General features: G+C 38.8%; 1 protein-coding gene and 1 pseudogene across 2 annotated transcripts; one reads left to right on the forward strand and one right to left on the reverse strand.

Moving 5' to 3' along the window:
- Positions 1-4,268: 4,268 nt before the first annotated feature.
- LOC306638530 (olfactory receptor 2AG2-like) lies at positions 4,269-5,208 on the forward strand (annotated as a pseudogene). Its single transcript has one exon. The product of its transcript is annotated as an olfactory receptor 2AG2-like (transcript).
- Positions 5,209-10,924: 5,716 nt separating this feature from the next.
- Positions 10,925-59,446, reverse strand: LOC306638531 (olfactory receptor 2D3-like; the record flags this gene model as incomplete). Its single annotated transcript, XM_079101757.1, has 2 exons — positions 10,925-11,853; positions 59,368-59,446. 2 exons carry the CDS (start codon positions 59,444-59,446, stop codon positions 10,925-10,927), a joined length of 1,008 nt encoding a protein of 335 aa, XP_078957883.1.
- Between the last annotated feature and the right edge of the window lie 7,007 nt (positions 59,447-66,453).

The following is a 66,453-nucleotide window of genomic DNA, read 5'->3' on the forward strand; positions in this document are numbered from 1 at the left end:
TATTTAACTGATGTGAAAACTCCTCCTATAGTTTAGATGTAAAATGGCGCCCCCAATTCCATGTGTTAAGTATTTGGTCCCCAGATCCTGCCATTAGGAGATGCTTTATGGAGTGCTTTACGTCATTATAAGTGTGCCCTTGAGGGGGATCTTGGAACTCTGGCCTCTTTCTCAGCATTTTTTTTTTTTTTACTTCCTGGTCATAATATAAGTAGTTTTTCTTTGCTACATACACCACTCCATTGCTATTCAGCAGGCCCAACAGAGTCCCAAAAGAAGGATCAGCCCAGTCCGGGACCAGAATTCCCAATAAACCATTTCTCTTCGTAAGTTAATTTTCAGGTATTTCATTATTGTGATGAGATGGTAAATAATATACCTCCTTATGGGTATGGTCCTTTTACACTAGTGAAAATAAATAGATGCTGTATTTCTTCTGCTGTGCAATATTTGTCTTGGGTTTATTCTTTTTATACTGAAAAAATGAAAACTTGATTTCAACTTTGTTTAAGTTTAAAGTAAGAGGAATGAAAACTCTGGCAGTACTTTTCCAATATTATTGGTGAAATGAGTGATTTAGAGTGAAAAATAAGGAGTATAAGGCAAAGATTTGGGTGAGAGATGAGAAACGCCTGAACTAAAGCCATGATGCTGGAGCCCAGTGCTGTGTCCTCGTCCCTCTGAGCAGCTGAGTCCCCTGGGCACAGAACACATGGGCACATGCCCGTGTGCACATGCATGAGAGAAGGTGGAAAGGAGAAAGAAATAGAAAAGCATATGAAGATCCAATAAATCACTGTAGGATGCCGAGATAAGTGAAGGAAGACCTGATGTTAGCATTGTTAACTCCTGCCAGCTGGAAATACAATATCCCAGAAAAGAGCTTCACAGAGGGAAATGGAGAGTGGTAACAATTAATTCCAGAAGCCAGGCGATATACTCCATATGATTTGGACAGAGGAAAGTACAGGGGTTACTTGCTTCTTGGACCAGTTATGGATACCACCTCAGGGACAGCCTCAGCAAGACCTTGTGGGGCAGAACAAGTCTTTAGGCATCAGTGCCCATTGTCAGTGAAATGTAGGGCCAGGAGACATGCCCAAGAGGATTCATTAAAATCCAGTTTCCCGGAGTGGCATTTTCAGGGAAGGACATGTTACCTGAGAGGAAGACTGCAATATGCCCCTCAGGACAAGGCCAGGGCTCACCATTGCCCTAGGGAGAGTGGGGCTAGGCCCTAGTGGGTCTCCTTTGAGTAGCTCACCCCATATCTTTTCCTCTTAGTTCCTACTGTGCTCACCTTCTTGCAGAATCCCAGCAGGAGAGGAATATGTGAAGATCTGAGTACATGGACTCAAGAATTCAGCCAAAACCATTCCATGACTGTGAAGCACTTTTTCACAAGAGAGTAGATGGGAGCCATTCTGAGGGATTTAGTTCCTCACTTCCCCAGGATCCTGCCCAAGGTTCTCAGCTGCCCATCTGCATCTATCTCTTTCTCCAGAAAGGAGTGTCAGTGCCGGTGACCAGAGGAACTTTGACCCCTGGTCCCGGTCACAATCATACACATACCTATATCCCACACTGCCAGAAGGACTGCCTCCTCTCTCTTCAGCATCTTGAACTTCTGGAACCCACAAATGAATCCCAGGATCCTTGCTGAAGTCTAGCAGTGGTGTCTTTCCCCAAATGAGGTAAGGGCTCTGTCTGTTTTTAGGCAGTATACAGACCATCTACATCTTGAGAAACAGAATCAAGATGGCACATTCTCTGTAGCTTAGATTCTTTAGATCCTTAGGCTTTACAGTTCATTCACTCCTATCTGTACAAGGTGACTCTAGGCACTTTGAACATGTGGAACTTTTGCAATTATTTAGTGCCACTGGCCAGTATAGAGTTTCTAGATTTCCTGATGTTGGCTTTCCAATAAAAGTCTCAGTTCTTACCTTTGGTGCATCTGATTTTCCTGGACTCCAGCACTCTAATTAGGCCCCTCAAAGGACAGGACCTGAAAAGAGTAATACCTATTATCAGTTGAAGTTTCTCTTGAACATGTCACAAAAAACAACTGAAGTCAATAAAAATGTTTATACAACAGAAAAAAGTTAAAAAATATGCTTTTAAATTTTAGCATTACCTTAGTTGAACAACCATCTCCCTTGAGTGCTACAATAGTCCGCTATTCATCTCAGACTCTGCTGAGCACTCTAGGTTTGAGGTACCCATAGACCTACAGCAATATTCCAGAGAGGAGCCCTTCCTCTGTTGGTCCAGTGTGTGCTCCCTGGCCTTTCTCTTTAGAGGTCTATAGAAGTGAGGAATGAGTGAATGGAAAAGGAGGGAAAGCAATCATCCTGAAACAGAGAGGTGGCATGCAGAAGGAACCTGGAGGTCTGGTTACACACCTGACCAAAGCCCTGCTTTTCTTCTCCTCTTTGAAATCTGTTCAATTTCTGACGCAGAGATCTGGAGATATATTTCTTTCCCTTTATATCTCTATCCATTCATCTTTTTATTCAACAAAATCAAGAGCATCTCAAATCTCATAATTACCAAGAGCCGTGTCCACAATTGTCCTTGAACATTTTATTTTTTTCCATAGGCAAATAAGGTGTTCCAATCAATATTTCTCAGTAAGTCCTGCAGTTTTGGTTTCATGAAGCAGCAGGACGATCATACACAAGGAAGGGTGAGGCATCACTTTAAGGAGTGTGTTTTTCTGGAGGTCTCCTTGCCCAGCATTCCTTATGGCAAAAGTGCAGGAAGGACATCGCGGTACTGTACACCAGTGTCCTGACTTTCAGGCACTATCTGCTCTCTTTTTGTTATGCCCTAACGCTTTTCGACCTTGCTATCTATTCATTCTCAATTTGTAGCCTATATCCCACTTTGTTCGGGAATCCTTTTCTGAAACCTCCCTTATTTGTTCTGAAGTATGTCATGTTTTCCTTTATATATTGATCATTGCCATTGGATGAGGTAGGTGTATTTGTGATTAGTTTTCACATCAATGTAATTACTTAGCATCAGGTGTGGTACCAGATACATCATAGGTTCTTAGCAAAAATAACCTCCTGAGTGAATGAAAGGAGCTGGCCTCCTGAAGTCAAGTTTTTATGATCCCAACTCTGAGATAATGAGGGTGGTGACCTAAAAATGATAGGAGCTGGTGCAGATATTACAAGGGAAAGGTGATGAATTTGGTGGTGAAATTTTCTTTTCTCTTCCAGAGCATCTCCTCTGTCCTTCCTCGAACTGTGAATGATCTACATTCATTAAGTGCATGCCAACTGGATACCATCACCCTCCCCACCCCACACACCACCTGCTTTCTTCCTCAGTCACTTCCTTTGGAGACTATCATAAGGATTCAGGGCACAGCAAGGCCAGCATCCTTCCATACACTTCTCAGATTTTTGAAGCTCAGAGTGTTGCTTTGAGTCCCAGGTAAAAGCACGGCTTTGTGTCTTTCCAACAATGCTTCCTCTTTTATAACTCACTCTTTTTATCATATACCATAGATATACTTCTGTGTCTCTGTGAATCCTGTAATTTTATTTTTTCTTGTTTCCTCCTGAGCAAATATCTAACTACTGCCTTCAAATAGGCAAATATCTTTTCCACTCTTCCTACTGAATTGCCTCAAAATCTACATTACCCTGATCATTCAATTAAGCCCAGAATTGTTTTTCTTTAAAGCAGACTCACTATATCCCTGTCAAGGAGGTGAGGATGGGTAAAGAGTACAAGAATCAGGTGGTCCAAGAGCCTTGAAATTTTACTAGTGAGGAAGGTGTCAAAAATGATGAGGCCAGAACGTAAAAGCAGACATAATGTCAAGGGAACAAGAAGGCAAAGAGTTTTTATGAACAAACTTTAGAATTGTGTCCCCAGATAGATTTTAAGCAGAAAAACAGCTAGCTTTTAAAGCACTGCCCAGTGTATTTGTTTATTATGGAAAGAGATGTTTTCCTTTATGTACAAAGATCTTTGTCTGGGCTTATTCTCTTGCATATCTTATGTAAAGATAATTCTTAAGAATTCACATTTTCTGACATGCCTATTTCACATTTAGATGGAGGTGGATCAAAATTCAGTGAAAGTAATTAGAAATTCAGAATGCAGAGGGGAAATTTAACTCAGAGAATGAAAAGATGTTTCATGGGCTTTCTATTGACTACTGCATACTATCCTGGGATGGTCCAAAAAGGTAGGCCAAGGCCTCTGAGAATCTGTCTTGTTTTAGACAACAAAAAGAACCACACAGAATGGCACTCTGGAACTCCTCTACCTGGGGAAGCAGCTTCATCTTGGTGGGCATTCTGAATGACAGCAGGGCTCCTGAACTGCTCTGTGCCATGATCACAGTCCTGTACGTGTTGGCCCTGGCTAGCAATGGACTGCTGCTCCTGGTCATCACAACAGATGTGCAGCTCCACGTGCCCATGTACCTCCTGCTGGGGCAGCTCTCTCTCATGGACCTCCTGTTCACATCGGTTGTCACCCCCAAAGCCCTCGTGGATTATCTGCGCAGAGAAAACAGCATCTCCTTTGGGGGTTGTGCCCTCCAGATGTTCCTAGCACTGATGCTGGGTGGTGCAGAGGACCTCCTACTGGCCTTCATGGCTTATGACAGGTATGTGGCCGTTTGTCATCCTCTGAACTACATGATCTTCATGAGCCCAAGGGTCTGCTGGTTCACAGTGACCACATCCTAGATCTTGGCGTCCTTGAGTGCTTTAGGACACACCGTGTACACTATGCATTTCCCTTTCTGCATGTCCTCAGAAATCAGACATTTGCTCTGTGAGATCCCACCCTTGCTGAAGCTGGCTTGTGCAGATACCTCCAGATATGAGCTCATGGTTTATGTGACCGGTGTGACTTTCCTCTTGCTCCCCCTTTCTGCCATTGTTGCCTCCTACACACTAATTCTCTTCACTGTGCTTCACATGCCCTCAAAAGAGGGAAGGAAGAAAGCCCTTGTCACGTGCTCTTCCCACCTGACCGTGGTTGGCTGCCACATTCATGTATGTCCTGCCCAGTTCCTTCCACAGTCCCAGGCAAGACAACATCATCTCTGTTTTCTACACAATTGTCACTCCAGCCCTGAACCCCCTCATCTATAGCCTGAGGAATAAGGAGGTCATGGGGGCCTTGAGGAGGGTTCTGGGAAAATGTGTGCTGCCAGTACATCCTACCCATTAGGGAGGGCTCTTGACTTTCCTCTTATTATTCTTTCTCCAAATGAAATTGTTATGCTTTTCCCTTTTTTCATATTATACTGTGATAGAGATGAACATACACTTTTGAAAATTTCCCCTTATTTTCTACTATGTAGCTCTTGCATGAACAGAACTTTATGTGAACTCACTAGGCAATTATTACCCTGATCTGTGAAACCCCACATGAAAAGGGGAGTAGGAGAAGAAAAAGCTTTGAATGGATGTCCTTGACTCACTCTGGTGAGGCATCATCCTGACACATACCAAGTGGAGATGGAAGGAGACTAACTTTCCATTTCAACGTTATGTAGCAATAGGGAACAATAGTGCTTTGGGACTGAGCATACTCCAATGGCCTGTTAGCATTGAGGGAGTGTTCCCTTTGAACTGGATTCTTAGGTCATTTGTAGATAGAAGGGTCCTCAGAAGATACATTAGACTTGTTATTTGTTAAGATGTTAGCGACTGGTAGGGAAGAGTGAAAGAGATGTGACTGCATTTGCAATACAGATCTAAGGAGTCGGTCACATTGAGTTCATAAATAAAAGCATAAACCTAAGTTGGTGCAGTAGAAGGGGCTGAGGAAAAGGATTCTGGCATTTCAAGTTGAAAACAGAGTCTCTTTGACTTTGGGGGCTTTTTTACTGTGCCCAAAATTAAAATTAAAGAAATGAATAAAATAAAATTGGAAGTGCCCAAGTTTAAACAGAAAAGTCAGATGCAATAACAGTGAGAGAAATGTGTTGTGTATATTTTGTTTGAATTTTGCTAAATGAAGATATGTGTTTTGGAGCATTGAAATGACTGGAAGGAGCTGAAATACTTGAGATGAATGCATGTGATGTCTCTCTCCACTGGAAAGGAAGTGTAAATTACATAACGCATTCTCTAGCTAGCTCAAATGTGATGTGGGAAGATTTATAAGAAAATGTAGGAACTTGAATTTGTTGCATGCAGAAGCTCCCAAATACTTTACCTATGTAAAGGTCATCATGGTTGAAAACAGTGTTTGTCAGAACTTGGAAGTTCTTGTTTTCTTTCTAAAAATAATCTTAAATTGTTTAATCTATTAAACTAAGCCATAATATGAAACCTAAAGCTGATTAAGACAAGTTCTTTATAATGAGGAAATTCAGAAATTTAGAAAGAAATAAAAAACACCTGTAAAATTGTTTTGTACTGCTTTTAATATGCATACTTGTATTTTACAGAATTTATATGTAACTGATAACTCCTTTTGTCATTTAAAATTTGGTGAATCTTCTTCCTTGGTATGTGGGTATGTTTCAGAGTAATGATGGAGAGGGAGGGGACCAGAGCACCTCAGTTTGAGTCCCTGGCTCCCTTTTAATCCTCAGTGCACCATAGGACACAAAATTAAACCCTTTGTATCTGTGCATCCTAAACTTTAATGTGGTGATAATCACAGTCCTGCTCTCTTGGTGTTGTTGGGTAGATGGAATAAAATAATAAATGTTAGGCATTTAGACCATGGCCTGATTAAATTGTGCTTAAAATGTGTTGGCTATTATGGATGAATAAACAGTCTCCAAAAATTTTAATCTTTATTGTATTTTTTTTTAAAGTAAATACTTGCTCATTTTGTTCATTTTAGTTTTATCCATTTGTGGTGTACAATATGATATCTTGATATTTGTATACGTTATGAAATTGCTAAATTAAGCGAATATGTTTTCCCTCACATACTTGCATTTTGTCATAAGAACAGTTAAAACATACTTTCTCAGCAATTTTCAACTACACAATATATTACTGTTGTTGCTACTATAATTGCCATGATGTGCAACAGATTTTGTGAACTTCTCCCTCCTGTCTAACTTAAAGTTTGTATTCTCTGACCAGCATCTCCCTGTTCTCCACACCCCAACTTCATGTTATCCCCATTTTGCCTTCCTTCCTGTGTTTGTGTGAGATTTCACATATAAGTGAGTTCACACAGTATTTTTTTTTTTTTTTTCTGTGCCTCACATCTTACTTAACCTAATATCCTCCAAGTTCATTCAGGTTGTTGGAAAGGACAAAATTTCCTTCTTTCCCAAGGTTGAAAAATTCTCATTGTGTATTTACACCACCTTTTCTTTATTCATTCATACATTGTTGAACATTTAGTTTACTTCCATCTCTGGGCTGTTCTGAATAATGCTGTAATGAACATGGTACTGTGAGATTTCTCTTTGCAATACTGATTTCATGTCTTTTGGACATATCTCCAGTATGAAATTGCCAGATCATATGAGAATTCTATTTTCAATTTTCCGAGGAACTTCCATGCTGCCTTCCACAGTGGCTATACCAATTTACATTTCCATCAGAAAAGCGCAAAAATTCCCTTTCCTTACATTCTCACCACCACTTGTTATCTTTCATCTTTTGGAAATAGCCATGCTAGCTGGTGGGAGGTGATATCTCATTGGGTTATTTGTATTTTTCTTGGGATTAGTGATATTCAACATATTTTCATAGACTTGTTAGCCATTTGCATGACATCTTTGTATAAATATCTCCTCAGTTCCTTTGAAATGTTTCACTTGGGTTGTTTACTTGATATTGAGTTCTTAGATATTTTGGATATTAGCTCTTTTTCAGATATATTGTTGGCAAATACTTTTATCCATTCTGGATATAAGTCCATGTTCTCTGCAGAGACAGACTTTCTGATTTGGATGTATTTTATTTCTTTTTCTTGCATAATGCTGTGGCTAGGACTTCCAGTATTAGGTTGGATAGAAATCTCAAAACAAGGCATCCCTGCTTTGCTTCTCAATATAAAGCAATTTCTTTAATCTTTTCTCATGGAGAATGATGTTTAATAAAGGTTTGTCTCTTATGGCCTTTATTATGTTAAGGTATGTTCCTCCTATACCTAATTCACTGAGAATATTTATCAGGAAGGAATATTGAATTTTATCAGTATTCTTACATGTCTGTGAGATCATCAGCTAGTTTTTGTCCTCTATTCTTTAAATGTGGTATATCACACTTATTAATTTGTATGTGTAGAACCATCATTACATCTTTGGAATAAATTCTGCTTAATAATGATGAATGATCTTTTTCAGGTCCTGTTCAATTTGGTTTGCTATTAGTTTGTTGAGAATTTTTGCATCTATGTTCATCACATTGGTCTGTATTGTTATTTTCTCACAGTGCCCTTGTCTGATGCAGATCCCTCTTCTGTAGTGACTGGCCTGTGTTTAGGTGCCATGGGATTCTGCCTGACTCTGAGCCTCATCATGGAGAGACTAATCTCAGGCTCCTATGCAGTAACTTGATACCTACCTCTCTTTTCTTCCTTAAGTGGAAAATTCTCTCTGTGTTATTCTTCCTAAGGTTGGGGGAGACATGAAATGGGCAGTCCCATGGCCACCAATTCCACAATCCTGGGTCATACCTGGAGCCCACAGTCTGTTAAACACAGTCCAGCACTGAAGCAGATCACGATCTATACTGCTGAGGCCTGCCTGAAACCTCTGCAACCAGCATCAGGTGATGCTGGCCGGAATAGTAGTCTGTCCAACAGGGACCCTGAGGTTTTGCTTGTCACCTGGAGGGTCCAAAGGCTCCATCCATGGTTACTGACCTGGGGACAGGGGTCTCTGAAATCTGCCAAATATTGGCTTTCACCAGCCTGGCACTGAGTTTCAAGGCAAAATACTGTGTTTTCTTCCCAGTCATACTTCCCAGTGGAAGAGTATTGCTTATTCTGCCCAAGGGTTAGGGAAAGGTAGTAGGAACCATCCCTTAACTATCTGGCTAACTCATTTCAACAGGCTTGGTCTGCAGGCATTGTCCTGGGGTGGAGGCCTGGCTCTGTGTTCCACAGTGGCATGACTAGTACTGGGATTTGAGTTTAAAGCCTGGATTTAATTCCCTTCTCTCCCCCAAGGGGGAGACATCTCTTTCCACATAGGGTTGTTGGAGTTGAAGGGAGAAGTGATATATTAAGTGATATATTCCTCCATGTATCTTTTCTTATTATTATGTTAAAACCAGGTGCTGTACTCTAGTGACAGTAGTTTGGCACATGAACAGCTGTTCAAATTGATGTTTGTATGGGGAAAAAACTACTGGAGATTAGTATTCAGTCAGTGTCTTGATTTTTCTTCACAATCGTTTTATGTACATTTGTAAAGTTGATTCCATGGATCAGAACTGCTGAATCAAATTATATGACACTGATTCTTTAAAAGAAATTAACATGCTTATGTTTTATTTATTTTAATTAACAAATCCAATTACACGCATTCATCCTGTGCAACATGATGTTTTAAACTATTGCACATTGTGGAATGGTTGAATCAACTTAAGTAATGCATACATTTCCTTAGAGTGTTGTGATTTTTGTTTTTTGGGTCTTTGCTGAAAGAAAACTTCTTGTGCTATGCTAAATAGCCTTTCCATCCATGCCTCCTTTACCCCACACATGTTGTCACCAACTCTCTGAAGTCTACTTTTCTCTTCTAGTCCCATCTACCCAGTTCATCATTGGACCTGATTCTTCTTATTGGTATCACCATCAACCCCTCACAATAATGATTTAGAAGAATTTATCAGTTTTTTGTTTATTCTGTCACTTTCCCTAATATAATTGTTACAACATTAAGTATGCTTAATTGAAATTGCAATTTATCAGTGCCTAGCATGCTGTCAGACACCTACTAAAGTATCTCTCAATTTAAATCTTTCCCAAAACAAAGTTGTAAATTATTAGAATGTACAAGTTGAAGTAATAAAATACTAAAAATAAGAATACCAAACTTCCTAGGCATTTCATACGGGCTGTTCAGTAAATATGTGTTGGCTGAGAAAATTACACTCATTAAAGTGATTAAAGCAGTAGATTATTAGGTACTATGATCAATAAGATTCCCTTCAAATGAAATTAAAAGAAAAATAAGATAAAAAATATTTCAGATATTAATATTATAGCCTGATAATTTGTGACATAATATCTAGACCATAAATCCTTTGAAAAATTATGGTACTATGATCACACAAATTGCCAAGCACAATATTCCACGCTGTTACTGTCTTTCAGAAGAAAGTTCCTAAGCAAAGTTGTGACCAGGTAATTTCTACAGGGCAAGTCTGCATACAGGGCAAACTGGTTAACCTTGTGCATAAAACCCTGTGCAGAATATTATAAAACTAGCTAATTCTGTGAAAATATCACTCCTGAGCTTTATTTCCTGATACATATTCCTGATTTTAATGGTTCCTCCCTGATGGTGTTTGTTTTTGTTCATGTTATAGTCTCTCTTAGGTATCTTTTATAACCATTGACACTTATTGAATTGTACATATTATTCATAAATCAAGTCTCATTTTAGTAGAGTTATCTACAAAAATATTTCTGATCTTCAAATAAGCTATGGCCTTCACTTTTGATCTACATAGTATTTTTCTTTTACCTTATCTTAAAGCACTCCCTTTTATTGAACTTTTAAAATGGTTATCCTGATGTTTATGATCTCTTGTTAGTGGGTTGCCACATCTTCTGAGGAAAGCCCTGTTTTGCTCATCTTGTGGGTGTGGACACAGTGCCTGCATACAGAAGTCTTTTAATGAATATAGAAGTAAATAAGCCAAGGAATTAAGCAAGGGCAGGAAAAGATGCTGATGTCAGAGCTATGCTGTCAACCACAATGTTCAAAGAAAATCACTACCTCTGAGGCACACTATCTCCCAGCCAGCTTCCTGAGGGCCCCCTTCACATCCTTGTTCCTGAGACTGTAAATGATGGGGTTCAACATGGAAGTCATGACTGAATAGAACACAGAGATGATCTTATCTTTTTCATTCATTGTCTTGGAATTAGGTCTCATGTAGGCAAAAATTCCAGAGCCATAGTAGAGAACCACGACAGTGAGGTGAGAGCCACAGGTGGAGAAGACCTTGAGCCTCCTCTCCCCAGACTGCATCCGGATCACGGTGGAGATGATATGCCAGTAGGAGACGAGGATCAGGGAGACAGGAGCTAGGAGGATAAGCACACCCATGGAAAAGAGAGCCATCTCAGCATTGGAGGTGTCCACAGATGCCACCTTTAGGAGAGCAGGTGGTTCACAGAAGTAGTGATTAATTACATTCTGTCCCTGGTAGGGGAGATAGAGTGTAAAGGCACTGTCCACCAAACACACCAATGCCCCACTTATCCAGGACACTGTGGCCAACTGGACACAAGCCCTCTGGGTCATGATGGTAGAGTAGTGCAGGGGCTTGCAGACAGCCACGTACCGGTCATAGGACATCACTGCCAGTAGTGTACACTCTGTACACCCTGCTAGGAGGAAGACAACTATCTGTATTGAGCATCCAGCAAAGGAAATGGTTTTCTTTTTCACAAGGAAGTGGACCAACATCTGGGGTACAATGCTCGAAGAGAAACAAAGGTCAGCAAAGGATAAGTTTTTGAGAAAAAAGTACATGGGAGTATGAAGTTGAGAGTCAACTTGAATGAGGATTATTATCAGCAGGTTTCCAAATAAGGAAAGAAGGTAGATGATCAGGAAAACAAAGAACAACAAGATTTGGATCTGTGGATCCTGTGACAGTCCCAACAAGATAAATTCAGACATGTAAGTTTTGTTTCTTTCTTCTGTTGACTCTTATTCTTCTTTACCTGTCATCAGAAAGAGAACATATACATTCCAAATGTTACGTTTCACTGCTTTATACATATGTATAATGTTAACAAGGATAGTTGTTGACTGTCAGCTTTCATCTGCTTCCAACAAGGGAACAGTTAGCCTTAAGATTCATACTTCTGTTTTCATCAATGCATACAGCTTTCAAACAGATTTTCCCTTGTTTGACAAACTTGCCAGTATGAGTATCACACACTGTGGCTTCTTCATTTATCCTGATGTGTAGATATGTAGGTATTAATAAATTAGTATGTAGAAATTAAGATAATTATTTTGGTTAAATTTCATTTTTATTTTTGAAACATACATTGTATGTACTAAGATTAGTTGTCTGAGAATAGAGTGCACTGATTAAATTAATTTCAAAATATCTAGTAGCTAATGGAAACACAGGTGTTAATGAAAAATTGACACACAGTATATTAGGAAGTCCAAATATGGTTTGGGAATCAAACAGATAAATTACCACTGTTAGTTCTTGCTCTTTTTCATAGTTATTTAAAATAAAGCCACTCTTTTAAATAGCAATCAGAATCCAGGTAGAACAGCTAGACTGATTTAAAGAGTTACCATGTCACATGCCAGGTCTGCTGGGAGAACCAGCATGGAGCCCAAGTTAGTTCAAATCTGGTATTTTTGATGTCTACCCAAGTTCTGTAAATTTATTTTTAACACTGAAATTTATGGATTTTATTTGCAATGCAGAAGATAGGAGGGACACAGGAGCTGACTGTCACATCTAGCACTTTGAGTCCTAGGCAGCAGAACACAGTGCCAATAACCCTAACAATGATGTTCACCATCATCATTACCACAACAACTAAAAAACTCACTTTACCTAGCACTTTGGTATCCCCGGAATTCTAAAAAGAAGAATTTCTAGAGGTGAACACTACTGACAATCTCATTTTGTAGATAAAGAGTTTGAGATCCCTGTGATGATTTCAAAGAACTTTCAGAGCCACAGAGATGCAAATTATTAAATCATTATTGAGTATCAGCTGTCTGATGTCAGATTTCAGACATGATAGTTTTGCACGAAAAATGGGTGCTACTTCTAAAGATGCTCTCTGGTATCAGGCTCTGAATCCACAGCAGCCATAAATAGAATGCACCTCACAATTAGTATTTGAGACAGGGTAAGGCAGAAGTTAATGGTGTACATTGAAAAGAAAAACAACTGCTATCTTTTTGTGGTTTGGATGCAGGTGGAGAAGAAGTTAGGTAGAGTCAGTGTAAATATTTGCACTAATCAGGAGAGAATACTATTGCACCCTCTAAACATATCCCATAGATTTTGTTCTGCTCATCCTTCTTTTTTTTTTTTAATTGTAAACAAATGGGATACAATTTGTTTCTCTGTTTGTACATGAAGAAGAGGCATAACATTTGTGTAATCATACATTTACATAGGGTAATGATGTTTGATTCATTCTGTTATTTTTCCTTCCCCCCACCCCTCCCACCCCTCCCACCCCTCTTTTCCCTCTATAAAGCTCCTCTGTCCTCCATTCTTGCCTCCCTCCCACCCCCATTATGTATCATCATTTGCTTATCAGTGAGATCATTCGTTCTTTGGTTTTTTGGGATTGGCTTATCTCACTTAGCATGATATTCTCCAATTTCATCCATTTGCCTACAAATGTCATAATTTTAATCTTATTTATGGTTGTGTAATATTCCATTGTGTAAAATATATATATATATATATATATATATATATTTATATCACAGTTTCTTTATCCATTCATCAAGTGAAGGGCATCTTGGTTGGTTCCACAATCTGGCTATTTGAATTGAGCAGCTATGAACATTGATGTGGCTGTATCTCTGTAGTATGCTGATTTTAAGTCCTTTGGGTATAGGCCAAGGAGTGGGATAGCTGGGTCAATGGTGGTTCCATTCCAAGCTTTCTAAGGAATCTCCACACTGCTCTCCAGAGTGGCTGCACTCTACCACCAGCAAAGTATGAGTGTACCTTTTTCCCCACATCCTCGCCAACACCTATTGCTGCTTGTATTCTTGATAATCGCCATTCTAATTGGGGCGAGATGGAATCTTAGGGTAGTTTTGATTTGCATTTCTCTTATTTACTAGAGATGGTGAAAATTTTTTCATATATCTGTTGATTGCTTGTAGATCTTCTTCTGTGAAGTAGGTGTTCATTTCCTTAGCCCCTTTGTTGATTGGGTTATTTGTATTCTTGGTGTAAAGTTTTTTGAGTTCTTTATAGATTCTGGAAATTAGTGCTCTCTCTGAAGTATGAGTGGCAAAGATTTTCTCCCACTCTGTAGGCTCTCTCTTCACATTGCTGATAGCATCCTTTGCTGAGAGAAAGCTTTTTAGTTTGAATCTATCCCAGTTATTGATTCTTGCTTTTATTTCTTATGCTATGGGAGTCATGTTAAGGAAGTCTCATTCTAAGCCGACATGATGAAGATTTGATCCTACTTTTTCTTCTATAAGATGCAGGGTCTCTGGTCTGATTCCAAGGTCCTCAATCCATTTTGAGTGAGTTTTGTGCAGGGTGAGAGATAGGGGTTTAGTTTCATTCTGCTGCATATGGATTTCCAGTTTTCCCAGCACCATTTGTTGAATAGGCTGTCTTTTCTCCATTGCATGTTTTTGACACCTTTGTCTAGTATGAGAAAACTGTATTGATTTGGGTTTGTCTCTGTGTCCTCTATTCTGTACCATTGATCTACCTGTCTATTTTGGTGCCAATACCATGCTGTTTTTGTTACTGTTGCTCTGTAGTGTAGTTGAAGTTCTGGTATTGCGATACCCGATGCTTCACTCTTCCTGCTAAGGATTGCTTTAGCTATTCTGGGTCTCTTATTCTTCCAGAGGAATTTCATGATTGCTTGCTCTATTTCTGTGAGGTACATCATTGGGATTTTAATTGGAATTGCATTGAATCTGAATAGCACTCAAACTATCCCTATTTGCTGATGACATGATTCTATATCTGGGGGAACTGGAAAATTCCACCAAAAAACTTCTAGGACTCATAAATGAATTCAGTAAAGTAGCAGGATATAAGATCAATGCTCATAAATCTAATGCATTTTTATTCATAAGTGATGAATCCTCAGAAAGAGAATTTAGGAAAACTTCCCCATTCATAATAGCCTCAAAAGAAAAAGTACTTGGGAATCAATCTAACAAAAGAGGTGAAAGACCTCTACAATGGGAACTACAGAACACTAAAGAAAGAAATTAAAGAAAACCTTAGAAGATGGAAAGATCTCCCATGTTCTTGGATAGGCAGAATTAATATTGTCAAAATGGCCATACTACCAAAAGTGCTATACAGATTCATTGCAATTCCAACTAAAATTCCATTTTTCTTTATCTACCTACTATTCATTGGAAATCTCATTTAAATCTATTTCCTCAAATATTACACAACAGATTGTCTCAAATACTATCTGGTGCATGTCCACTAATCTAAATTTAAAGTATGAACGCTACCATTTAACCTAAGATGAACTTTTCAGACTTGGTAGAAATAGTGAGTGCCTTCCTTCCCTTATCCACCAATTTGATTTAGTATTTTGGTAGCTATGTCTTGAGTACTCTAGAAGACAAATTTGTTAGTATTAGAATGTGTTATTTGTAATAAAAAGGAAAGAAAGCCTATTCAAAGGCTTTGTTTTTAATGTGTGGATTTATAGATTTGAATTACCTAGAATCCAAAGTAGGCTGACTTAAGGTTAGGTTCCTTCTGAATATTCAACATGTTCCTTTATGTCCTTCCACGTAGTCTTCATCATTGTCAACTTTGTCTTAGAAGGTATGATGACACATGCTTTCTTGCTCACATCTAGCCATAAAAACCAAGTATCTTACAATAGCATCTAACAGCACTAAGATAAAATTCAGTGTTGTATAAGATCCAATTCTCTGAAAAAACCCAGGTCCCCAAAAGACATATCAGAAAAATTTAAACAGAAGAAAAAGTCTATTAAAAGGATAATGTACATGTATCTTATTTAGCTGTATATTCCAAGTTAGTTCATTTTAGTTTATAATACAGGCCAGACTCTAATGTCAAAATGTAACACACACAATGATAAGAATTTCACTTTTGATTAAATATGGAAAAATTATAGATGATAAACTAGCAAATTGTACATATATATAGAGAGAGGAAGGAATATCCGATAACTAAGTAGGGTTTTGCCAAGGAATTTAAGTATGGTTGAACATTAGGGGATGAGTCACATGATAACATCAGAACATAAATACAAATACACACTGACTCCCAATTCTAATAATTATGGGATCCACGGTTTCCAACCGACCTTTTCACTGAAAACAGCTATGAAGCCAGTGAAACCTCAAGGTACAAAGACCTTGGAGAAAGAAGCAGCACAGTGTAGTGAACCCAACAGCAGAATTCCCTGCGCCCAGAGGAAGGTGGTGGATTCCAAAGAAGCAGTTGAGAGTCTAAGCTCAACAGAGAGTGGGGGATGACAGGTGGAAAAGTTAAGAAAACTTTCTGCAGTCTTAAAGTAGTAGGAGGGAAGGGATAAAAAGTGGACTTTAAGAGTTAGCAATATAAGACATATTGACAAATATTCTAGGTTTGGGGGGGATAACCTTGGAATGAGGAATGAAATGAAAATATAGAAATCAACTCTAAATCAATACAATCTCTATTTTTCTTAAGACTATCTGCTCTTTTCTTAAGTCCCTGCCGAAACCTAAATAAATCCTGCATTTAGAGCCTCAAAGGGGTTTTAGAGTACTGCATGCACAATGCCCTGCATTCAGTAAAGTGAAATTACAAGGCACAGCATAAAATAGGAACAAGAACAACAGAAAGGGAGAGGGAGGGGGAAAGGGAGAGAGAGTGGGGGGGGGGGAGAAAGAGAGAAGAGAGCGAACAGCATATAAATCAAAACAGTCAATCTTATATGGGAGTTTTGAGACATAGTCTTTAAAACATTGTGAAATAAAATATATACATGATATTAGGCAATAGGTTAGTGAATTTAATCAGAGAACTTAAAGCCTACTAAAAATAAAAGAATGAAAATTTTAAATCTGAAAATGGGATGAATTAAAATGAGAACACAAAAGAGATTTTAACAGCATATTAGACACTGATGAAGAATGTATTAGTTCCCAGCAGCTAGGGAGGCTGAGGCAGGAGGATTGCTAGTTCAAAGCCAGTCTCAGCAACTTAGCAAGACCCTGTCTCTAAATAAGATATTTTTTAAAATGTCTAGGGATGTGACTCAGTGGTTAAGTGCCCTTGGGTTCAATTCCAAGGAAGAAGAAGAAACAAAGAAAAGGATTAGTGATCCAGAAGATAGGTAGGAATCAAAATAAAAAATGAAGCATGTTAAAAAAAAAATCAAGGGCTGAATCTTTAAAAAGCATGAAAGCATGTATTATTAAAACAGTTTAAGCAAAGGGAAATTGAAGTCTGAGGAGAGAAAAGACAAAATACAGTGAAAAAGACATCTGAATAGATAATAATATTTTTTAAGATAAATATTAAGCCAACTATCCAATAAGTAGAATAAAGTTAAACTTAATGATAGCTAAGTAAATTGAAATTTCATCATGTTTTCTAATTTCAATAAAGGAAAACAATTAAAATAATTTAACTACACAGAGTTCATGAGGCGATTATAACTAAAAGACACAGAATGCCTAAATATTCAATTACATGACTTAGAGAAAAAATTTCCAGCAAACTATTTCTTAACACTCCTGATATAAATCTTCTCAGAAAGCAATAAGAGCCCTACAAAAACTGAGTAGTGACAGGTATGCTGGCTCACACCTAATCCCAGTGATTTGGGAGACTGAGGCAGAAGAGTCACAAGGTCAAGGATAGTCTCAATAACTTAGAGAGACCCTAAGGAATTTAGTGAGACCCTGCCTCAGAATTATAAATAAAAGGAGCTGGGCTGTGACCCTGTGGTTAAATGCCCCCAGGTTCAATCATCAGAACCAAAACAAACAAGCAAACACAAAAAGCTGAGTGCAGAAAAGAAGTTGATTGAAAGAGCTTAAGATCACTAGAAAGATAAAGTCCTCCTAATGTGTGAAAAAACTGAAAAAGAATCTGAGCTATATAACATAATATAGAGATACCTTGAGTTAGTAATTTAAATTATGTCTGTTTCTATATTTATAAAATGAGAATATTAATATCTAATTTTTCCTTTTGTTACAAAAAATAAGTTGATAATTTTTATAAGCCTCAAGTTAGTATTTGGCACACTAATTTTAGTTATCTAGAATATTAGTAAATATATATTCTTTATTGTACATGGATGGACAAGTAATACACACATTTTCTCATCCAGCTTCAAACTGAAAACAAACTATGATGTGCCTTCTCTGACTTTCTTCCGACAATTTGTATTCTTCAAAAATACTAAAAAGAAAAATACTCCTTGTGAGATAGAGATGAAATAGATATATGCAACTACACTAACTCTCACACTGAAGCCACTTTTTGTTCCTCTCATTATTTTTCCACCTACTGAAGAAGTAAACAGTTATGAGATTTTACCAACCCAGTAACTTCTGTTTATTTTAGCTCTATTATCTCTCTGCATCTTACATTGCTCCAGTCATCCTATTTCCATGTAATAGAATAATCTTTTGATAATGCTAATGTTATCATTTTCAGTTCCCCAATTTGATAACTCTCCGTTGTGTATAGGCTTAAATCCAAACAATATTCTGGGCCTAGAGCATCTTTGACTGGCTGCAGATGTCTGCAAGTCAATCTCTCACACTTCCTAACCCTTGATCAATTCCCTGCCAGGCTCAAAGGTACATGAGCCAACCCAGTTCCTTTGCCCTTACTGTTCCCTCTGTGGAAGTTGACTTATTGCTTTATCTGCTAGGTCAATTCCTGGTCACCCTCCAGTGTTGACCTCAGCTGTCACTGTTTTGCCCAAGCTTTCACTGCCTCTGTTAAGTGAAGTTGACTTTTTTACATTTCACTTTTCTGTGTTTCATATTTACACTAATACATCTTTATATGATACAACATATATTTAATGTCAAGGCATTCTTTTTCCTATTTTATCAATTCTCCAAAGGTAGAGAATGTTAGTGATCTTACCCCTATTATTTGTTGCAGTCAGGCAGTTAAGTTTTTAAATAAATATCAGCTGAGCAAATCACTACCCATCTATCTCATGCATACATTATCACACATAGAATTGTAGATCTCTTTTCACTCATATATTCAAATCCAAACACTTATGTAGCAAAAAGGGAATGAAGTATAAAAGACACAGTATCCACTGGGCCACTAGAATGTCTCCAGGAATGAACTGCAGGACAATTAAAGCATGCTCACCTGGGCGTGATAATCTACCAAGAGTTTATGAAAGAAATAATACAGTGCAGAAACCATTACCTTCTATCTGAAACCAGGGTGAAGGACTTACATTGTGGCAGAGGTGAAAGAACAAGGGAGTGATTCTGATAGTAAGAAATCCCCTCACATAGACATCATATCCAAGGCTGTGGCCACACATCACTTCCTAGATCCAGGGATTTTCAAGATCAAAAGACCAGACTTCCCTGTAGCTTACAGTGCACCAGAGATGGAAAAGGCACAGGAAGATGTGAACACTTCAACAAAGGACTGTGGAGTGTCTGGTAGGTTTACAGCTGCTGGGAAATGAGGTCCGGGTGGGAGGCTATTAACCTGGAGCTTTCTGGAATCTTTTGTGTAGGGTCTGATCCCTGCAGACACCCTAGAGAAGGATTTCTGTACTGAGCCCTACAGAAGGAGGAGGAAAAGTGGGAAAGGAGGAAGGAATGTGATGCTGGAGAGGAGAGGGAGGACCAGTTCCTCACAGACCCTGCTGGATCTCCTGAGGAGGTGTGGCCACCTCAACACAGTCCTGCTCTCACCAGGTGGGCTGAGCTGAGCTGAGCTCAGGGCAGTGGGGTCTCAGGCGAAGAGGCTGAGGGGGCAGGCAGGGTGTTGAGACCTCTGGGCTGAACACCAAGATCCCACCAGGCGATGTCACTGCACTTTTATTCCTGGGCACTCAGAGTGTTTCTCCATTTTGAACCTTTGCCAACCACCTTTCTCAAGGTCACAAACCTCAATTCTCCCAGGACCTAAGCACTGGATTTTCCTAAGGGGAAGTTCTTAAAAATGTGGTCCTGAGAACTGGTGTAAACAACACAGTCCCAAGAGTTCTCGATTCATTAGGTACCCTGAAGCCTTTCTGTTATGCTTGTAAACAATGTCGAAATTTCTGAATCTCCCCTGATTTGGAACTCTTTTAAAAAGAGAGAAAAATTTAAATTGTCATTTTGTCCACATGATGAGGTTGGAGTGTCTCTTGCTCTGTTCATGACTTTGGTAATCACATAAGCAAAGAAAGCTAAAGCCTCCTTAGTGTTTATTAAGGAAATCTATATTATTACATTGGTTGCCTCTTACTCATGCTGATTAATATGGATAGATTTTAAAGAAAATATTTTAAAAGGATTTCTAAAATCTACATTAATTGCCAACTTGGGTTATTCAAAAGATTTGTGGTGCCTTAACTGAATTAGCAATAAATTTAGACATTGTTCCGATAACCAGATGTCCCTGAGGTTCCCAGACCTTCTTTTTTATTTTTAAAGAAATTTTAAAGCTTTTGCTTATTTGTACTTGAAAAATTTTTTTGTATCTTATTTTTTAAATTTTTAAATTTTTGTTGTTTTTAGATATACATGATAGTCAGGTATATTTTGACATTTTACACATATGGGGTGCAACCCATTACAATTTTGATCACATTCTTGTGGTTGAACATGATGTGGAGTTACACCAGTCATTGTACATTCATGTATGAGCATAGGAAAGTTATATCCAATTCTTTCTACTCTCTTTCCTATTCCCATCCCTCCTCCCCCCTTCATTCCCCTTTGTCTAACCCAATGAACTTCTATAATTCCCTTCCTTACTCTCCCTTGTAATTGGTTAGCATCCACATATAAGAGAGAACATTTGGCCTTTGTTATTTTGGTATTGGTTTATTTCACTTAGCAAGATATTATCTAGCTCCATAATTTAACTGCCAATGCCATCATTTCACTCTTCTTTATGGCTACTATTCCAGTGTGTACTATAGTTTCTTTATACATTCATCTGTTGAAGGGCACCTAGTTTGGTTTCATAGCTTGGCCATTGTGAATTGAGTTGCTATAAACATGGATGGGACTGCATCACTGTAGTATCTGATTTTAAGTTCTTTGGGTATAAGCCCAGGAGTGGTATAACTGGGTCAAATGGTTTTTCCATTCCAAGTTTTCTGAGGAATCTCCATACTGCTTTCCAGAGTGGTTGCACCAATTTACATTCCCACCAGCAATGTATGAGTTCAACTTTTCCCCCACATCCTTGCCAACATTTATTGCTACTTGTATTCTTGATAATTGCCATTCTGATTGGAGAGAGATGGAATCTCAGTATAGTTTTGATTTGCATTTCTCTAACTGCTAGAGATGTTGAACATTTTTTCACATATTTTTTGACCATTTGCAATTCTTCTGTGAAGTTTCTGTCCAGTTCCTTTGCCCACTTATTGATTGGGTTATTTGTTTTTCTGTTGTTAAGTTTTTTGAGTTCTTTGTATATCCTGGAGATTAATGCTCTATCTGAGGTGCAGGTGGTAAAGATTTTCTCCCATTCTGTAGGCTCTCTGTTCATGTTCTGGATTTGCTTCCTTTGTTGTGAAGAAGCTTTTTAGTTCGAATTCATCCCATTTACTGATTCTTGATTTTACTTCTTGTGCTTTAGAAGTCTTATTGAGGAAGTCTGTTCCTGAGCCAATATGATAGAGTTGGACCTACTTTTTCTTCTAGGAAGTGCAGGGTCTCTGCTCTAATGCCAACGTCCTTGATCCATTTCGAGTTGAGATTTGTGCAGGGTGAGATATGGGAGTTCGATTTGAGTCTACTATATGGATTTCCCATTTTCCCAGTACTATTTGCTGAAGGCACTATCTTTCCACCAATGTATGTTTACATCACTTTTGTCTAGTATGAGATAACAGTGTTTATGTGTGTGTGTCTCTGTGTCTCCTTTTCTGTTCCATTGGTCTTCGATTCTATTTTTGTGCCAATGCCATGCCATTTTTGTTCTGTAGCTATAGTTCTGTAATGTAATTTAAGGTCTGGTATTGTGATCCTCCTGCAGTACTTTTCTCACTACAGAGTGCTTTGGTTACTAGACCTTCTGGCACTAAGGATAGGACTTCTCATTTACTGCAGTGTTCACAGACTCATATCACTTGCTCACTTTCAGCATTTTACTTCAGGTTGCAGTTTATGTATCTTATTCAATGAAGATTTACATCATATCATTTATTTCTTGCAGACCAGTCTCAGAGAAAGGCCCACATGGAGGGGTTCCAAGGCCTCCCAGAGAAAGCTACCATCAACTGCCAGATGTGTGCAAGTGGGAAACCTTCAGATAACTATGGTCCCCACCCTGTGAAATGCCCCTGTTGATTTACAATTAGAACAGAAACAAACTCCACTTTGTGACTTGCCCAAATTTCAGGATCATAAGCAATGTTGGTTGTTGTAGCTACCAAATTAGGTGTTATTTGTTTCATCATTAGATAACCAAAATAGGGAATTAAATCACAATGAGATGCCATCACTCAGTGCAATGACTAACATTAAAAATACTGGCATCTCCACATGTTGACAAAATTGTGGAACAATCAGAACCTCATACACTGATAATGACAATGAATATAAAAATCATGAATCCACTTTGAAAGAGAGTTTGGTGGTATGCTATGAAGTTATATTTACTGTTCGTCTCAGTAGCTCTACTCATAGATGCAAAAACAAATGAAAACCTATGTTCACACAAAGATTTGCAATTCAATTACTCATATCTTTCATTCAGAGTAGCCAAAACCTTGAATAGAAGCAAATATGCATCAATAAATGTGTACGTTAACTGTGATTTATCTTCGTTCTGGGTCCATCTAATGGAATACTACTCAGAAGAAAAAAAAAAAAAACTACTGATAAATGAAATAACATGGTTGAATCTAAAATATATTGTGCCAATCAAAAGAACTAGACAAAAAGAGTTCATACTGATGAGTCAATTTTTATAAAATGCTAAGAAATTGAGTTAGTAATTACTTGGAGATCAGTACTCCAATTCCCAATACAGGAACTGACAATGAAGGACAGGACAGAATCATGCAATGCAAGTGAAATGCTGTATGTCTTGATTTTGGAGCTAGTTACATAGGTGCAAACATTTGTCAAAACTACTTTGGGGCTGGGGAGATAGCTCAGTTGGTAGAATGCCTGCCTTGCAAGCACAAGGCCCTGGGTTCAATCCCCAGCACCCAAAAACAAACAACAACAACAACAACAACAAAAACAAACAAACAAACAAAAAAACCACCTAATTTAACCATAGGATTATATATTTAAATTATATATCTATAGAATTTATGTTTTAGAACTCTAACATTTATGCAATTTAGAGAAAAGGGGAATTCAGAAAAATGCTTATTGAAATAGCAATTCAAGAAAGTCATTCAGGTTTCAAGATGGCGGCCTAGAGGGTGGCTGCATTTCATGTTGCTCCAGGACTTAGGATTCAAAAGAGGAGATATTGAGAGACTTGGGACCAACTCAAAGCAGCCGGGTGAGTCTCTCCTGTTGGGGAGGTGTCCCAGATGGGGCGGTAGTCCCGGAACACAGGGAACTTTGTGAAGTAGAGCTGCCGGCGAGACACCCCTCCCCCCGCTGGAGCAGTGAACTCGAACAACTGGAAGCATCATAGAGGAGGCTGCTCAGCACAGCGCTGGGACTCGGAGCAACCACTGGGGCTCCAGTGTCTGCCCAGCGGAGGAGCGGTGAGGAGAGCTGTGTGGACTCAGAACACCAGGGCCTGCCCTGAGGAGGAGGAGGAGGAGCGTGGCCGCTTGGATTCGGAGTGGCTATACCAGAGCTATAGGCAGTTGCCAGAGGAGGGGCTGCGTGGCGAGCTGTTTGGACACTTCTGAACACAGGGGCCTGCCCTGAGGACGAAGAGGAGGAGGAGCGCGGCCTCTTGGATTCAGAGTGGCTATACCAGAGCTACAGGCGGTTGCCAGAGGAGGGGCTGCGTGGCGAGCTGTTTGGACTCAGACCACTTCTGAACACTGGGGCCTGCCCGGAGGAGTAGGAGGAGGAGGAGGAGGAGGAGCGCGGTGGGTCGTTTGGACTCCCAGTGACTGCATTAGAGCTCCAGGTGGCTGCTCAGAGGAGGAGGTGATTGGTGAGTTGTTTGGACTTAAAGCAACCGCTCCTGAACACAGAGGGGCTGCCTGGAGGAGAAGCGTGATGGGTTGCTTGGTCTCGAGTGGCTGCACCAGATCTCCGGGCGGTTGCCCAGAGGACACGTGCAGCAGGTCACGTGGATTCAGAGCCACTCAGAGTGATCACTCCTGAACACCCAGGGGGTTACCTGGAGGAAGAGGAGGAACAGGGAGGGTCATTTTGACTCGGAGTGATTGATTGCCCCGGGCTACGGGTGGTTGGTGGGAGGAGGAGGCACGCAGTGAGTTGCTCGGACCCCTAGTGACTGCACCGGAATACTGGGCGACTATCTGGAGGAAGAGGTGTGTGGCGGATCTCTGGGACTCAGAGCGATTGTATGGGGCCCCAGGTGGCTGCTCAGAGGAGGGGCCGCATAGCCAGGCGATTAGGTGCAGAGCAGGGTCCCAGAATCTAGGAGGCTTCTTGGTGGAAGAGCTGCACAGAGACACGCTTAGGGGTGGAGTGAAGGTTCCAGGACTGCAGGCAGATTCTATGAGGAGGGGCAGACTAAGGAGATTCATCTGTGAAGGGTGAGGCTCCCAGGCCCAGGAGGTAGGGCCGGGCCCCTGGGAACGTTGCAGAGGAAGGCAGCCCAGCCGAAGTGGTAGCTATAAATTGAGGGGAACCTCTAGGAGGGAACTGACCAGTGAGACCTCCCTACCGAGTGAGTCTTCCCTGCTGGGTGAGGTTTCCCCACTAGGAAGGTAAAACCAGAGACACAGGCCCAAACAGGCCTTGCCTTAGCCCACAGCCTAGTTCCCCTTTGGATGACCATTGGTCAACAAGTGGGGCACCTCTGCCCACTAGCAGGGAATATACCCCACCTGAAGGCCACCACATCTAGAGAGGCAGCTTCCTTGTGGAGCACCGCATTATCAACTTCCTCCAAGACTTCAGCCTACTGAAGGCTAAGAGGGGATATATATAGAAATCTTCAAGCACACTGTAAGTCAATAGAGGAAATCTGCAATATCTCAGCAGTCCACTGATACCTGAACATTATGAGAAAACAAGGAAAGAAAATGCTGCAAACAAATCTAGATGTTACATCAATAAAACCCAATGACAGCATGGCAGAAGAAATGACAGAAAAGGAGTTCAGAATGTACATAATTAAAATGATCAGGGAAGCAAACGATGAGATGAAAGAGCAAATGCACGCACTGAATGATGAGATGAAAGAGCAAATGCAGGCATTGAATGATCGCACCAATCAACAGTTAAAGAGCAAATACAGGAAGCAAAAGATCATTTCAATAAAGAGTTAGAGATATTGGAAAAAAAAACCAAACAGAAATCCTTGAAATGAAGGAAACAATAAACCAAATTAAGAACTCCATAGGAAGCATATCCAGTAGGATAGAACACCTGGAAGACAGAACCTCAGACATTGAAGACAAAATAGTTAACCTTGAAACCAAAGTTGAACAAACAGAGAAGATGGTAAGAAATCATGAACAGAATCTACAAGAACTATGGGATATCATGAAAAGGCCAAATTTAAGAATTATTGGGATTGAGGAAGGCTTAGAGAAACAGACCAAAGGAATGAACAATCTATTCAATGAAATAATATCAGAAAAATTCCCAAACCTGAAGAATGAAATGGAAAATCAAGTTCAAGAGGCTTATAGGACTCCAAATACACAAAATTACAACAGACCCACACCAAGGCACATTATAATGAAAATGCCTAACTTACAAAATAAAGACAGAATTTTAAAGGCTGTGAGAGAAAAGAATCAAATTACATTCAGGGGGAAACCAATACGGATATCAGCAGTTTTTTCAATCCCAGACCCTAAAAGCTAGAAGGGCCTGGAACAACATTTTTCAAGCCCTGAAAGAAAATGGATGCCAACCAAGAATCTTATACCCAGCAAAACTTACCTTCAAATTTGACAATGAAATAAAATCCTTCCATGATAAACAAAAGCTAAAAGAATTTACAAAAAGAAAGCCAGCATTACAGAACATTCTCAGTAAAATATTCCATGAGGAAGAGATGAAAAACAAAGAAGAAAATCAGCAATAGGAGGAATTATCCTAAAGGAATTGTCAAATAAAGGAGGAACCAAGTTGTGTCAAACAAATAAATAAACAAAATTTAAAAAATGAACCAAATGACCGGGAAACCAAATCATATCTCAATAATAACCCTGAATGTTAATGGCCTGAATTCATCAATCAAAAGACATAGACTGACAGATTGGATTAAAAAAAAGATCCAACAATATGTTGCCTACAAGAGACTCACCTCATAGAAAAAGATACCCATAGACTAAAGGTGAAAGGATGGGAAAAAACATACCATGCACATGGACTCAGCAAAAAAGCCTGAGTATCCATCCTCATTTCAGATAATGTGGACTTCAAGCCAAAGTTAGTCAGAAGGGATAAAGAAGGACATTTCATATTGCTTAAGGGAAGCATAAATCAGCAAGACATAACAATCATGAACATCTATGCCCCAAACAGTGGCTCATCCATGTATGTCAAACAAATCCTTCTCAATTTCAGAAACCAAACAGACAATAACACAATAATACTAGGTGATTTTAACACGCCTCTCTCACCACTGGACAGATCTTCCAAACAAAAATTGAACAAAGAAACCATAGATCTCAATAACACAATCAATAATTTAGACTTAACAGACATTTATAGAATATACCATCCAATCAAGAGCAAATACACTTTCTTAAGAGCAGCACATGGATCCTTCTCTAAAATAGACCATATATTATGCCACAAAGCTAATGTTAGCAAATACAAGAAGATAGAGACACTAGCATGTATTCTATCAGATCATAATGGATTGAAGTTAGAAATAAATGAAAGAGTAAAACACAGAAACTATTCCAACATCTGGAGATTAAACAATATGCTATTATATGATGAATGGATAACAGAAGATATTAGGAAGGAAATTAAAAAATTCTTAGAGGTAAATGAGAACAAAGAAACATCATATCAAAATCTCTGGGACACTATGAAAGCAGTACGTAGAGGGAAATTTATTTCATGGAGCACATTTAATAAAAGAAGTAAAACTCAACAAATAAACAACCTAACACTACAGCTCAAAGCCCTAGAAAAAGAAGAACAGACCAGCACCAAAAGTAGTAGAAGACAGGATATAGTTAAACTCAGAGCTGAAATCAATGAAATTGAAACAAAAGAAACAATACAAAAAATTGACAAAATAAATAGTTGGTTCTTCGAAAAAATAAGCAAAATTGATAAACCTTTAGCCACACTAACAAAGAGAAGACGAGAGAAAACCCAAAGCACTCAAATTCGGAACGAACAAGGAAATATCTCAACAGACAGGATTGAAATACAAAACATAATTAGAAGCTATTTTGAAAATCTATACTCTAACAAAATAGAAAATTTCGAAGACATCAACAGGTTTCTAGAGACATATGAATTGCCTAAACTGAACGAGGAGGACATAAACAATTTAAATAGACCAATTTCAAGTACTGAAATAGAAGAAGTCATCAAAAGCCTACCAACAAAGAAAAGTCCAGGACCAGATGGGTTCTCAGCCGAGTTCTACAAAACCTTTACAGAAGAGCTCATTCCAATACTTCTCAAAGTATTCCATAAAATAGAAGAGGAGGGAACCCTCCCAAACTCATTCTATGAAGCCAATATCACACTGATACCTAAACCAGACAGAGACTCATCAAGGAAAGAAAATTTCAGACCAATATGCCTTAATGAACATCGACGCAAAAATTCTCAACCAAATTTTAGCAAATCGCATACAAAAACATATTAAAAAGATAGTGCACCATGATCAAGTGGGTTTCATCCCAGGGATGCAAGGTTGGTTCAACATCAGGAAATCAATAAATGTAATTCACCATATCAATAGACTTAAAGTCAAGAATCACATGATTATTTCAATAGATGCAGAAAAAGCATTTGATAAAATACAGCACCCTTTCATGCTCAAAACACTAGAAAAAATAGGGATAGTGGGAACATTCCTTAACATTGTAAAGGCCATTTATGCTAAGCCCATGGCTAATATCATTCTAAATGGTGAAAAACTGAAAGCATTCCCCCTAAAAACTGGAACAAGGCAGGGATGCCCTCTTTCACCACTTCTATTCAACATCGTTCTTGAGACTCTGGCCAGAGCAATTAGACAAACCAAAGAAATTAAAGGGATACGAATTGGAAAAGAAGAACTCAAACTATCCCTGTTCGCTGATGACATGATTATATATTTAGAGGAACCTGGAAATTCCACCAGAAAACTCTTAGAACTCATAAGTGAATTCAGTAAAGTAGCAGGTTACAAGATCAATGCTCATAAATCCAATGCATTTTTATACATAAGTGATGAATCTTCAGAAAGAGAAATTAGGAAAACTACCCCATTCACAATAGCATCAAAAAAAATAAAATACTTGGGAATGAATCTCACAAAAGAGGTGAAAGACCTCTACAATGAGAACTATACAACACTAAAGAAAGAAATTAAAGAAGACCTTAGAAGATGGAAAGATCTTCCATGTTCTTGGATAGGAAGAATTAATATTGTCAAAATGGCCATACTACCTAAAGTGCTATACAAATTCAATGCAATTCCAATTAAAATCCCAATGATGTACCTTACAGAAATAGAGCAAGCAATTATGAAATTCATCTGGAAGAATAAGAAACTCAGAATAGCTAAAGCAATCCTTAGCAGGAAGAGTGAAACAGGGGGTATTGCAATACCAGATCTTCAACTCTACTACAAAGCAATAGTAACAAAAACGGCATGGTATTGGTACCAAAATAGAAAGGTAGATCAATGGTACAGAATAGAGGACATGGACACAAACCCAGATAAATACAATTTTCTCATACTAGACAAAGGGGCCAAAAATATGCAATGGAGAAAAGATAGCCTCTTCAACAAATGGTGCTGGGAGAATTGGAAATCCATATGCAGCAGAATGAAACTAATTCCATATCTCTCACCATGCACAAAACTAAACTCAACATGGATTAAGGACCTCGGAATCAGACCAGAGACCCTGCAGATTATAGAAGAAAAAGTAGGTCCAGATCTTCAACATGTCGGCTTAGGACCAGACTTCCTTAACAGGACTCCCATAGCACAAGAAATAAAAGCTAGAATCAACCACTGGGATAAATTCAAACTAAAAAGCTTTCTCTCAGCAAAGGAAACTATCAGTAATGTGAAGAAAGAGCCTACAGAGTGGGAGAATATATTTGCCAATCATACTTCAGATAGAGCACTAATCTCCAGAATCTATAAAGAACTCAAAAAACTCTACACCAAGAATTCAAATAATCCAGTCGACAAATGGGCTAAGGAAATGAATAGACACTTCACAGAAGAAGATCTACAAGCAATCAACAAACACATGGAAAAATATTCAACATCTCTAGTAATAAGAGAAATGCAAATCAAAACCACCCTAAGATTGCATCTCACCCCAATTAGAATGGCCATTATCAAGAATACAAGCAACATCAGGTGTTGGCGAGGATGTGGGGAGAAAGGTACACTCATACATTGCTGGTGGGGCTGCAAATTAGTGCAGCCACTCTGGAAAGCAGTGTGGAGATTCCTTAGAAAACTTGGAATGGACCCTCCATTTGACCCAGCTATCCCACTCCTCGGCCTATACCCAAAGGACTTAAAATCAGCATACTACAGAGACACAGCCACATCAATGTTCATAGCTGCTCAATTCACAATAGCCAGATTGTGGAACCAACCTAGATGCCCTTCAATTGATGAGTGGATAAAGAAACTGTAGTATATATATACAATGGAATATTACTCAGCCATAAAGAGTGATAAAATTATGGCATTTGCAGGCAAATGGATGAAATTGGAGAATATCATGCTAAGTGAGATAAGCCAATCGCAAAAAGCCAAAGGACAAATGATATCGCTAATAAGTGGATGATGACACATAATGGGGGAAGGGAAGGGTTAGTGTTAGGGTTAGAGTTAGGGTTAGGGAGGGGGGCAAGTATGGAGGAAGGAAGGACTGTATAGAGGGAAAAGAGGGGTGGGAGGGTTGGGGGGGAAGGGAAAAAATAACAGAATGAATCAAACAACATTACTCTATATAAATTTATGATTACACAAATGGTATGCCTTTACGCCATGTACAAACAGAGAAACAACCTGTATCCCATTTGTTTACAATAAAATAAGAAAATAAAATAAAATAAAAAAAATAAAAGTGAAACCAAGAAAAAAAAAAAAAAGAAAGTCATTCAGTGAATCATTCGGAGAGTTACTAAAGCAATGATGTCAAAGTCAGAAGTATACAGACTTCCATAATGTCACCAACATGAGGGTTTTTATAAATAGAAAATCTTTTTATACAACTTTCATAAGAATTTCTGATGTGATAATAATCAATCTTAAAATATATGCATAACACAGAGTCATTGATAGTTTATTTACAAAGTGCCAAAATGAAAATCAAACTCCAAATAAATGATGACTTATTTGACAAAAGCTAGACACCACTAGTTTTGCACACAAAATTTTTATAATGAAATAAATAATTATAATCTCTCTCTTCTTTGAAAAAAATGATGACACTGAATTTTGCCATTTACCTTCTTATTCTGATATATTCCAAGCCCTCTGTGCTTTTCTCTGTCCTCTGAGAGGTTGCTCTCTAAGGAATATATCACTGACTCCTTTGCCAGCTGGTTTCCAATTCCATATAGACAATGGCAAGTTCAAGTAGAGGACAAGAGAAGAAGAGTACATATAGAGATATTGTTTTCCTCTTTGCTCTGCACCCTGTTTTCTTGTTTCTGTATCTGTGTGTGTCTACAACTCTTGCAGGGAGTCCCTCTAGATTTCATCCTGGAACAAAGCAGTACAGTATTTCTTCCCTTCCCCCTTAAAGTTTAGAGCAGTAATAACTTCCTGCAGTTGCCAGCCTCTGAGTATCTCTGTATTCCTTGGGAGTTTCCTTAGTTCTGTCCTTATCTCTACAAGCAGTCCTTCATGAACATTTGTTTCCTGCCAGATTCTTGATTGACACAGTGATGTTTTAAAACAGAGGGGAAAAATGAAAACAATCTTTTAAATAAAGGAATGGTAAATAGAGACATTTTTTAAAAGGGATGCTTGATATCTTGGTGTTCATATGTGATTTTGTGGCTAAGCATAATATATACTATGTATAAAATTCTCCAATGCTTACACTAAAATTTTGAAAATATAACTTTATAAATTGTTAAGTCTCCCAATGAAGAGTGTGAGTTTTGAACCATTTTAATTTAAACAATTCCATGTTGCAAAGAAATTAAATATAAAAATACATAGTTGAACTTTTAGCTCCTTCTTAGGTGAGTATACTCTCCACCATTGTTATAATAGTGGAGAAAATATAAAAATGAAGACAATTATAAAATTGATATTTTCTTATTATTGATATTAATAAAAGATCATCAAGTGCCTGAGGAAAAGATGATAGTAATATATTTTGTTCTTGTAGCACATTAAAAATAAAATTATGACAAGAATAGCACAGAGGACTGAGAAAATGATTGTAAAATTGCTGTCATAGTTCCTAGCAAAGCATGAAATAGTATAATATTACCTAAAGAGAGACTCCAGTTAACTCAGATATATATTGTAAATCACAAAAGAACAATTTATTTTCCTACAATGATATAAAAATGAACCACAATGCTATAACATAGAATCATAAAAAATTCAATTTGTCCAAACGCAGGCAGAAAAGGAGAAAAAGACAGAGAACAAATGAAACAAGAAAAGCAATAAAGAAAATCTTCGCATTAATTAATCATATCAAGAGTTATGTCAAATATTAATATTCAAACAAACTAATTAAAAGCCACTGATTGTCAGATTGGATAGGAAACCAATAGCAAACTATTGGATAGGAAATCAATACCAAACTGGCCACAGGAATTCATTTTAAATGTAAACATATAGTTAGGTTAAAAGTAAACTGAAGTAAAGATACACTATGGAGACATCATTATAAGAAATCTAGAAAGATTATAGTAGCATCAAGATTGAATTGAGAACAGGAAGTATTAACGAGGATAAAGAAAGGACTTACATAAGGAGAAAGAATCATGTCACCTCGAAGCCATAATAATCCTAAACGTGTATGCACACGATAACAGAGCTTTGAAGTACAAGAAGAAGGAATGGATGAGAGAAACAAACTAACCTCAACTATAATGAGATAGGTCACTATTCCTTTAAAAATAATCTATAAAATAATGAGACAGAAAATAAAGATATAGACAGTGTGAAAAACTATAAATGTCTTTACTTGGATTTTTATAGAACACTTCATTCAAAAACAGCAGAATGCAAATTCTTTCAAGTTTTCATAGAAAAATCTCCAAAATAGACCACCATCTAGATCATAAAATAAGCCTCCAAAGTTTAAAACATTACATTATGCTCCCCCTCCACATCCAAGCCAACCTGTGTGTAGCTGTCTAGGACTCTAGCCACCACTACAGATCAGCATGGATCCCAAATGCTCTGTATTACCAGTGGATCCTGCACCTGCACCAGCTTCTGAAAATGCAGTGTAAATGTACCCTCTGCAAGAGTATAGAAAGAATATAGAAAGGGTATAGAAAGAGTTGCTGTTCCTACTACCCCGCAGGCTCTGCATAGCTTCATCTGCAAAGGGAGGCAATCCAATAAGCACAGCTGTAGGCCTGATGTCAGCAGGGCCCTATACTGGGATGAAAATAGACATAAACAAACTGAAACCTTTATTTTTTTCTTTTCAGTGCAACCATGACCCATTTCCTACATTCCTTTTTCTATGAAATATGTGGATGAAAATAAAAGCTGTTGGCTTGGAAAAAATTTTTAGAGAATTAAAATCACACAAAGGATAGTCTCTATTCATAATGAAGTTAAACTAGAAATCAATATCAGAAAGATATCTGGAAATATTCTCAAATCTTTAGAAAGTAAGCAACATAATTGAAAGCACCCAGAAACCACTCTGGACCCAGAACTCATGTAAGAGATTTTATTAAGTGGACAGACAGTGTGCCTCTCTGCAGGGGGGGGGGGGAGAGAGAGAGAGAGAGAGAGAGAGAGAGAGAGAGAGAGAGAGAGAGAGAGAGAGGAGAGAGAGAGAGAGAGAGAGAGAGAGAAAGAAGAAGAAGAAGAAGAAGGAGAAGAAGAAGAAGAAGGAGAAGAAGAAGGAGGAGGAGGAGGAGGAGGAGGAGGAGGAGGAGGAGGAGGAAGGGGAGGGGAGGGGAGGGGAGGGGAGGGGAAGGGAGAGAAGAGGAGGAGAGGGGAGAGGAGAGGAGAAAAGAAGAGAGACAAAGCCAGGAGGGGAGAGAGAGAGAATGGCGGGGAGCTATTCTTAAGTAGTGGAATTTCATGGGCTAATAACAACAGACCAATGACTGGAGAGGAGGTCCGGGGGGCTAACAATCTGGACCAATTACTGGCTAGCAGGTTCTCGAGCTAACAATCTGGGTTGTAAAGAGGTGTGGGGAAGGCAGAATAATGGTGTCAGCAAAATAGCTGATCTTATGCCAATAATAATTATAAATATCCATAGTACATAGAGAGGAGAAAAAAATAACTCAAAAGGGAAATAAAAACTACTAAGGAGAAATAAAAACAAAAACAATGTATGAAATTTTGTGGGATACCTCTACAGTGATGTTTAGAATTAAGTGGATAGCACCAAATGCCTATAGTATTAGAACACAGGCATGGTCCAAATCAATAATCTTAGCTTCCAACTTAAAAAAAAAATGCTAGAAGAAGAACAAATTAAACTCAAAGCAAGTTTAAAAACAGAAATAATACAGGCCATTATAAATATCTACCCAGAGAGGTCAGGAAGAAATAGAGAACTCATAAATTGACAGTATTAGAAATAAGAGGACTACCAATTCAGATTCTATAGATATGAAGTCTAATATGTAAATCTTCTGAAAACACTATGCCAATAAGATCAATATCGCATCAAATGGACAAATTCATTAAAAGACCCAAAATATCACCACTCTAGCAAGAAGAAATAGGCAACTTTAATAGTTGTATATTGGTTGGTTTTGATGATAGAAGTAGTTCTATATTGGTTGACAAAAGATGTAAATAGCCTCTGGAAGTTGGGGAAAAAAAATCACATTCTCCCCTGGAGTTCCATAAGGAACTAGTTCTCTGACATATGGACTGTAATGAAACTGAATTTGGACTTTTGGCCAACAAAACTCTAAGAGACTATGTTTTTGTTGCTTTAAGCCACAAAGTTTGTGGTAAAGCTTTAGAGAGATTATAGAAAACTACAACATACATACATGCTACCATTTATTACCACCTTTGTGGTACTGTTTCCCTAACACATAACAGCATTTGACATGTGAAGGAGTTTCACTACTCATTTATTAAATTAATAGATGAATACATGGATTCGATCAATAATTAATAAAATGTCAAAGACATAGTAATGAAAAAGCAGTACAAGATTACTGGGTTCTCAAATCATTTCAAGGAGTGAAATCAAGTGATTGGGCTTATAGTTCTAAAAGATTTGACTGCCTACTGAACAGTCAAAGATAGATGTCTATCCAATGAGGCTAGCACATGATACAAGTTACGGAGGCTGGTGGCCCAGACTAGACTGGTAGCAGTGGAAGTAGTGAGAGGTGGATGGATTTTGGATATATTTTTAAGAGAAGCCTGATAAGATTTGTTGATGAATTTGACACATAGTGTACAAGAAAAGGATTCAAGGATGACACTGAACTGTTTTTTTCCTCCAAATTTTACAAGCATGCCTTCTTACACCTTTCCTATACCTGTGTCCTAATGGGTGGAGGCAGGAGGAGAGAGAAAAGACAGTTCATTTGGAGAAGGCTGCAGAAAGTCATCTCTCAGGTCAGGTAAGGATTTCAGTTTAGGGAAAACAGGGATATTCCATGGGTAAACAATGAAGCAGGAAGGGAAATGTGTTTCTCTATGGTTAATATCAGAAGAAAATTGTTTTCCCATGAATCTGAGATGGTATACTTGTTGTTTCTTCAACACTTTCTGTTCCTCACAATTAGTTAAGCTGCTCATCCTGTTGCAACAATACATTTTCTGGTTATCCTTGTCCTTGCATAGGACACCTGGCAGCCAAAGCCATTTGTAGGAAGCTCAGTGAAATAGGAAATTCATTAATATTGTCAATATATACATTTGAGGTGGAGTCCTGTGCAGCACAGACACTTCCCAGTTCTGTGAACTTGGGCAAAATTATTTTTTCTTGGGAGTTGTTTTATGTTCTTGAAAAATATCCACTCCATACGATAACAACAAAATTATGGACCTGCCCTTCTTTCCAGAGTAGATGCACAACAAATGGTATCTACATTATTCTTCTTCTACTTCTCACTCTATTTAACTATCTTTTCAATTTCAAGAATTTCTTTTTACTAAATCTGATATTGGACCTTTCTTTTGATTTTACCAAGGGCCATCATTTCCTTCCAACTGTTCCCCCTAATCATTTTGTTGAATTCATCCACATATCCCAGGAAGGGAGATGTTTTTATCTACAAAGAATACTTGTTTTATTCTTTATCAATTTTCACAATTTTTAATTGAAATATTGATTGAATTTGTACAGTTGCTAATTGGGTTTTTAAAAAGTTTTAAATTTTTTACTGTGTAGGCAATAATTTTACATAACTGTAGTCATACTTTTTAACTGCTCCTATGCCATAAAATTTTATATATCACCAATTAAACTTCATGGAATAACGCAAAAAATATTTGTACAGAAGTATAGGATAAGTAGTTCACATTGTTAGAAGGGTTAACAATAATAATACAACAACAAAACCCTACCAAATGGGCTTCTGTAGCATATGCAAAGTACTTCACCTGTAAACTTGAATGAATTTTAAACATTATTTCTATGAATAACTTTTCAGAAATTGCTGGAAATTATTTTATTTTGTTCTAGAATCACTGAAGTTAGTATCTCCCAGTCATAAACCAAGTCTTTCCACACTCAGCAGCATTCAAAGCTACCTCAGCGAAGCCCTTCCATCACCTTTTCAGAAAAATTTCCTGCTCTAGTTGCCCAAGTTCGCAAAGTCAGAATTGTCTCAGCACTGAACACAACACCTGAGGTAAGTTCTGGTCAGGGCACAAGCATTCCACTCTACAATCTGGCACATTGCCAGTAGTACTGAAGTCAGGTTAGGATCAAACCCATTTGACTTTGGCTCACATGGAGCTGTTTCTGTAATGCAGTCTTGGGGTCTCTTTAAATTTTTATTATTTAACTAGGGTTAAATCAATTCTCTCTAGTATCATGTTTGTGAAACTTATTTCTAAAATTTTAAGCCTACTTAGACGTCTACAGTTCAGCCTTAGCAGAGTGAGGGTCTGTGTTCCGTGCAGGTGCTCTCACAAGACCCCTGGTGGGGTCTGTCTCAGCATCTAGGCCCCATTCATGGCAGCATGCCCAGAATTCTATGCTTTCTTTCAATTTTGGAAATAGAAGGAGGGAGAAAAGCAACAAAAGGGAACTCCAAATGACAGGAAATAAACAGCAGTAGGAGAGAAGATGAGAAAAACAGGAGATGATATGAACAGGGTAAGGGGGTTTCTCTGATAACACAATAGTCCTCAGGGGAAAAGAAATGTTGAAGATTTTTCTCTGTGAAATCAGCCTACATTGTGAGCAAGAAAGAAAAATTCTCACAGACTCATTTAAGGACACCAACATTCCAATTGTTCATATTGGTTTTTCTGGAACCTCTGAACTCCTGATTCCAGAACTGAGCCTTGCAGGAACAACCTGATGCAGTAAGTTCTCAAGATGTAGAATTTTGCAGTAAAAGTTGTGCATTGAAGCTGTTAGGAACTGGGTCCACTCCATCAGACTGAGCTCAGGCCGAGGGAAAGGAAAGCACCTGACTTCTACTTCTTTTGGTGGGTAGGTAAAGAATGCAATGAAGAAAAGTGTACGTGGCTGTTTGAGAATGAGAAAGAGCAAACCCCCTCTGAATTCTCAAGTTGCCAGGAGGCTCTAAATCCTAATGATCAGAGTGAGCATATCTCACAGCCTTAATATTGGCTGTGAGATCCACCGTTTTAGGTCAGAAGCCATTTTACCTAGGGGATCCTAAGTTTCAATTCTAAGTCAATGCCACTTAGCTTCCCATAAAACAAGCAACAATTATGAAGAGGTCAACCCCACCCCCGCCCATTATGCAACCCCTAAGCAGGCATAAAAATTCCTATTGCAGGCTATAAAACTGTTCTCTGAGTACTGACATGCTGCTGCCCTTCCCGGAGGGACAGCCTTGTCAGTTGGCCCGTGTGCTACTGACAATAAATCTCTTAGGTGAGATTCCAGTGTGTGGCATGGTGCTTGGACTTTGTTTGGAATTTGTGGTGTCCTTTCACATAATGCCCAAGCTTTCCATGGAAATCCCCAATGACAAGGAATAGCTGCAGTTTTCATAAACATCAACTGAATTGGGATTGTTCAAACACAAACACACACACACACACACACACACACACAGAGCACACACACACATGCATACATATACCATAGTTTCTGGGAAAGGGGTGAAAGAAATGGAATTGGGATTGGGGAGGTGCAAGGAGGTCTGCAGGCATACAACACTTTCATTTGGAACTATGTCTTACATTGTCTTTGCTCATGTATAAAAACCCTTACTTTCATGTGTGACATAGAGAAGCTTGAAGCAGGGAGAGAAGTCACAGAAATAAAGGAGATGTTCCTTTATGCCTTTCCAGAATTAACGAAGGTTCAAACACAGATGAGGGAGATAGTCAATCTGAAAAAAATAGCACCTTAGTCTCTTCAAAGATGTCCATGCCAGCGCAGCAATCAAGGTACTACATCCCAGGGACAAAATTCTCAAAATCGTAACCATTTGGATTTATCAAATATTCAGGTTGAAAGAAAAACATTGATTCTTGGAGGTTTGTTGAAAACAGACCACTTTATTTACTCTTCCTGGTACTTTAAAACACACTTGCTTTTAACTCACAGTTGATATAATAACGTGCCTTAAAATTCACCCAGGTGTCAGCTATGAGATTGTTGTTACTTACTACACAGTTCACCAACTGATCCTAATATTACAATTATTGTGTCTCCTGAACAGTTTTAAAGATTCTAAGAACAAAAGATTGTAGAATGGATCCCAGTGGCTCCAGAGGCTGAGGCAGGAGGATCTAAGGTTTGAAGCCTATCCCAGCAATTTGATAAGGCCCTAAGCAATTTAAGGGGACCCTGACTCAAAATAAAAGATAAAATAGACTGGGGATGTTGCTCAGTGGTTAAATGCCTTAGGGTTTAATCCCTGGTACCAAAAATAAAACAAACAAACAAAAAACCAAATAAACTGTAGAATGGTAAGCTTTTCTCAATTTTCTCTGACTGCTGGAAAATTCAGTGCTTGAGAACTTGGTATCTGAAGCCAGATTTGGATGTAGACATGTTACCTAGCCTTTCTATGTCTTGCCTTCCTCATCATTATTTTCATAATTTAATGAAGTCTGTGTGCCATTCAGAGTCATCATTTCATATATTTTTGCCCAGTTTCTAAAACTAGTTTCTAGAATGCACCGTCCCATGATCCATGACCCCCAGAAGTAAATTCATGCTATGTGTGATCTAATCCCACATTGTATTAGAATTGGCCTGGCATTAACAATAGAATTGGTGAAACGTGACAGTGTAGGACTTCTGGGGCTAGGTCATAAACGGTCTATAACTTGCCCCTGGCACTTTTTGGAAAAATTCTATCTTGAACCTGAGATGCCATGTAAAAATTCAACCATCCAGAGGTTATCATGCTAAGCAGGTGGCCGCACAAATCATGTTGAGAAGTCTCATGGAAGGAAAGAAGGATGCCCTAATTTGAATTTTGACAGCTATTCAAGTTATCTTCTCTGAAGCCCTAAACATCATGGCATTATATTTATATAACTTATGCACTTATGAACCAAAGAAATGGTTGTCATTTTGGGTTGGTTTTCTATGCAGCAGTAAATAATTGAAGCATCATTTTCCCTGTGCCTGGATGTATATATTTTTTTTGTCGTGTAATTTTTGTTTTATCCTTTTTACTCTACTTATAATCAATGAGAGGTTGTATAAAAAGTTCTCTTTTAGGTTACCTCAAATTCTCCTGGGAGAAAGCATAACATTTTTCAGGACACTCAAAGATGTTGATATGTAAATGGATATTAGGTGTTTGGAGTAGGTCTCTGATCTCCATTGCTTTCATACTTTACAGTGTCTCATTTTACAGTTAAGTGAATAATCCTGAAATTGTGTCTTCTTAAGTGCCTAGGATCTCTTCTTTGTTAGGAAATCAGGATGTGTAGCCAACATGTTCAGAGATCGAATAAGGATTAGAGACAGATGCTTTAGAATTTGTTTCTCTGTTGTGTTAGTAAATAAACTGATCACTGAAGCTACTTTAAACTCAAGATCTCAGAAGAAGAAAACAGGTAAGATCTATTCCTTCCATGATGCGCATGTGTCTTCCCTTGAGCCATTTTATATGCTCCCTCAAAACTTTTATCTCTCCGTTTCTTGGATGTGTCATTTCACCTCGGGAACCAAAATTTCTTGTTGATCACAGAGATCTCTGTAACACTCTCTTCTATTCAAGCTGGTTTGTTCCCCCTCTATGTAGCAATGAGGCTCTGCTCCCTCACTCCCTCCTGTGGCCAGAAGGTATCTCAGTTATTCAGGTTTTATTCTGTCCCTCCGTATCTACTCTCAGCCTCTAAGCTATTGGAAGCCGACCTCTATGAACTGCAACGCCCAGGTCCTCTGACCTTCTCAACAGGAGCCACATTAGACTTGGGAAAATGAGAAACCTTGGCAGGAAGTTTCCCAATGGAAGGCTCCACTGAAGGTGTTTGGTGGACACTGGTAAGCCTCATTCACAAAAGTAAGAATAGGGAGTACAAGTTGAAATGAATTCTCTCAAATTCAGAATGAAGCAGTATAAGATGATGATGATGATGATTTGGTTATATTATAGAATTTTGGTGACTTTTCCTCATTCATTATATTATGGAACTTTTAGTCACATTTCCTTGTATTTTATTATAGTAAATGGGACTTGCTGTGGAGAATAATCAGAAAAAAAAACCTGCTGTCCTTTTAAATCCACTTTGCATGGACATGAATTATTAGAATATGCACTCTGTTGATCTCTATTACATGTTGACATGTATACAACACTGCCATCCTTTAGTCAAGAATAGTTTCATTCTGCAGTTAATATTCATGGCCCAATGTAATTATAAAAATCATCTATGTATTTTTTAGATCAATACTTCTCTTCCCATTTCTCAGCTCATGAATGCAGTAGGCTTGCTATCTGAAATGGGAAAGTAACCAAGGAATGGTTGATTTTCCAGTCTATTTTATGAGTGTATTTCCATCCCCAACCTCAGCATATATATTATCAAGCTCTCTCTTTGGTCCTTCCTTTGCAAAGCTTATCAACAACTTTCTTCAAAGTATCCTCTTCTCACTTCCAACTTTTGACCATTTTATACCTTTGGTATAAATAATGGGTTATGGGTTCATTAATTATCACAGGTCCAATAGGCTTTTTGTTTTCACCTTCTTTGTGGTTGTGCCCCTCAAATATGATACTTATTGCTTGGAGTTTCAGTCAAAATAGACAAAATATTTTAAATAAAATCCTATAAGGGACCTAAGATGTGAGCGAGTGTGGATAAGAAGAGAGAAGAGGTTGGTTGATTGAAATTGGGGGCACTCTAATGTGTAGAGGTCAGGGAGACAAGAGGACTCAACCAAGAAGACTCTGAAGGAGAGCAGACAGAAAGCCAAGGGAGAGTGTATTTTTTGTTTTGAGGTATACTTTTTTTTTTTTTTTTTTTTTTGATGCTGGGGATTGAACCCACAGGTGCTCTACCATTGAGCTACATTTCCAGCTTTTTAAAATTTTTATTAATTAATTAATTAATTTATTTATTTTGGGTACCAGGGATTGAACCTAGGTACTTAACACTGAGCCACATCCCCAACCCTTTTTACTTTTTCATTTTGAGACCAGGTCTCACTAAGTTGCTCAGGGTCTCATCCAGTTGCTGAGGCTGGCTTTGAACTTGCCATCTTCCTGCCTCAGGCTCCTGAGCAGCTGGGATTACAGGCGTGCACCATGGCGCCTGGCTTTACTTTTTATTTTTGAGATAGGGTCTTACTAAATTGCCTAGGCTGGCCTTGAACTTGCGATTCTCCTACCTCAGCTTCTCAAATTGCTGAGATTACAGGTGCATGCCTCCATGCCTGGCTCAGAATAGTGGTCTAGAAACCAAGGGAAGAGGAGGAGGAAACAGTATTCAACTGGGTGGTGGGCTATAGGTAGGTCTAGATGAGATCTGGATGAGGAGCCTATGGGAGACCTTGACGTGACCTTCTTGGTGGAGCAGTGGGGACGAAGACCTAGCTAAGTGGGTTCAAGAAAGAATATGGGAGGTTTCAAGATGGCGGCCTAGAGGGTGGCTGCATTTCATGTTGCTCCAGGACTCAGGATTCAAAAGAGGAGATATTGAGAGACTTGGGACCAACTCAAAGCAGCCGGGTGACTCTCACCCCCTGGGGAGGCATCCCGGATGGGATGGTGGTCCCAGAACGCAAGAAACGTTGTGAAGTAGAACTGCCGGCGAGACGCCCCTCCCCCCGCTGGAGCAGTGAACTCGGACAACTGGGAGCGCCGTAAAGGAGGCCGCTCGGCACAGCGCTGGGACTCGGAGGAACCACTGGGGCTCCGGCGGCTGCCCAGGGGAAGAGTGGCGAGGAGAGCTGTGTGGACTCAGGACACCGGGGCCTGCCCTGAGGAGGAGGAGGAGGAGCGTGGCCACTTGGATTTGGAGTAACTGCACCAGAGCTACAGGTGGTTGCCAGAGGAGAAGCCGCGCGGCGAGCTGTTTGGACTCAGAACGACGCTTCTGAACCCCGGGGCCTGCCCTGAGGACGAGAAGGAGGAAGAGGAGCGCGGCCGCTTGGATTCGGGTGACTACACCAGAGCTACAGGCGGTTGCCAGAGAGGGGGCTGCGTGGCGAGCTGTTTGGACTCTGACCACTTCTGAACCCCGGGGCCTGCCCGGAGGAGTAGGAGGAGGAGGAGGAGGAGCGCGGCGGGTCCTTTGGACTCGTAGTGACTGCATTAGCGCTCCAGGTGGCTGCTCAGAGGAGGAGGCGAGTGGTGAGTTGTTTGGTCTTAAAGTGACAGCTCCTGAACACAGGGGGGCTGCCTGGAGGAGAAGCGTGGTGGGACGCTTGGTCTTGAGTGGCCGCACCAGAGCTCCGGGCGGTTGCCCAGAGGACCCGTGCAGCGGGTCACGTGGATTCAGAGTCACTCAGAGGGACTGCTCCTGAACACCCGGGGGGTTATCTGGAGAAGGAGGTGGAACGGGGAGGGTCACTTCGACTCGGAGCGATTGATTGCCCCGGTCTACGGGTGGTTGGTGGGAGGAGGAGGCACGCAGTGAGTTTCTTGGACTCCTAGTGACCGCACCGGAATACTGGGTGGCTGTCTGGAGGAAGAGGCCTGTGGCGGGTCTCTGGGACTCAGAGCGATTGTTCGGGGCCACAGGTGGCTGCTCAGAGGAGGGGCCACACAGCCAGGTGATTAGGTGCAGAGCAGGGTCCCAGGATCTAGGCTTCTGGGTGGAAGAGCCGCACAGAGACAGGCTAAGGGCGGAGCGAAGGTTCCAGGCCTGTGGGCAAATTCTCTGAGGAGGGGCAGCCTAAGGAGATTCATCTGCGAAGGGTGAGGCTCCCAGGCCCAGGAGGTAGGGCCGGGCCCCTGGGAACTTAGCAGAGGAAGGCAGCCCAGCCCAGGCGGTAGCTGTAAATTGAGGGGAACCTCTAGGAGGGAACTGACCAGCGAGACCTCCCCACCGGGTGAGTCTTCCCTGCTGGGTGAGGTTTCCCCACAAGGACGGTAAAACCAGAGACTCAGGCCCAAACAGGCCTTGTCTCAGCCCGCAGCCTAGGTCCCCTTTGGATGACCATTGGTTAACAAGTGGAGGCACCTCTGCCCACTAGCAGGGAATATACCCCACCTGAAGGCCACCACTCCTAGAGAGGCAGCTTCCTTGTGGAGCACCGCATTATCAACTTCCTCCATGACTTCAGCCTACTGAAGGCTACGGGGGGATATATAGAGAAATCTTCAGGGACATTGTAAGTCAATAGAGGAAATCTGCAATATCTCAGCGGTCCACTGATACCTGAACAATATGAGAAAACAAGGAAAGAAAATGCTGCAAACAAATCTAGATGTTACATCAATAAAACCCAATGATAGCATGGCAGAAGAAATGACAGAAAAGGAGTTCAGAATGTACATAATTAAAATGATCAGAGAAGCAAACGATGAGATGAAAGAGCAAATGCAAGCATTGAATGATCGCACCAATCGACAGTTAAAAGAGCAAATACAGGAAGCAAAAGATCATTTCAATAAAGAGTTAGAGATATTGAAAAAAAACCAAACAGAAATCCTTGACATGAAGGAAACAATAAACCAAATTAAGAACTCCATAGAAAGCATATCCAATAGGATAGAACACCTGGAAGACAGAACCTCAGACATTGAAGACAAAATATTTAACCTTGAAAACAAAGTTGAACAAACAGAGAAGATGGTAAGAAATCATGAACAGAATCTACAAGAACTATGGGATATCATGAAAAGGCCAAATTTAAGAATTATTGGGATTGAGGAAGGCCTAGAGAAACAAGCCAAAGGAATGAACAATTTATTCAATGAAATAATATCAGAAAATTTCCCAAATCTGAAGAATGAAATGGAAAATCAAGTTCAAGAGGCTTATAGGACTCCAAATACACAAAATTACAACAGACCCACACCAAGGCACATTATAATGAAAATACCGAACATACAAAATAAAGACAGAATTTTAAAGGCTGTGAGGGAAAAGAACCAAATTACATTCAGGGGGAAACCAATACGCATATCAGCAGATTTTTCAATCCCAGACCCTAAAAGCTAGAAGGGCCTGGAACAACATTTTTCAAGCCCTGAAAGAAAATGGATGCCAACCAAGAATCTTATACCCAGCAAAACTTACCTTCAAATTTGACGATGAAATAAAATCCTTCCATGATAAACAAAAGCTAAAAGAATTTACAAAAAGAAAGCCAGCATTACAGAACATTCTCAACAAAATATTCCATGAGGAAGAGATGAAAAACAAAGAAGAAAATCAGCAAAGGGAGGAATTATCCTAAAGGAATTGTCAAATAAAGGAGGAAACAAGTTGTGTCAAACAAATAAATAAACAAAATTTTAAAAATGAACCAAATGACCGGGAAACCAAATCATTTCTCTATAATAACCCTGAATGTTAATGGCCTGAATTCATCAATCAAAAGACATAGACTGGCAGACTGGATTAAAAAGAAAGATCCAACAATATGTTGCCTACAAGAGACTCACCTCATAGAAAAAGATACCCATAGACTAAAGGTGAAAGGATGGGGAAAAACATACCATGCACATGGACTCAGCAAAAAAGCTGGAGTATCCATCCTCATTTCCGATAATTTGGACTTCAAGCCAAAGTTAGTCAGAAGGGATAAAGAAGGTCATTTCATACTGCTTAAGGGAAGCATAAATCAGCAAGATATAACAATCATAAACATCTATGCCCCAAACAGTGGCTCATCTATGTATGTCAAACAAACCCTTCTCAATTTCAGAAACCAAATAGACCACAACACAATAATACTAGGTGATTTTAACACGCCTCTCTCACCACTGGACAGATCTTCCAGACAAAAATTGAACAAAGAAACCATAGATCTCAATAACACAATCAATAATTTAGACTTAACGGACATTTATAGAATATACCATCCAACCAAGAACGAATACACTTTCTTCTCAGCAGCACATGAATCCTTCTCTAAAATAGACCATATATTATGCCACAAAGCTAATGTTAGCAAATACAAGAAGATAGAGACACTAGCATGTATTCTATCAGATCATAATGGATTGAAGATAGAAATAAATGAAATAGTAAAACACAGAAACTATTCCAACTTCTGGAGATTAAACAATATGCTATTATATGATGAATGGATAACAGAAGATATTAGGAAGGAAATTAAAAAGTTCTTAGAGGTAAATGAGAACAAAGAAACATCATATCAAAATCTCTGGGACACTATGAAAGCAGTACTTAGAGGGAAATTTATTTCATGGAGCGCATTTAATAAAAGAAGTAAAACTCAACAAATAAACAACCTAACACTACAGCTCAAAGCCCTAGAAAAAGAAGAACAGAACAGCACCAAAAGTAGTAGAAGACAGGAAATAGTTAAACTCAGAGCTGAAATCAATGAAATTGAAACAAAAGAAACAATACAAAAAATTGACAAAATAAATAGTTGGTTCTTCGAAAAAATAAGCAAAATTGATAAACCTTTAGCCACACTAACAAAGAGAAGACGAGAGAAAACCCAAATCACTAAAATTCGGAATGAACAAGGAAATATCACAACAGACAGGATTGAAATACAAAACATAATTAGAAGCTATTTTGAAAATCTATACTCTAACAAAATAGAAAATTTCGAAGACATCAACAGGTTTCTAGAGACATATGAATTGCCTAAACTGAACGAGGAGGACATAAACAATTTAAATAGACCAATTTCAAGTACTGAAATAGAAGAAGTCATCAAAAGCCTACCAACAAAGAAAAGTCCGGGACCAGATGGGTTCTCAGCCGAGTTCTACAAAACCTTTACAGAAGAGCTCATTCCAATACTTCTCAAAGTATTCCATAAAATAGAAGAGGAGGGAACCCTACCAAACTCATTCTATGAAGCCAATATCACACTGATACCTAAACCAGACAGAGACTCATCAAGGAAAGAAAATTTCAGACCAATATGCTTAATGAACATCGACGCAAAAATTCTCAACCAAATTTTAGCAAATCGCATACAAAAACATATTAAAAAGATAGTGCACCATGATCAAGTGGGTTTCATCCCAGGGATGCAAGGTTGGTTCAACATCAGGAAATCAATAAATGTAATTCACCATATCAATAGACTTAAAGTCAAGAATCACATGATTATTTCAATAGATGCAGAAAAAGCATTTGATAAAATACAGCACCCTTTCATGCTCAAAACACTAGAAAAAATAGGGATAGTGGGAACATTCCTTAACATTGTAAAGGCCATTTATGCTAAGCCCATGGCTAATATCATTCTAAATGGTGAAAAACTGAAAGCATTCCCCCTAAAAACTGGAACAAGGCAGGGATGCCCTCTTTTACCACTTCTGTTCAACATCGTTCTTGAGACTCTGGCCAGAGCAATTAGACAAACCAAAGAAATTAAAGGGATACGAATTGGAAAAGAAGAACTCAAACTATCCCTGTTCGCTGATGACATGATTATATATTTAGAGGAACCTCGAAATTCCACCAGAAAACTCTTAGAACTCATAAGTGATTTCAGTAAAGTAGCAGGTTACAAGATCAATGCCCATAAATCCAACGCATTTTTATACATAAGTGATGAATCTTCAGAAAGAGAAATTAGGAAAACTACCCCATTCACAATAGCCTCGAAAAAAATAAAATACTTGGGAATGAATCTCACAAAAGAGGTGAAAGACCTCTACAATGAGAACTATACAACACTAAAGAAAGAAATTAAAGAAGACCTTAGAAGATGGAAAGATCTTCCATGTTCTTGGATAGGAAGAATTAATATTGTCAAAATGGCCATACTACCTAAAGTGCTATACAAATTCAATGCAATTCCAATTAAAATCCCAATGACGTACCTTACAGAAATAGAGCAAGCAATTATGAAATTCATCTGGAAGAATAAGAAACCCAGAATAGCTAAAGCAATCCTTAGCAGGAAGAGTGAAACAGGTGGTATTGCAATACCAGATCTTCAACTCTACTACAAAGCAATAGTAACAAAAACAGCATGGTATTGGTACCAAAATAGAAAGGTAGATCAATGGTACAGAATAGAGGACACGGACACAAACCCAAATAAATACAATTTTCTCATGCTAGACAAAGGGGCCAAAAATATGCAATGGAGAAAAGATAGCCTCTTCAACAAATGGTGCTGGGAGAATTGGAAATCCATATGCAACAGAATGAAACTAAACCCATATCTCTCACCATGCAATAACTAAACTCAAAATGGATTAAGGACCTCGGAATCAGACCAGAGACCCTGCAGATTATAGAAGAAAATGTAGGTCCAAATCTTCACCTTGTTGGTCTAGGACCAGACTTCCTTAACAGGACTCCCATAGCACAAGAAATAAAAGCTAGAATCAACCACTGGGATAGATTCAAACTAAAAAGCTTTCTCTCAGCAAAGGAAACTATCAGCAATGCGAAGAAAGAGCCTACAGAGTGGGAGAATATCTTTGCCAATCATACTTCAGATAGAGCACTAATCTCCAGAATCTATAAAGAACTCAAAAAACTCTACTCCAAGAATTCAAATAATCCAGTCAACAAATGGGCTAAGGAAATGAATAGACACTTCACAGAAGAAGATCTACAAGCAATCAATAAACATATGGAAAAATGTTCAACATCTCTAGTAATAAGAGAAATGCAAATCAAAACCACCCTAAGATTCCACCTCACCCCAATTAGAATGGTGATTATCAAGAATACGAGCAACAACAGGTGTTGGCGAGGATGTGGGGAGAAAGGTACACTCATACATTGCTGGTGGGGCTGCAAATTAGTGTAGCCACTCTGGAAAGCAGTGTGGAGATTCCTTAGAAAACTTGGAATGGACCCTCCATTTGACCCAGCTATCCTACTCCTTGGCCTATACCCAAAGGACTTAAAATCTGCATACTACAGAGATACAGCCACATCAATGTTCATAGCTGCTCAATTCACAATAGCCAGACTGTGGAACCAACCTAGATGCCCTTCAATTGATGAGTGGATAAAGAAACTGTGGCATATATATACAATGGAATCTTACTCAGCCATAAAGAATGATAAAATTATGGCATTTGCAGGCAAATGGATGAAATTGGAGAATATCATGCTAAGTGAGATAAGCCAATCTCAAAAAGCCAAAGGACGAATGATATCGCTAATAAGTGGAGGATGACACATAATGGGGGGGAGGGAAGGGTTAGTGTTAGGGTTAGAGTTAGGGTTAGGGAGGGGGGCAAGTATGGAGGAAGGAAGGACTGTATAGAGGGTAAAGAGGGGTGAGAGGGGTGGGGGGAAGGGAAAAAATAACAGAATGAATCAAAGAACATTACTCTATGTAAATTTATGATTACACAAATGGTATGCCTTTACGTCATGTACAAACAGAGAAACAACATGTATCCCATTTGTTTACAATAAAAAAAAAATCCTATAAGGATTCAATCAATATACATATATTTTTTTCTGTTAAATGTAAGATATTGGTGTGCTAGAAATAATATAATGAATAGGATACAGTGCTTGTCCTTGAGGAAAAGGCTATGTAGGACAAACCCACAGCCATCCTCACAATGAATCGGAGAACATAAAGAATTTCCTTTAAGGTTAGTGAAAGAATAGACATATTTTTTAAAAGCTGTCTGTTTTATCTCAACTCCCTAAGGTCTCCCTCCCAGTGATGGAAACAAAGCCCTTAAAGCTGTTCCAGGAAACAGCCCTGAACAGAGAACAAAGAGAGGAAACAGTGCTCTGACAGTTAAGATAAACAGGATATAAGATTACCAGAGGAGACTGTTAACTAAAATTTATGCCCTGTTGTGAAACATGTTATTAACCAGCCCAGACCCCCTTTGGAATTTCCCTGCGGCTTTGTTCCCCTTTCCCCTTCTGTGTGCGACCCCTCCCGATGTATGGTTTCTGCCTTTATAAGCTTGTAAGACTTTCTGCGGGGGGCGGGGCTCAACTCCTCTGCTCCTGCATGAGTCACGAGTTGGGTCCCAGCGCGCTGGAATAAAAGCCTCTTGCAGTTTGCATCAAGTGACGCCTCCTGCGGTTGATTGGGGTTGCCTGGATCCCTGGGACAGAGTTAGGGTCTCGCTCTGGGGGTCTTACATCAGAAACAAGAATGTCCACTCTTCTTGCTCTTATTCACTTTAGTACTAGAAGTTTTAGCCAGATCAATTAGGAAAGAGAAAGAAACAAAGCATACAAACAGGAAGGGAAGAAATCAAATTGTCCTTATTTTTAGATAATGTGTTAGAGAAACTGAAAGACTGCACCCAAAAATCGTTAGAACTGATAAACTCAGCAGAGAGTTACAAAATAAACATATAAATATGAGTAGGTTTTCTATACATCAACAATAAATTTGATGAATATAGGAAAAAATACGAGTTACAATCTCACTCCTATTAGCATGGTTAATATAAAAAACAAACAAGCAAGCACTAATAAATGCTAGAGAGGATGTAGAGAAAAAGGACTCTCACACTGTTGGTGGGAATGTAAATTAGTAAAGTCATTATGGAGAACAGTACGGAGGTTCCTCAAAAACTAAAAATATCTAGGTGCAGTGGCAGATGCCTGTAATCACAGCAACTTGGGAGGCTGAGGCAGAAGGATAGCAAGTTTGAGGAGAGCCTCAGCAGCCTGATGAGGCCATAAGCAACTTAATGAGACTCTGTCTCAAAATAAAAAATAAAACGAGCTGGGGATGTAGCTCAGTGATAAAATGCCTCTGGGCTCAATCCTCTGTATAAATAAATAAATAAATAAATAAATAAATAAATAAATAAATAAATAAATATATAAATACCCAACAACTAAAAATAGAACTACCACATAATCCAGTTACCCCATTTCTGGAGACTCTAGGTACTCCTCTATTTCAGTGCTATGTTCTCAGTAGCACTGGATGACCGTGGCAATATCCCCCAAATATCAGGGCACTTAAGGATGTTGATTGGGCAGGCCCTGGCCTAGTTTCCTTGAAGCCCTTCCTCTGAGCATGTCATATGCATTATCAAATAAACGCATTTTCTGCATCTGTTGAGTTGATTGTATGATTTTTATCATTCATTTTATTGATGTGATATTGCGTTTATTGGTTTTCGTATGTTGAAACATTCATACCTGAGATGAAACCAACTTAACTTTGGTGAATGATCTTTTTGATATGCAGTTGAATTCTATTTCATAGTATTTCATTAATTTTTTTTTACCCCTGTGCACGTCAGGTATATTGGTTTATAGGTTTCTTATTTTGTTGTCTTTTTCAGTTTCAGTTACAGGCTAATACTGGAATCACAGAATGAATTTAGAAGAGTTTCCTTCCTTTGAATGCTACAGAACACTTTGAGAGGCAATTGTGTTTGTTCTTTAAGTTTGGCAAAATTCAGCAGTAAAACCATCTGTTCTGGGATTTTAATTTTAGGAGATATTTTATTACTGACTCAATTTCATTATTCATTATTGGCATAGTCCAGGTTTATATGTCCTCACAGCTCAATTTTGGTAGATCATATGTGTTCAAAAAGTTCTTCTACAGTTTTCAAATTGTTAGCATATAGTTTTCCATATAGATCCTAATGGTCCTTTGTCATGCTGTGGTATTGCTCGCAATGTCTCCTTTTCCATCTCTGATTTTATTTTCTTGGGTCATCTTTTACCTTTGGCTAGGCTTGCTAAACATTTGTCAATTTTATTGTTTCAGATAATCAACTCTTTGTTTCCTTCATTTTCTGTGTTGGCTTTTAATCTCTACTTCATACATTTCTTCTCTGATTTGTTGTTTCTTTTCTTCCACTAATGTGAGTTTGGCTTGTTCATGCTAAGTCCTTGAGATGTGTTGTTAGATAGTTTACTGGAAATCTTTCTTTCTTTAAGTATATTTCTTTGTTTATATTTCTCTACATAGACCTATATATATGTATGCATTCACTGCTATAAACTTCCCTTTGAACATTGTTTTTGTTTACTCCCACGAATTTTGGTATATTGTGTTTCCATTTCCCTTTGTTAGAAGCAGTTTTTAAATTTCCCTTCTGCCTTTCTGAATGATCCACTGTTAGCCTCTGTGCATTTGTATAGCTTCTAGAATTTCTTTGGTTATTGATTTCCAGTTTTCTTCCACTGTGACCAGAAAAGATACAGGATATGATTTCAATTTATTTTGAATTTGCTAAAACTTGTTTTGTGGCCAAATATAGGGTTCATGCTAGAAAAAGTCATACCTTCTTGTGAATTGACTACATCATTATGTAGTGACTTCCCTTGTTTGCTTTTATAGTTTTCTTCTTAAAGTCTATTTTGTCAGATATAAGTTTACCTATTTCTGCTCACTTTAGGATTCCCTTTGCTTGAAATACAATACTCTGCCTTTTTGCTTTCATTCTCTTTTTATTTATGAAGTTTCTGGTAGGCAGTGTGTTGATGGGTTTCATTTTTATTTCTTTTTTATTCCATTCAACCAGTCGGTATCTTTTAATTGGACAATTTACTCCTTTTGCATTCAAGTTTATTATTGATAACTCAGGACTGACTTCTGTTATTTTGTTGATTTTCTCCTAGTTGTTTAGAATATTGCTCTGTTTTCTCTTGTTCATCATTGCATTTGGTGGTTTACTTATCAATGTTTGATTCATTTCTATTTGTCCATTGTCAATATATTCTTTGAGCAAGATTTACATGGTCACATGCTTTTATGATGGTACTTACCTTTCTGTCACTCATGAATGCAGGACTGCCCTTAAACATATTTTGTAAGATTGGTTTGATCATGAGTTTCCTCAGGGTTTGCTTATCTTATAAGATCTTTATTTCTTCTTAATTTCTGAAAGGATACCCTTTTTCTGAAAGGATACACAGAAATTTGGTTGGCATTAACTTTCTTTCAGGTATTAGAATATATCATTCCATTCCCTCCAGGCCCATAGCGTTTCTGCTTTATTCTAAGGTGGATGGTCTTAAATATAACTTGGCACTATTTTTCTTATAGATTTAAAAATTATTTCTTTGTAGCTAGGCATGGTGGCACATGCCTGTATTCACAGGATTCAGGATCCTGAGGCAGGAGGATTGCAAGTTCAAACCCACCCTCAGCAACTTAGCAAGACTCTGTCTCAAAATAAAATACAGAAGGGGGTTGGGGATATGGCTCACTGATTAAGCACCCCTGGGTTCAATCTCCAGTACAAAATTCTTTCTTTGTCTTGTATTTTTGACAGTTTGCCTATAATGTGCCACGGTGAAGGTATTTTCTGGTAATGTCTGTTTGGAGTTCTATAAGCCTGCTGTCCATGGATGTCCGTGTTTTACCTTATAGTGGTGATTTTTTCTGATATTTTTCCACTGAATAGGTTGTGTCCTTAATCTTTATTTCCTCACCTTTGACTACTCCAAGATGCTGGTTGTTTGTTTAAAGTCATCTTGAAGATCACAAATGTTTCCTTCATTCTTTCTTATTTTTTATTCTTTTTTTTTAAATGGAATATTTTGAAAGACCTGTCTTTGAGTTCAGGTGTTCTTTATTCCGCTTGCTCTGGTCTATTGTGAAGGATTTTATCTGTATTTGTGTATTTTTTATTTATTTATAGAGCTCTTCATTTCTAAGATTTATATTTACTTCTTTTTTTTCTTTTTATAAAGAATTTTTCGTGAAACCTATCAGACTCTTTAACATTTTATTGTACTTATTTTATCACAAATCCACCCATCCATCCATATAGCATTGCCAAATAATGTATTTTTATTAGAGATTATAATTATAAAAAGCATTTGGTTTCATTCTGACATGCGTGAAATATGATTTCAATCCCCACTTCCCCTCCCCTTTTATTCCCCTCATGTATCCCCCTATTCTTCATCCTCTCAAACTTCCTTTCTTCTACGTATGCATAGAGGTGAAATTCCATTTTGTACCTTCATGTAAGGATGTAACACAACTTTGTTAAATTCATTCCTTATTTCTTCCCCTTTCCCTTCCTTCCTTCCTCCCTCACTCTCATTCTCTTGCTTCTACTTGGTTGATCTTCCCTGTAATCTTTATGATATCTGATCCCCTTTCCCAACTGCCTCCTTCTTGTTTTTGCTCTAGCTTCCACATATGAGAGAAAACATTCAGCCCTTGAATTTCTGAATCTGGCCTATTTCATTTAGCAAGATATTCTCCATTTCCAACCATCTAACAACAAATACCATTATTTCATTCTTCTTTATGGCTGAGTAAAACTCCATTTTGTATATATACCACATTTAAAAAGTCCAATCATGAGTTGATGGCATCTGTGTTGATTGTAAAATTTAGCTATTGTGAGTTTTGCTGCTATAGACATTGAGGTGGCTGTACTGTATAATATACTGATTTTATTTTGAGGAAAAATACTGAGCTAGGTCATAAGATGGTTCCATTCCTAGTTTTTTAAGAAATCCCACACTGCTTTCCAGAGTGGTTGTATTAATTTGAATCCCACCAACAATGTTAAAGTGTACCTTTTCCCCCACATCACATCCTCACCAGCATTTACTATTATTTATGTTCTTGATAATTACCATTCTAACTGAAGTGAGATGAAATTTTAGTGCAGTTTTGATTTGCATTTCCCTAATTACTAGAGATGTTGTACAGTTTTTTCATATAGTTCTTAGCCATTTGTTTTCTTCTTTGGAGAAATTTCCATTCAGTTCTTTTGCCCATATATAAATTTGGCTTTTTTTTTTTTTGCATTGAATTTTTTGAGTTATTTATATCATCTGGATATTAATACTTTGTCAGAGGAGTAGCTGGCAAAATTTTCTCCCATTTGAATTTAATTCTAAATAAACTTAATAGTGTAGTTTCCCTGTGACTTCTCTGGCTAAGATGGGTGGGTTTTGAAACAGAGCATACTGTGTCAGAGACTGAGGTTCCCAGTCCTTCTGTGGGCCTTCCAAGAGTGGGATCCATCTGGTAGTTTGGGAAGATGTGTTGTAGATAGTGGGGCATGTGGGATGTCATGTTTGTGGTTATTCCTTCATATTTGTCAACAATATGCTATCTGCAGGGCATGGGAGTAAACTAGGGCCGAAGTACCTTGTATTTGAGAATCCACAATAATTATATTATTTTTCTCTGCTGTAGCTACGGGGGAGAATATCCAGGAACAGGTCGCCAGGACCACCTCATCCAGTCATAACTCTTTGGGACAGGGTCATTGCCCAGGGGCTTTTTCCTTTTCTGATTATTAAGTGTCCACTAGGGTTTGAGTGGGACTGGGTCATGGGTGGAGTAAGGCACAATTTCCCTTAGCTTAGCTTGGAGTGTAACTCAGTGGTAGAGTATGTACCCAGTGTCCTAGAAGTGTCAGGGTTTATTCCCACATGACATAGAAAAACCAACCAAACAAACAACAACAACAACAATAACAACAACAAACAGCTCAAACAATGACAAATTAGAGTCAATCACATACAGAAATAAAGTGAAAAACCACAGCTGGTACATTACCACCAATAGGATGTCAGGGGCAAAAAAAGTATAGGAATGAATTAAGTTGTTAAGAAATGATTAAAATAAATTAATTATAAGAGAAAAACAAAAGAATTAAAGCAAAATAAAATTAGAAGATATTGACAGAGAACTGAAAGAAAGCAGGTAAAGGTAGAAAAGGAATGACATTAAAAAAAAAGAAGACATTTTGAATCTGTCAAGGAGTAAGGAAAAGAAAAATTTGTGTGTGTGTGTGTAAACACGTATATTTATGTGTATACATTATATTTGTATATGTATATATATATATCAAACAACAGATACAAAGCATTCTAGTATTGGCTCTGCTGGGGTGTTCAACTCTGCAGACAAGAGTGGATGATTGTTCCCCATGAGAAATGGCATTTCCTTCCTTGTCTTATGCAACCCTTGGAGAGAGTATAGTATGGGTTTATTCACCTCTTGCTCTTAATTTTTGTGCTGTCTTCCAGATAACCAACAAGATTGGATTGGGATCACAGCCAATTGGAATAGCTCTAAACTGCCTTGTTCACCAGGAGGAGTAGCATAGACTGTGATTCAGCTGTCTGAAGGTAGCTTCTCATTACAGTACCCTTAGTATATAAGAAAAGTTGAGAGAACCTGTCCAGGGCTAGTCTGCTCTGCAGATTTCAGATCATCTGTGCTTGGAATGTCCTTCTGCACTGTTTCACTTTCTGCTCTGGATCCATCCATTGTGTCTCTCCCTTCCTCCCTTAGAGTTGATGCTTCATCCCCCCATGCTGATGTGGGCTTCCAGTAGGGCACATTTTCTCACTCTGCTCCATTCTCTATAGTCCCTGTTTTTCTCCAAGTCTCTGTCCACTGTTGAACTTCAGAATCTTCTTAGTCATCCACCTGAATGAGAAGCTGCTTTCTTTTTGTTCCCTTTCCAACTTACAGAGAAGCAGGTGAGTGCTGGCTGTTTTGAATCTTTTGTTCCTGTGTTTCACAATAAAAATCAATTGTTAAACTAAGAAGAATATTTTGTTTTCCTTTGTCAGGTGTTGGTTAGGATGAAATTGGTCTTTGCTTTGAATGTTTGGTGGATTTAAGAGTATATAATTTTAAAATTCAGATTCCTAAGAATTTCAATCTTCAATAAAAGTAAGAAATTAAAAGAAAGGCAATAGAGAAATGGAGAAAAATAGAAGCAATGCATAGCAGAGCAAAGTAAGGGAGGAAAAAGGGAAATACTGGGGAATGATATTGGCCAAGTTATATAGCTATTTGTGTGCATTACAAATGTGAAACAATGAATCTCAACATTATGTACAACTATAATGAACCAATAAAAATATAGGAAAAAAATGTAGAATCCAAGTCATCTGGAACATTATAAACCTACACTTAGAACAATTTAGGTAGTATTTCTTGAACCCTGTGAAGTTCCTGGCTTTAAAATAATTACCACAAGGGGTATTTCACTTTTTTGACACTCAATATCATATTATTTTCCCATTTACCCACTTTCCTGGTTCTGTGCTTTCTAACCTGTGGTTGTCTCTAACTGGGCCTGTCGATCTGTCCTCCTCCTGCACCAGCCTTACTGCTGCTCCAGTGGAACTATCGCAAAACTAACAAACAAGCAAAACCCTAGTGAAAATTTGAGTTTTCAAGGACATGGGAGGTAAAAAGTCATTTGCCCCTAAGCATAAATATCAAGAATAACTTGAACAAACTTACTCTGGTACAAGCCACTGAATTGAGCGGATGTGTGTTCATAGTAACCTCACTGCACCAAAAGTACCTTCAGATGTGCATTTTTTTCTAAGCAGGTTACGTTTCTTCTTACACTTACATGACATGAGTACACGAAAAATTGAGAAAGGTCTAACACAGAGAAGGAGAGCTGGTAAATTTAGCTGTCATATGCATTGAATAAAGTAAGAAAAAGGAGGCATGAACTGAATGAGCAGAATATGACCTGGACAACTGCAAGACACAGCAAACTGAGAAGAGGCAAACAGAAGTGAGAGACGGATTCAAAAACAACAAGGATGACAAAACAGGAAACCAAGGACCACTACTTGTTACTTTCACATTCAGTCCTCTCTCCAGGACACGGGAGGGGTTTTATTTCCTGCCTGGCCACATAGCATTTGTCTCTGCTCTGAGGAACCTGAATATGGGCTCTTAATAGAATTCATTTAAACCATAGATTAGATCATGCCTGGGTCAGCCTCTGGCCCATTTAACTGATTATGTTCTTATTTGTAATTGACGAAGGTGCCCAGTATCCAGACACCTAAAAGATTACATTTCTCTCCACATTGTGTATTAGTGCATTATGTTTGTACATAATGATAGCATTTGTTATTACACATTCCCCTATGCACACAATCTAACAGTATAACTTGGCTGATATCACTCTCCATCTCTTCCCCGCTCCCTCCCTCCCTCCCCTCCCTGGTTTTTTTCCTCTACAGGTCTCCCTTGGATTGTCATGAGAGTCTCACCCTCCACCCCTTTCTTTTTTTTTTTTTTTTCTTTCTAGCTTCCACATGTAAGAGAGAGCATACGACTCTTGACCTTCTGAGTTTGGCTTAACATAATGTTCTCAAGTTCTATTCATTTTTCTGCAAATGACATAATTTAATCTTTATGGCTAAATAAAACTCCATTTTATATACATATAAATGTGATATATATGTCACATTTTCTTTCTTTATTCATCCATTGATGGGCATCTAGGCTTATTCTGTAGTTTGGCTATTGCGAATTGTGCTACTATAAACACGGCTATGCAAGTATCAGTAGGGCGTGCTGACTTCAATTTTTTATAATAATCACCAAGGACTCTTACAGCTGGGTCATATCGTGGTTCCATGCCTAGGCTTTTGAGGAATCTCCATAGTGATTTCCATAGTGGATGTCCTAATTTATGATCCCTAAAGCAGTCCAAAATTATTCCTTTTTCTCCACATCCTCTTCAACATTTATTATTTGTATACTTGATGATTACAGTTCTGATTGGAGTGAGATGATATCTTAGTGAAGTTTTGATTGGCATTTCTCTGATTGCTAGAGATGTAGAACTTTTTTTTCATATAGATTTTTGACCATTTGTGTTTCTTCTTTCAAGAAATTTCTGTTCAGTTCTTTTGCTCATTTATTCATTAGGTTATTTGCTGATGGCATTGAGTTTTTTTTGAGTTCTTTATATATTCTAGATATTAATTCCCTGTTAAAGGAGTAGCTCACAAAGATTTTCTCCTGTTACACATGCTCTCTCTTTTAATAATTATTTTGCTGTGCAGACGCTTTTTAATTTGATGACATCCCACTTACTAATTCTTAGCTTTATTTCTTGAACTTTAGGGGTCTTGTTGAGGAAGTCAGTGCTTGCACCTATATGACTGAGTGTTGGCTATGTTTTCTTTTAGCAGTTACAAGGTTTCTAGTCTGATTTCTAAATCTTTGATCCATTTTAATTTGACTTTGTGCAGAGTGAAAGATGGGGATCTGAGTTCATTCTTCTACATATGGATATCCAGTTTTTCTAGTACCATTTATTTATTTGACTTTTAGAGTCCTTCATTTCCAAGATTTCTGTTCAGTTCTTTATCAAATTCTCTGTCTCTTCTGAATGTCTGGCTTACATACTGCAATGTCTTCCTGTTTCATTGAACTGCTCATCTACATTCTCTTAGATCTCATTGAGATTTTTAGTAATCATTCTATTTAATTCTTTATCAGACATTTTATTTGTTTCAATTTCTTTGAAATCTGTTGTTAAAGTTATTATGTTCTTTTGGAGTCATATTATCATCTCAATTTCTCAAATTTCTTGTGTTCCTTTATGAGATTAGTGCCTGTCATGGATCCTCTATCTCTGTCACTTTTTGGGGATGTCCTTCTTATTAAGTGACTTTCTCCTAAGATGTATGTGTCTTAGAGTGTCAGTTCGTTATGCAGTGTTGCTTTGATTCTATCTGGGCAGCATAATGTTGTCCCTGTAGTTTCTTTGGCTCTGATTAGTGAGTTTGAATAAAGTATGTACCATGTCAGAAGAGAAAAGTCCCATTGTCTCTGTAGGCCATTCCAAAAGTTCAGGAAAGTGTGGTGCAGACAGCAGGAGATGTAGGGTTCTCACTGTGTGGCTATTCCTACAATGAGAGTAGTGTCCACTATCTAGTGGTAGATAATTCTTTAGTCACTGTTGATACTAACTTTGGTACTGGAAAGACCTCCCTCTGAGACTGGCAGCACCCAACAGTGGTGTGGGATCTGAAGAACTGTCCTGTAAGAAATCAGTGGTGCAGGCCCAGATGCTGTATGGGAGAGGCAGCAGCAATAACTGCATCACCTCCTGTCTGGTGCTCACACCCACTCCTGATGGAAGTGTGTGGTCAGGGAAGGTGCACGGCTGCTAGCAGCGGAAACCTTGTGGTTGGTGTGGCACCAGGAACTGTAGTGTTCCTTTCTGCTGCCACAGTGGTAGTATCCACTGGGAGCAAAACCTTGGCTACAGTCAGGCAAAGTTGCACATAGCCTCCCCAACACCAGCCATGCACAACTGTGGGTGGGGCAACAGTTGTAGCCACAGAGTTGCTCAAGTCCTCTCAGCAGTAGAAAGTGTGCTGTTACTTCCGTGCCTCACCAACAACAGGCGCCGCAGCAAAGCATAGGAGAGCGAGGCAGCAGGAACATGGACACCTGTCTTCATTCCCGACACAGGCACAGGTCTGCATGTTCCAGACATACCATTGGTCTCAGAGGACAAACTCCATAATCTAGTTCTTGAGAAAAATAGTGTTCCCCACCCCCATGTCACAACACCTGACCCCTCAGTGCAGGGAATCCAGTGGGATTGAGTCAGAGGAACTCTGCTGGTTCCACTGAGGAGCTACACCCCACCAAACTAATGCAGTGGAATGTCTGCAGGGTCCCAGAGGTGGGAATATGCAGGGGTTCACATCCCCCAAACAGCCCAAATTCAGAAAATAGCTCCCTTCTCAATGTGGTTTCTGACTAGGCTCCCTGGGGGGTCACTGAGAAATGTGAGATACCTTTCCAAAGTAAGGCCACTGTGCAGATTTCAAGTTACTTATTTAGTGGTCTGTAAATCCGTGAGGACTGTGAAACAGTAGTTAGGATTGCCAGTATCCACACTCAGAAAAGAGGGTTTTCTGGGACCCTCTTTCACCCTTCATCCTGTGAAGGGAGATTCTTCCTCTCTTGGCTATAGAAATAGGGTGACAGATGCCAAATATTTTGTTTATCTTACTATGCTATTGTCCTAGGTCTCTGAATCTTGCAAGATTCCATTCCCTTTCTTGCTGTATTACAGTGTTCTCCATGGTCACTCATCTCAAAGTGCAGCTGAACACCTGATACCCTGGTTCTTCTTTGTGGAAGAAGTGAGTACTGGGCATTTTTATTCAACCTCTTGTCCTCTACCCTGATATCGTTCACTAGAGGTCTCAGAATAAGACGGTCTAAGGGACAGGTGCAAGTCCCAAGAGTGTGGAAAGGGAAATGAATGAAGTATAGTGATGGGTGATCATCTCAGAGCTGAGGAGGCTTGAAGGAGAACCTCCCAAGGGAAATGTCTACAGATTTGGGTTTGGACATGGGTAGGAGCATAGCAGGAGAAAGATTTTCAGGGTATTTAGAATGGGAAGTGAAAATTTCTCAAGAGTGTTTAGAATTGGAAATGGACTGTGATAGAAATATTTTAGAGGTTCTGGACTTGAGAATAAAATTGGATACAAGAACTAAAAAAGAAGCTTACAAGAAGTGAAAACACAAGCTTGAAAAACTCCTTTTTATGGAACCAAAAGTAACCCATTTGTAGAATAATAAAAGTCTAGCTCTTCCTTATTATTGGTTTGTGGCTGTGGACCTTTGAGATGAATGTGAGAACTTTTTATAATTTCCACACCCAGTTTATGATGTGAAGTATGTTTCTCCAGGATAAATATGACCTCTGTCTAGGGAAGACATGAGAGTAAGAATATACAGGGCCCCACTCTGTTTTCCTGTGGTAGTCCTTTCAGCTACTGAAGGCTCTCAGAGCTGCTGGGTAACCCTGAAGCTAAAGGAGGGTAGATCTAGGGATAATGATTGTGTGTCCCTCAGCAGCGTCTCCCACAGAGGGGCACGATTTGAGATATACTGCCCCTATGACAGGTGTCTTGTTTTAGTGACTGAGTTCTTGGTAGTGGTTATTGGCAGTTCTGGTGCCAAGCCAGAGTGGTCAAGGTGAATTCTGCAGGTGGTAGAGATACAGGCCATCAGTCTCCAGGGGAGCAGTTATTTCTCCTTAGTAACAGTTGCATGAAACACTGGGATTCAATGGGTAGGTGAACTGGAGTCAGGGTAAAGGGATCAAACTGGTTTGATGAATAAGATTGCCTGAGTTCCTGTGGCTCCTGTGACTCCTGGGTGCTGCTGGGGCCGGCACCACTTACCTGCTGCCTCTCTTGCAGATTTGGTTTCTCATTCCTCTACCACTCAGAGGTCAGTTGGGACACACTGGAAAGGGAAGTGGCTGCTTGCAAGTTCAGTATATAAGGAGGTCACCTACAATTTTTTTTCTTAAGTAGCAATTTATAACATCAAGACAACAGGAGAGTGCTCCATACCACCAGGAGCACACCAGGAAAAGATTCAGAGAGAGGAAAAGGAATTTTTTTTTTTTTCCAATCACCTCGAAAGGAAAGCCATTCTAAAAAGTTTCTTTAAAAAAAAAAAAAAAAAAAGGGACTATTTTGCCATGGGGCACTGTTCAAGAGATATAGACTACTTTCTAGAAGCACTGGATCCTTTCCCACCTCTCTCTTTTCTTTTTTATCAACTAGAGTCAGAAACTAAGGACTTTGGCTTCAGGCCTATAAAAGCTCAAAATGAAAAAAATCATATGTTAAATCACCAAACAAATAAATAAACAAATAAAGTAAGGAAAAGAACTGAGAAAAAGGGGAAGAGAAAGAGAAATAGACTATTGCTTTAGGTTTCATAAGTCCAAGGTGCAGAAAAAAGGGGAACTTTAGGTACTGAGGAAGCACCAGGTCCCATAACATCATGCTGGAATACATGTTGACTCATAAGCAAAGCTGTAGATCAGGAGTGGGGGGAGGGGAAATAAAAGTAAATAAATAAATTATATATGATACTTATTATAAATATATAACAAATTGATAACTTTTATATATTTTTTCCATAATTTGAATCAACTGGAAATTTGAAATGCATAGGTTAATTTATATACTAAAGAATTTATATAACAAAAGCATAGGGAGGGCATTCAGTGTACCTTCCAATGTAACATTAACATTTGTTAAAATGTACCAATTGACAAAAGTTTGTGGACTCTGATGTTGAGGTCAAAACTTCTGGCTATACCTGAGGATCCCTCTACATTTAAACACTCAACATCAATCAATCTTGAGAAGATAAATAATGTTTTAAAATGACTGTATCTCCCTCTAACTCCAGCCTTGCCTATTGTTCTCGTCCTCATATGCCCATTGCTATAAAATAACCCATGTTTATCATAAATGCTCTGACACAGAAAAGAAATTAAAATTAAAGTAAGTTTGGGGCCTTTGCAAATTGTCATGATGAAATGGAATTCCATAAGCTACAAGTTGATAATGTGGCCTGTGATAAATTAAACAGGGCCTAAATAATTAAAATTTATTATATAAACCCTAGTTAAGGGACAATTACCTCCTTTTCTCCATTTAACAGCCCAAACTCTTCTCCATTTCTAATTTAAGAAAAAAACAAAACACATGCAGTGATACATTTCTAAAACTTTAACACTGTCCATTCATTAGGACCCACAGCTAATTTGTAATATTATTAAAACTTCTGATTGTATTTAACTGACAACTGGTAAATATTTTGCTCCTATACATATGGTTACCATGTTCTGTGCAAAGTTGATTTCATACCTCCCAGTTTACCCCCACCTTTGAAGGACACAGTGTACCTATGCAGGCTGCCAGGGGGCTATTCAGCAGCTTTGTCATCACACATGATCTTTGCAGACATGATCTTAACATAATCATGTTTTGGACGTGATTCACCTTGTCCAAGAGCAGTGAGATGACATTGCATTGAGGACCTCCTCCTCTAAGAAGATTCATTTAACATATGTATTAAAGACATGTATGCTAAGTTTAAGGTCTGCCTGGGCAATTTAGCAAGATCCTTTCTTAAAGTAAAAAAGAATCAATGGACTGGGATAATAGCTCAAAAGTATAGTGGCCCTGGGTTTATTCTCCAGTACTCCTCCCACCCCCCCCCCCAACACACACACACACACACACACACACACACACACACACACACACATTAATACACTAATTAATTAAATATTTAAAATGAAATAGTATGTTGGATGGCATCAATTCCTATAGAGAAAAATATGGCAAAGGGGATGATGAATTCCTCTTGGAGGATTACGGCTTCATAGTCTGTCTTTAGGGCAGACTTCTTTGAGTGGGGATATACAAGGGAAGTTTGGATGACAGTGATCAGTGAACCACAGGGAGAGCTGCGAAAGGCAATTTTCAAACAAAGTCAGCAAGAATGATGACCTTCAAAGGGGGAGTGCCCAGGGTGACTGAGGATAGCAAGGAAGCTAGTGTGGCTGTAGCACAACAGGAAGGGAGGAGGTGTCAAAGAGAAAGTAGAGACAGAGCAGGTGTGATGGCCTAGGGCCTTGGGGGCATTATAGGGAGCATGACTTTTGCTAAGAGTGAGATGGAAAAATCTTGGGGGTCTGCATTGCAGAGCAATAACATCCTACCAGTTTAAAATTATCAATTATACTACCATATGGAGAATAAGCTGAGAGGAGGGGGCTTAGAGTAGAACTGCAAAACAGAGAAATGAGCTAGAACACTGTGTAACAATCCAGGAAGGAGACCATGGCAGCTTGGGTAAGGGAGGTGGTTAGTGCTGCATATGGTACAATTCATCTGAATCAGCATGTATTTTGAATATACAGCATTTTGATGTTAGTGCCATCAGGATCTGTTTGAATACAATACATAAATAATATCTCCATCCAGATTTGTGACTTTGAAGGTTCATGAATATCTCTAAAATGATATCACAAATTCCATGAACTACAAGTCTTATTTGACTAAATACAAAATCCCTGAATAAGTTTCTTCCTCAAATTGGATCCCACCCCACTGGGGCATTTATGGTGATTATTAATCTCTTTTATTGCCCTCCATAATCATCAGTGGTGTCAGAAGGGAGGTGAGTCCCCTGGAGAACCAGCAAAGACCATAACTGGTGCCACATGGCCTGTAGTTTTTCCTCTAAGCCCATCCCTATCACTGACTTTCATGGTGGCCACTCTGTAGAGCTCAGCCATGTTACAGTCTCCCTGCCCTCTCTGGAAAGGGAGCTGCTCTAAGTTCTCACCCACTATGTATTCTTTATAGTTATTCCTTCAGATTTCCACTAGTTGGATATTTAGCTTGCATTTTATAGCAATTACTACAATAGATTATCTGAAAGATAATAATTATCTAGAAAAGTACAGGAGTTTCTGCCCTTGACTTTGTGGTAAGAGCTTGCTTGAATCCCATCTTCTGTTTTTCATAATGAGGTTCAATATCGCCACACAAGGCTGAGACTGAGTTTATAATAGAGTGTCCTCTTATTTGAATAGAAAGGAGACATGAAGGGAATTTTTGAGCACCTATTTCAGGTGTGCCACTGGAATCATCTAATTTGATCAACAAAACTGACAGGAAACCTGAATAAACCCTCTATCTTCACTTTCTTTTATTAATTAACCAATTGATAAAATATTACCAATTTTTCAAGATCACATAGGGAAGCAATACATTCCCACTAGTTTATTATAGAGAACACCTCTGCCTTGTAGGTCAAACTGATAACAGTTGCCTAAGTTATTTTTCAGTAACTTGGAAGTAGCTAAAATATGTTTAAACACAGACCTTCCATTCATCCTTGCACAGTGTGAGAGAGGAGCCCTATTTGCTAGGATGGCAACACTTGATAATTTGCTCAGAAATTCATGCTTTCTGAGTGAAAGTGCACAGGGTGGGCATATTATTGGACAGCTGAAATAGATAATATTCCAAATATACACAGCACGGGGTATTATCTTCCTCTATACTTCCTCTGGCAAGCCGGAGCCTACTGACTGCAGCTGGCCCTGCCCTGAGAGGTGGGGAGAGAAGCCCACAGAAGGCAGGCACTGATGCCTCCCTGACTTTCTCTGAGTTGTCTGACTTTTGTTCCTCTCTTCCTTTTTTTCTTTGTTGTCAAGTATTGCCTACTGGATTTCAAGAAGTTAATGAAGTCCCTTAAAAAAGTAACCTCTTAGACAACATTTGAGCCTGCTTTAAGGAAAAGACTAGTGGTAAATTCCAGACAAGAAAGAACCAGTAACCTTAGCTGCCCTTTACTCTTTAACCAATGGACTGGGAATGGACTGGCCCAATCCACAAAGCTGTCAGTCAGAGCCAGGCGAGGGCTGGAAATAGGGTGTGTATAGTGAGGCACTTGGAGTACAAAGTTGAGCAAATACTCTCAGTTTCCCTTGTCCCCCCAGATGCCTCTCTTACCTCACCCTAGTCCTACCCTATGTGGTCCTCGGTCATGTGACTTACTTGAGATTCCCTGGGAATGTTTTGGGGAATTCTCTTTCCTTCAATGCATCATAAAGAGGCCAGATTTTTTTCAAATGGAACTTGGTAGGTGACTGACAAGAAGGGAAAAGAAAGAAGAAATAATAAGACACAGGCACATCGAGAGAAAACAGCTTAAAAAAACTGTGTCAAAACTTATGTTAAAAATAAGCCTTTTGGGGAATTGAGATGAGACTTGTAAATGAAACTGAAAGTCTGTTTTCAGTGTTGGGAGTGGGCCAGAATTTCAGTACACAGCCAACGGTGGAATGGAGGACTTTACCCACTTCATCAATTGAGACACACTTGCTGAGATCCTATCGTGCACAGGAAGTGTGCTCTCACTGTGAAGAACTCTCAGGGGGATCAGACATGGACTATCACCTGCAGACTCCTAGCATAGCAATAGAGGAAACAGGTACCTGTTAAAGCCTCAGCACAAGACAACCCCTCCCCCCCACAAGAACTGTGTAGGGACAATGGGAAAAATTCCCCTTTGACCTCTCAAGAACAACTGGAAGAAAACAGACAAAGATTAAACAGGGGAAAAGGCATATGAATTTATTTTCATGCAAAACGAGAAAACCCCAGCATGGGGTACAATCACATTATGCACAAACTGACATATCTCTTTTTATATGGGGGAGGGAGAGGTTGGGACAGGTAGAAAGTCTTGAGAGCTCATAAATTATTCTTAGTGGACAAGGTGGTCTCCAGGACTGTCTCTTTGAATTTTGAATGAGCTCAAGGGACAGAATCCTGTAAGGAAATTTCATGCAAATGTGGTTTTATTTCTCAGTCCTCATTTTGAGATAGATAATGGGAATTCAAGGTGGCTATAAAAGGGAATCATTCCCTTTTGCACTTTGGTTTTCTATTTATTTATTTATTTTTAAATTTTTTACAGACTACATTTTGATTCATGGTACACAAAAGGGGTTCATCATTTCATTTCCATGGTTATACATAACTTTGGTCTTAATGAAGATAAAAAGAATTCCAGAGAGAGCTTCACCTTTTCATCAAATTGCACAGCATGCCAAAA

Source organism: Sciurus vulgaris (genome assembly GCF_902686455.1).
Source record: "Sciurus vulgaris genome assembly, chromosome: 11".
Classification (NCBI taxonomy): domain Eukaryota; kingdom Metazoa; phylum Chordata; class Mammalia; order Rodentia; family Sciuridae; genus Sciurus; species Sciurus vulgaris.